General features: G+C 43.6%; 4 protein-coding genes across 4 annotated transcripts; 1 reads left to right on the top strand and 3 right to left on the bottom strand.

The window, feature by feature from the left end:
• Positions 1–21,307: 21,307 nt before the first annotated feature.
• Positions 21,308–22,121, bottom strand: LOC131281204 (DET1- and DDB1-associated protein 1). Its single transcript, XM_058310464.1, has 4 exons — positions 21,882–22,121; positions 21,616–21,754; positions 21,478–21,539; positions 21,308–21,400 (listed from the first exon to the last, which is right to left on the bottom strand). The coding sequence occupies exons 1-4, from the start codon at positions 21,882–21,884 to the stop codon at positions 21,308–21,310; spliced, it is 297 nt and encodes a 98-aa protein (XP_058166447.1). The 5' UTR covers positions 21,885–22,121.
• A 13,874-nt stretch (positions 22,122–35,995) lies between these two features.
• Positions 35,996–54,506, top strand: LOC131281201 (uncharacterized). Its single transcript, XM_058310460.1, has 4 exons — positions 35,996–36,029; positions 40,330–40,403; positions 50,196–50,722; positions 50,798–54,506. The coding sequence occupies exons 1-4, from the start codon at positions 35,996–35,998 to the stop codon at positions 54,504–54,506; spliced, it is 4,344 nt and encodes a 1,447-aa protein (XP_058166443.1).
• Positions 54,507–55,420: 914 nt separating this feature from the next.
• LOC131293590 (3'-5' RNA helicase YTHDC2-like) lies at positions 55,421–58,157 on the bottom strand. The gene is made up of 2 exons (XM_058321669.1): positions 57,464–58,157; positions 55,421–57,396 (listed from the first exon to the last, which is right to left on the bottom strand). Exons 1-2 carry the CDS (start codon positions 58,155–58,157, stop codon positions 55,421–55,423), a joined length of 2,670 nt encoding a protein of 889 aa, XP_058177652.1.
• A 4,730-nt stretch (positions 58,158–62,887) lies between these two features.
• LOC131293589 (neuroendocrine protein 7B2) lies at positions 62,888–63,987 on the bottom strand. Its single transcript, XM_058321668.1, has 3 exons — positions 63,913–63,987; positions 63,224–63,823; positions 62,888–62,959 (listed from the first exon to the last, which is right to left on the bottom strand). Exons 1-3 carry the CDS (start codon positions 63,985–63,987, stop codon positions 62,888–62,890), a joined length of 747 nt encoding a protein of 248 aa, XP_058177651.1.
• Positions 63,988–72,089: the final 8,102 nt, after the last annotated feature.

The raw sequence follows: 72,089 nt of genomic DNA, 5'->3' as shown, positions 1-72,089 counted from the left end.
CCGATGAACCGGAAGTGGTCCTCGGACGGATGAGCGGACATCGGAACCAGCGAAGCATCGATCGAACGGGAACGGCACACCAACTGTCGGTCTTTCGGCGCGGCCCGTCGGAGGGCAGGCCCCGTGGGTGAGGTTAAAGTGAAAGTTTAGCTCCGGTGAAGGGCTTCGAACGAAATCGATATCCGGTGGAGTGAAAATTTTGTGTTCCGCTCATCGCAGTCGGTTTCCCTCGGATCACAGTGCTTCGAGAGAAGCATAAAACGTCGAAGCTCTCTACTCTTTATACCGTCTCATCCGCCATTTACCCTTCCAAACGATCCACCAACCAACCGGCTGTCCTGTATTGGTTTTTCCGTTTGGTTTCTTTTTCCTTCTTCACGACCCACGAACCTGAATCCAGCCAAAGGTCCCGTAGCAACAGACCGAACCGTCAGCAACCTGATCAGCTTTCGCGTGGCCACGGAGCGGCAGGTCAGCAATTGATGCGGGGTTTGCCGGCCGAGATGAAATAAAAACCCATCCATCCGGCGACGCTGACCCTCGACGGTATGCTTCTGCTTCCCGGAAAGCAGAAACAAAAACTCGTCTAATGATGTTTCGTCGCGCAACCACGCGCCATCCCACCACCTTTATCCCACTCAATAACCGTTCGTTTAGTTTCTCGGGGTTTTAAAGGCGGAGGCCTAGAGGAAAATCGACTCAAACAAACCTTCTGTTCGTTTCGGGTTTCCTTTCTATCGTTTGTGCTTTAATGGGTGCATTGTGACATTGGTGGGAGGGAAAGAATTTCACCCCGTTTTAGAACCCGAGACGGGGTTATTTTCACTTTGATTTTACAGCATTAACTGCTTATCTGATCGTTTGTGGTTGTTAGATCAGAGCTGCGTCTATCGGCGAACTGGAAAATACTGAATTAACGTTTACCGTATAGCGAAATAATTGCCACTATTTGTGACGCGTGATGGTTTTCTTGAAAGGCCTTTAAATATTCTACAAATGTGATATAATATGCTTAAGTTGGGCATGCAACAGAAAATAAGAGAAAACCTGCAATCAATCAATCAAAATACAAAAAAAAAAACCGAAGCAAAAAACAGAAGAAGTCAAATAATGAAAAAACTCACCGCAAAAGATATGAAAATAAAACGTATAGTAAAATAAAAAAACTATAACAAGAACAATAAACAAAGACTGCCTCAAGGCATGGATGTGGACGAGACAGAAAGCGAAAGGAAAGAGCATCAACGAACGATATGGTGGAGAAGAAAATTGAATCATCTTTTACCTTGATCTTTGCCGTCGCTGCTGATTGGATGCCGTCGAGCGGGACATTTTCGAATCGTGAGAATGAAGGAGGGCGCAGTGAGTGCGTTTATGGGTGATGGTCACGGGTGAGTGTATATCTGTGAGCGTGATGTCCTCGATTATTGTTTTCTTATTTTTTTTTTTTGGCTGTTGGTTTTTTTCTATCTTTGCGGGTTAATTTCCCGTTTTGGTTGTCTTGATTTTGTTTCTCTCCGGTAAGAGTTTTCGCTCGCTTCTACACCCCTGCAGTGCGCGACTTCTGGCGCGGCAGCGGCAGATGGCCGATTGTTTTCTGGATAGTAGTAGATAGTGTTTCCTTTTCTTTTCCGTTCCGTTGAACGGGGTTTCCGCTTTTTCACGGGCTTGTTTTTCCTCCTGTGCCGGTGGTGTTTTCGGAGGATACGATTGTGTGTTTGCGTGCTGGTGCAAAATCGTGGTGTCGATGTGGCAACGGCTCAGGGGCGGACCGCAGCAATATGGGCCCCACCGCCGTGGGCCACACGAGACTCAACTACTCCTATATCGCTTAAACCTCGTCTCGATCGGCTTTCGCTCGCTAGGTAGGGGGAGGAGGAGGATGGGAAAGGTACAAAAAGGATGAGAAAAAAAGAACAGCGGGGAACAAACGGTTAATAACTATAGTTACTAACACTATTACGGTAGTTGTCTAGTCTGACTGTCTGCTTGGCAAGAGATTTTTTTTGTTCTAGCTATGCTTATCCATAGTTTTACGCTTCCTCTCTCATACCGCCTCTTGCTTTTTACTACTAATTGGTTGTTTGTGTTCGTTGCTAGGTCTGCACATTTAAATTTGATTAAAAATCTTCTAGTTCTAGTTCAATATAACTTGATAGTAATAATAACAAACAAATACACTTTACTAAACAAAAGCGCACCCGACGACTACGCCGAGCGTTCGGTACGTTACGCAAACAGGACATTCAAACCGACCGGATCGGGTCGACACTGAACATAATACAAACGTAGAGAGAAACGGTCAACGACACGAGAGATAACAAGAGACACACATGTACGGAAAAGAAAAACCTGAACACCGATAACGGTTTTCCGATATGGAAGAGAATTCGTTCGTTCGTTCGTTCGTTCGTTCGTTCGTTCGTGTTCGTTCATTCATTCTTATGCCAATAAATGTGCTTGCATGTGCGCTACTCCAGTCCGATCTGTGCCAAATGTGCTGTGCTGTGGGATTAGGCCATTACGCGATTACTCCAAGGATTCCTTTTTTCCTCGTGCCACTTTTCCGCATTCCTAGATAGTGCGCGAGCTATCTATTCAACCACAATCCCAACACCAAGGCCACACTACATTCGAATTACTTTACGAAGATGCTATCGCGTACACTGATTTACTGTTCATGTTTTATTCCACGTCTCATGCGTTCCCCTTTCCCCCCGCGAGAGCGCCGTAATGAATGATAAACAATCACTAGCACAACAATCAACCGCTGCTAAACACTAAGCGTCTGGCACGCGAAGTGAGTCTGCACTTCGAAGGCTGCAGTTGTGTTGGTGCCCGCTGCAATCTGCCCTCCATACCAGAGCGCCACACACAAAGCGCCATTAGTGGAGTATTACTTCAATGGATCGATCGTGCAATAGATGGGGATAAAGAGGGGTAAAACTGTATGGAAGGAGGAAATATAAATCCAATCCGAAACTCTTTCGTGCTAGAGCTTTTCTACCACTCAGTTTTTAACCCAATATGTTTCAACGACGATCGGAAGAGTTTTTTTTATAATTTTGCTATAAATGAATCACAATCTAAAACACATTATCTTCATAGAGCTTTTTATCGTTCCAGGAATCGATAAAACGATATAAAACTAGCATTTGAAAGTAGGGTGTAGCTATCTACTACCATTTTCAATTTTCGGTTTTATTTTTGTATCTGTATATTCACGCTAAATTGTATCTTTTTGTTTCATTTCACAGAAGCCATTTTTTCCAGTTTTTCATCAATTCACACATATTCTGAAGGTTATTGGAATTGATTGAAAACGTTACCTTTTAGTTGAAACGCCTCCCTGGTAATTTTACTTCTAGTCCCCCATCGGACTAACTTTCACGGTTTTGCTGCCTTCCAATTTTATCTTAAATCGTAACATAATCCCTTGTGCAGTAAAGTGCAGGTCGGTTGACGCATGTCCCGAATGTGGACCCGAAGTAATTCAGGAAACCGATGCACGATGGTAGTAATCGGATTATTGATAAATAAATAAACAGCCCAACGGGTGTGGGTGTGTGAGCGAGGGTTGGACTAAGCGAATTTCGATAGCGTTGGCTACACTCTAATTGTGTTCATCCAGTTGGATGACATTCAAAATTGTGTGCGTCAGCCGTTTGCTGTGAAGCCTCATCTCGTGGACGCGGATTGGAATGGTGGTTGTGTACGGAGTTAAGTGGAGACAATTATTTTCGCTCCGCATATTTCCTAGGATTATTTAATTTTAATATTAATACAACATTGAATATGTTAGCTCTCTCAAATATTGCCTCAGCATTTTTCCCATAAAAACCATAAAACATTAGTGAAAACACTTAAACTGTGTTGTCTAACGGAAAGCATCGCACACGCTTTTTGGTTAGCACGAAATAACCCGAAACTAATTTGTTTGCGTCGCCCCGTTCTTATACCCCAACTTGTGGCCCATAAATATAACTAACCTTCCAATCGTCCCCAGTCGTTTAAATGCCTTCTGATTTTCGACATAAACCTTCCGCAAGCTACGAAAGATTTTCTTTCGCACTCTCTTTCTCTCTTTCTCTTTGTAGGGTTTTTGTTTTTATTTTTTCTATTACAGCCACGAGAACAACTATGGGTGCAATTTATGGCCCGCGTTCATGTGTTGAACTATTATACTTCTGGCCCCAAACAGTCCCACGGGTGCTTTACTGGAATGTTATTTACGGTTCGGAGGAAAATTATCGCCATTGGCCGCATCGGTGGCCATATCATTTTGCGAGAGCAAATTACTTTGTTTGCGCAATTCAACCGCGCCCTTTGATTGAGGGCCAAACTTCAGATTTGTCTCCCGAATGCCGACGAGTTTTCCATCGGTCTGAGGCTGGCGGAATTGAAATCTATCCCATCCGAATCAAAGCGATGAATGTTAGGAAAGCAGTCAATCTAATAGATTTGCTTCCAGAAAACGATGTTGAGACACTTTCGAGAATTGTTCGCCTATTATATCTGCTCTGGCCAATAGCATCCCCTAACAATGGCCTGTTTCCTTTTAAGAGTTTCCAGGGCGTCCACCAACACTAAATCGCTCGTATTGGGGTCGATAATTTATCACTCGGGTAAGCAGCAGTTTATAGTAACAACATCGTGCCATCACAACAATCCCCCTTTTCCCGGCCCCGGCGTCGACCAACAAATCACCCACAAGTGAAGTGGCGCTTTCTAACCCCCTCTGCCCTCATCACCCCTCTCGAGTCATCCATTTTCCCGCGATGTACAGGATGAAGGTTCGGGAGGATAAAGATGATGTTGTACAGGAGAGTCCTTTTTCACACCCGCAACTACTGGTGGAACAAAGAACCACACTCGCGGGGCGACGCCTTGACCGGAAGGGGGAGATGGAGGGATTTATGTTCACAACATAGCGCGCCGTCGGATGCTACACTATTTGTGACAGTTCCATCCACCAGCACGGACATCCGTTGGATGGTGTGTGGCGAGAGGTGGTGGTAGGGTGGGATTTTAGAGGTGAGAAAACGTTCGACCCTTTCCAGCGCTTTGCTTCCAACCAACCCCGGGTTCAGGTGCGCTAGAGGAAGGAAGTTTTCCAGCCTTTTGTGGGCCCGGGGAGTGAGTGGGGGGAGGTTTGGCAGTAGTTTGGGATTTGTTATTTTGTTACACTCCGTCGCCATATACGTCGCATTTTCCACCAACTAACAAGCAACAACTGGGCCTTTATTTGTCCAACGACGTCAACAAAAGGTGTGTGTGTGTGTGCGTTTTGTGTTTGTGAGTATAAACAGGCGAACAAGCGGCCCCATTCCACTTTTTCACCTTCAATTCCCGGCACTCGCATACCGCAGGTCACGGTCGGAGATGGAAACGAGCGCAACGAGAAGGAAACGAGCGCCAGGAAAATGGAAGAACCGAGACCGGTTCCCGTGATTGTGATGAATGTACTGCACAAAGTCGTCGAGACGTGTTCGTGTGTTGCACAAGAAATTCGTCATCGCCGTCGCTGCATTCCTTCCGTGAAAAATGAAGAAAATCATCAAGACATGTCAAACAGCAACGCAACGCTGGCGAGCACCAGGTCTATGCAGTTTTGTTTGTTCGTATTTTTCGACGGTGTTTTCTTTCTCAGAAACCTTTTCCCAATGCCGAAAGCCGAAGGATAAGTGAAACAACTTGATTTTTTAGTAATAGAGAGTCCATGAATATATATATTTTTTTAAAGATTTAGTTTAGTTTACGCTGCCAAGAAAAAACATAATTTGTTGCATATGGTCACATGGACACATTTTATGTTTTAGCTATTCATAACCACTACAAAGGGAAACGGCAACGGGGGTGATGTTCTAGCGCTAATAAAATAATAAACAATGAAAATAACTCAAAGATTAAAAAGTGGAAAATATAAACAAATTTTAGAATAAAACTTTGGTTTGCAAACAATTTAGGATGGACTTCGAAAATTATTATTTTGTAAAAAGACATTGTCGAACTTTTACCCGCATTGAAAAATAGTTTTAAAGTCAAGGAAAGAAACGCACGGAAACAGTTTCCATATAAATGGACTGTAAGCGTGCATGAAGAGTTACATTTTGGAGATCTTTTAGATCATTTATTTTCTATAACTTCAAAGCGATGGTTTTACTTATATTGAGCATTTTTTGTTTTCAATCAATCTGAATTGCAATGTTTTCCTTTACCAAGGACACCGCTGCGTAAAACGCATTCGCAAAATAATAGGAATTCGGCAGCATGTGGGGTAAATGTGAAAAATTATTACTAAGCATGCCGCTGCAGGTGTTTCCTCTGGCTGAAGGTGGAAGGTGGAATAAGGAAGCGATGATGAGGTTTGACTATTATTAGAACACTCTTCACTAGTGTGGGACTATGTTTCCACATCAATCCGTCGACGGCAACGCAGACGACACGACTCAACAATCCATCCTTCAGCCATGCACACAAATGACTGATGATGCGAAATCAGTAGAACGGAGCTCGGAAAAAGCTGGTAGCTGGTCCGACGGGCGGGCCGGGGTGGCGTCCGGTGGAGTGAAAAAACATTGTTAAACTGGTACTTCTTGCCAACGTGCACACCCCGCCCGTTGCATTGACCTCGTCCCTTGGCTTAGTCAGCAGTCCATTCGTTTTTGTTTTTCTATGTGTTTGTTTTCTTTCACTCTTCTTCCTCGATGAGCGATCGCACCTTCTGAGCCAGCCGGCCCAACTGGGTGAATAATTCCGAGGATTAGGGGGAGTTTTAAAAATAGTGCGGTACAACCCGAAAACACACGTTCCCGGCGAAAAATGGCGACGAAGAAGGACAACAGTTGCCCTCTGGCGCGATGGGCTGGTAAGACGAAAGGGCAGATGCGGCAAACCGAATGCAATACACTTGCCCCCCGCTAGAGGAAAGGGCGGGAGACCTTTATGCCGTCTGCCATCGAACGAGTTCAACCAACCTTGATGGCCCTGGGTATGGCTGGGGGTGATCGCGCTTTGGCGAAGTGTTTTGTTTTACGATCGGTTTGATTCGCCTTCACCGTCGGTCTGAGAGTAACGATGTGACGCCTCTTCAGTTGTTCACCCAAACGGCGGTTTTAAACAATGGGAAAGGATTGAATTTCAAACATCAATCTCCCAGCGACGTTTGTTCTTGGTTAGCTGATATTTATGAAGATGCATGTACATTCTATTTATAAATGCTCAGTATTTACATAAATTTTTCATAGTCATATCTAAAAATAATGACAAAAATGGCGTGTCTTCAGCGTATTGAATCAAAAGATAAAATTACTCAAACACACACTGCTTTTAAACTATTTTCTGATATTTAAATAACACGATTAAGAACAATGCTGCATGGTTAAACAATTTTGATTTTCATTTTCATTAAAAAGATAAGCCATCTGATTAAATATAAACTATTTTAAAATTTTAAAAAGTTTTGTGTGTTATTTTTAAATGCGGATGATGGTGACAGTAGTTGCATTACTTGATGCAAAATTGTTTTCAACCATTCATCTGATTCGAATTAAATAACATGTAAATTTCATGTGATGCTGATTTTAAAGTGTTTATAAGTATAACAAGTTGTACTATATTTTTGTATGTTCATATTTATCATACCAAAAATACTAGGAAGGTAAAAGCAGAATCAGCCAATTACTCTGTTAGTTTAAAATGATGGGGGCGCCTAGTGCTTTATTCCACTTAGATTTTTATTGTAATCAAATAGATTGTCCCAATAAGACTAATGAACTAGTAATTTTTTTATTTGTGAGAAATGCGTATATTCATACAAAGTTGGTCCAAAGTCCTTCTTGTTCAAGTTGAAAGAATATATAAATAAGGAAAAATACGGATTCTGCTTAAGTAGGAGAGGTTTAAAATAGTAGTGCCCTCTTCAAACTTACAGACAAAACGCGATCCCCTTTTCTTCAATGCGCAATACTTTTTTTCAGCAAACAATAATGCCAGCAGCATGAATGAAGGTTGTCTCTTCACACTTTGCCAACGCCATAATGTATCCGCACACAAGCACAACACAACCACCTGTTGCACGGCGGCGACGGCACCGAACACACACACACACCGGCACAACCAGCCAAATGGGTGGTGGCAATTGTGGACCTGGTTCGGGCGGGGGTGAGTCGCGGGTAAATCCTTAATCCTTTCGTTACTGCTTACGCGTCTCCCCGGATCAGGCAAAGTTGTTGAAGTTTTGCCTACCCGACTTGCTTCGAGTCACCGAGCTTGGATATAATGATCGAAAGAGGATTACGCTGAAAGAAAGAGAAAAGGAGAAAAGATGGGGGGGGGCAGCTGGAGGGTATTTTTCACGCTTCGCAGTCATTATCGATCGATTAAGAAAAGTCCACTAATATGCTTAACGACTTAATGACGGTATCGGTGAACAGATATGGGGCAGAGCTGAAGGAGGTTCGGTTGGTTTGGCAGAGTGTTGCGCAAGAAGGAAAAAAGGGGTTAATGATATCTTCGCCTAAATGATGAAGCAAAGCAAAAGAAAACACAAATCTCACCATGTGGGATAGACCTAGCGATCCGACAGTGAGTGATGGTTAGAAAATATGGATGATGAGCATTTTTGAAATAAAAACAAAAAGAGGGAAAAACTGGTTAAAAATATCCCACCAGATAAATCTTCCGCAAAATGCTACTGCCGCGGAAGGAGCATTTATCGCGATTTTTAACGGTGTGTTGGTGTGCTTATAATGTCAGCAAACAACACAACAGAAAGCTACGTGAGGTAAAAAAAAACACAGGAAAAATAAAACAGACAGACATTTTGCGAAAAATGAAGAAAACCCACGCATCGTTCGTTGCAGACGATGATATTTGACGAAAATATCAACATCCAACTGGCTGGCGGGCTGGTTGGACTGCTTAATGTGCCTCAACAACAGAAATAAATAACAATGCCCAGCCTGGGTGACCAAGAAAAACCAAGAGGAAGAATATGATCGCGCACATACACACGAACAATGAACAATTAATGCAATATCGTAGTAAATGGGTAAACACAGGGGGTGTTTGGTAGCAATAACAATCCCATAAAAACCACCCTCGTCCGGCGTGATTGGGACATTATTTTCGTCTCAACCATTTTTTCCCCAATGTCTTTGTTGATATTTCGCCAAATGTGACATTTTTGTAACTCGCCCGCAAAGATCACTTTTCCCATTGTTGTCCACTCCAAATTACCCGCGCGTGTCACAACCGCTGCCCAAAAGTCGGAGCCAGAACCGAACCCGATAGGTAATTAAATATATTAGAGGAAAACATGCCAGCCACTACTGTGAGCTATTTTCTAAATCCTAACAGTCAACACATATTGGCCCACGTAAACGTTGTGCATGTCTGAATAAGCTAATCAGCTTCCGACATTGATCAAATTTGTCGCGTTAAGTTGGGTGCCACCTACATCGTCACCCACTTGGTGTAGCAATTGAAAATCGCATTCGCTCCAGCGCATGGGAGTTCCCTTCCATTCACGTGACGAATGGAAATGGCACACGTTCTAAAATATGCATACGCTTTTGCGTGTTAGGTCAGGGAACAAACGTGTGCAGGTCACGCAACCGTAGAGGGGGTTGGTTTTATTTTTGTTTGTTTTTATCCACGTTGAACTGCCATAAGGTTTTGATTTTATACGTTTGTTTGCAATAAAAAAGAAATCTCCAAACGCTGCACGACAACACGCCTGTTGTTGACGCAACAAGCGCTCAGGAAAGGAAGGTGAGAGCAGAAGGGAGAAGAGAAAGAGGGTTAGGGATGATAGGAAGGCCCAGGAAAAGGTAAATATAGCAGCAGAGAGAATGCGGAAAATCAGGGGAAAAGATTATGTGACAAGTGACAGCCATCAGCGAATCAGCACGATTTGATTAGCGCCCGTGTGTTGGTGAGTCGGTGATGTTGAGTGCGATGAAAATAGAACAATCGTATTACGTATTGCGTAGAGGAACTCCTCAGTTTTGCAACGAGTGATAGCAAACAGCTTGTACAAAGTGATAAAGTATAAGGGTCAGGTATTGATAAAAAAAATTGCATAAATAAGGATGATTTAAAACGATATACGAGAAAGAAATATTGTACTTCTTCATTCATAATGATACACAACTACAAAACTATTTCGAGGTTGAACAATTGTCAACCCATACGTTCATAATGGAGGCGCCCAGTCTTTCATGTCGATTCACTTTGAAGAAAAACACTAAATTGAAGATTTCAACCATTTTATAAACGAAACCATCTTCTATTTAAAGACTTTTGGTATTTTCATTAAAATAAACAATGCCTCAAGGTTCAAGATTGGAATGTTAGCTTGCACGGAGCAGCGAAATATGAACGACAAAATGCAAGTATCATAAAAATAAAAGCGAACAAAAAACGACACATCCACAAATCGCAAAAACGATCAACGAGCAGACGAACGATCTCCGTTCCGGTAACAAGCGTAGCGGAAAGCAAAAACAACGCTGAAGAAAAGTAAATAAAAAGGTTCCAAAAAAAACAAGCCAGCTGGTATGGGGGTGGGGTGAAATAAATTGAATTTTATGCTTATGTAAATATGTGAAATCGCCGGAATGATGGTCACAAACACCATCACACACGCAAAACATTTGCCGTTTTTCCAAAGGCAGGAGCGAAGCTCGTAAAGTTACTGCTATTGAGGCAAAGCGGATTGGGAAGGAAATATATGGTATCTAATGTTTTTCCAATTTAGAGTGGATGGCAAACAAAGTGTAAAAAGTTGGACCTACTTCTATCAGTGTTCAAAATAAATTTGAAAATAATGTGTAAAAACTTACCAATTATTTAAGATTTTTTGCAATGTGTTTTTAAATCAATACAATCCATTTATTTATATATTACGTTTGCTTTTGCTTAGGTTATATTGAAACTTAATCAAGAGTTTTCTCTTTTTAGTAAAAGATCTTTGAAGGATAAATATTCCAGTAAGTGAAAAAAATCTTCACTGTGGCAACTCAATATTCGTTGTAAGTTGTGGAAGCTGCTTAAAAGCAAAACAAAAAATCTGCACACAGTAGATTTACTTTGCATTTTCGTTTTTGCCTTCGATCCCACTCGCTTCCATCAAATAAAGCTAGCCTATTCCCGATAGCGAAGGTCCCAGCCGGAAGAGTTATGGTCCTACGCCGAAATTGAGCGATTCAAGATCTCGATCTTGGCTGAATGGGGTCCATCCTTAACGCGTTTTTTTTTTTTTGTGTGTATCGAAAGTGAACCAAACTAACCGGATCGTCCGCTTAACGTAGCCGCGCAACATCCTCGGCTTCCGGAAAGGATGTGATTTTTTCCAACCAGGGCCTCTTTTGTCACTGCTTCGAACCGAAGGAAAACGGTGAAAAACAACAAACAGAAAAACAACCACTTTACCGAACTTGGTTGTCCAAACAAAATGACTTGGAGTGGAAAATCGTCGACGTAGATACACGAACCCGAAGCCTGACGATGGGGCCACTCCGCCAGCGCCAGCTGGCACTGGCCGAGGAGGGAAAATAATGGACTTGTGAGACCCGGGATGGAAATTGATCGATTTCGTATTATCCTTTACGACACATGTAAACGGAAACATTTGCATGTGAATACCAAACATCAGCGCTCCATTCATACGGAGCGGAGCGGAAAGCGCCCGAATAGCCGAAGCTTCCTGTGTTGCCAATGCCGATGCTGATGAACGAACAAGATACACGCAGACTATCGACGGGTGGCGGATCAATCGATAGCATTTTACCATCGGGAAAGGAACAACATATTGTTTCGGAAAGGATTATGCCATCCTTTCCGGGGCCATCCTATCCCACGCCCTGGACGGACTTCGGGACCAGCACGCTGTGACGCAACCGAGGGGACTCGCGTCCATTCGAGTGATAAACTTTCCCGAGGAACGCTCGCCCGCGTGGAAAGGATCGCCCCGGATCGGGACCACATTATCATTCGATTAGCTGTCAGAACATTTGTCAGGATTTGGTCCGGCGTGATCGGATCGGAACTCGGATTGTGAGAGTGAGAGAGAGAGAAAAATCCCGCCTACCCACCGAAACGGATGTATGTAAATAGGGCACATCCTTTGCATGGCCCTTCTTCTTCTTCGACGTCCCAAATACTGCTTTCGCTTGGATGAATACGAATCGAAAGCCGCTGATAGTGCCTTCATGCCGTTGAAGGTTGGATCGGCGAGGTTCTGCAGGCCCAATCGGATCGGAGCTAAGATTAAGTTAGGAAGGGCCGAGTATGTTACAAGGTGGATCATTAAATATTCATCGATTGTGGCGGTTCAAACTTTTCCTTGCGGGTTTTGCAAAACCCCAACAGAAAACTGTCTTATTCGAAACGGAAACGGGAATATATCCTGCATTCCATTCCTTTTCCCTTTTCCACATGATTAGACATGAAAAGCGAAGAGTTATAAATTCTCCCACAGATTTAATGCTCTACTATTCTTTCATCTTTGTATTTGTGTTCGGAAAAGGAGGGTAGTTGGAGGATTACTTTTAAACAGCTAAAATTTTGTCGGAGAAAATGGACAACGAAATGGAACATGAAGAAGCTGGATCCGAGAAACTGGTTTGTTAAAAATGTAAAAATCGGAACAGCCACAGGTACAATAAGACATCAAGCAATAGAAACGGAACTGGGACAGCACAACACTGCATAGAGGAAAACGAACGAACGGGTAGTGTATCATGATTGGAAAAATGGCAAAAGTACTTAAAATGAAATGACTATTTTCTTTGATTCCTTACACATTTTGCAGTCCTGTATAATTTGCTAAGTTTATGATAAACAATGGAAAAAGAGCGAGTATAAATTGGATACTAGAAAAACGTACAACAGCAAAGAAACAATGGAAGCAGTACACAACAAAAATCAACATTTGCTTAACTCTAACACTTTTGCATACATTTTGATCGGTTGTTGATGTCGGGCTCGGTGATAAGGGTTGTCGCACTTGATGTGCTGCTGCTGCTGCTGCTGCTGATGCTGATGTTTGTCTGGTTGGTTGAATAAATGCGCGGTTTTCCAACACGGTTCACACTTGTTTTGTTTTTTTTTTTAATATTTTCTATTAACTACAATTTACAAGTTGCACAAATAATTCATTCGCAAACGCAGCAAACAAGACATTGACGATCCATCGATCTTACTAAGTGGGCTACCCCAAAAAAAGGGAGGCAAATTCGAGATGCTGTCACGCACCAAACACGAGCATAAACCAAACTTCCCAAAGACTGATAAACTATAAATTATAATTTTTTTAACACACACACACGCACACTTCACTCATCTATCGAACACACGAACAAACAGGAATAATATTTATCTTCCCAACCAAATTTGTTATTTCAACACGCGACGCGACGACGAGATGCTGCTGCTACTGGATGGGATTCCATCTAACACCTGTGACAATTGTGTCGACAAATCACCATCAATTTTCCGCCACTCTCCCCAACCTTCCTTTTTGCCATTCACCTACCGACACGTCCAAGCAACACTATTTTATATTGAAATAAACCCGGCCAACCACACTGCTATTCATCGAGTCGCACACGACTACACGTTACCAGATTTTCCGCTGAACTTTACACTGCAAGGAATGAACCGACGGGGTCGTTAAACGCCAACGAAAAATGCAAGAAGAAAAAAACAAGTTAACCTCCCTTTCCCAAAAAGCTCACACGGTCGGTTTGCGATCTGTGTTTCTCACGCACTTCGTGATCGTACTCACGGACGAGGTCGTTTCTCACCGAGGGATGCTGCCATCCACTACTCACATAGGAATTCACTTTCACTTCTCACCGACGCCGCCTGCTTTTCCGTTCATGTGTGGTTTCTTTTCGTGTGAAAAAATTGCGTTCCACCGAAAAACACTCGGTTCACAAAACGTGTATACAAAATAGAACCAACACGGCCCAAATTAATGTGTAAGGAACAGTAAAACAATGAACGCAATGTACCCACTTTAACAGTCCTACCAATCACGGCAATATCACCATTTTGCGTCGACTCTAATTGAGTGAGGCCCAGCGCGATGGTAGTAAAACTTTACCGTAACATGACCAATCCCCGATTTCGGTTCACGTTTCCCCGGTGTGATTACTTTCGAGACTAATAAACCGAACTGAGCGAGAACTGAAACCGAGAGGGAGCGCGTTAAAATTGTGAAAGGAAAACAAAAAGAAAAATCCGGTCTGAAAAACATACGGAACGAGCACGCGAAACGCGATGCGAACGAAACGTGTATACCCCTGAAACCCACCCCCGGATCGGATGAGTTAGATCGCGAAAATATTTTTTCCCGGGGATTTCCCACATCCGAAAAACAAAACAACACGACACCACGAGTCTGGTGGAAAGGTAACGACCGAGTGGAAAGATGGAGAGCTGGGAGGGAAAAACAAATATTTTCACTTTCGATTGCAATCGCCGTCGTTAACGTCGTCGTCGTCGTCGCTATTCGATCAAAGTTTGCACGAGAGGTAGAAAGAGGATCAAGCATGCAGAATTCCGGGGTTTAACAGGCCTCGAATATACTCGCTAGAAGTCGCACCGTTGGCAGCCGGTGGTTTGATAGTGTTAGGGTTTGCGTGTAGTAATTTATTTGTCGGTTTTCTCTCTTCTTCCTTGAACATCCCACATTGATCGTCAATTTTACTCAAATACTCCTTTCATCACATCATTGAATGAGTCAATAAATAAGATTATAAAACTTAAAGAATCCAGCATTCTGAAATGGAACCTTGTTTTCTCCACTCTTGCGTGTATCAAACAACCACACATGGTCGTTTACACAGCTATAAAACTACCAAGGCTCTTAGTTCCCCCAAAACTCTGATCCACCACAATTCTACTCGATGCTTCTTCATTAATTTAGTTACCGTGTACCAATTGTACCTCTGAATCGCAAACATGCAACTGAATGCCGAGAAATAAGGGGAAAACACTCAACACTAAAACAAGAAAAGAGCAGAAAAAAACAAATCAGAATGAAAATAAGTCCACCGGGATGTAAAACCGGGGCGGCAGCAGCGCCGGGTGGTTGGGTTTTTTAGCGCGTTGGGAAAGATCGGGACTGAGCAACCACGCCTGAAAGGCCGCCGAATTATATTTATAGAAACGCGTCTTCTATGTGGCCATTCTCATCTCATTCAGCGGCACAACTACACGCGAGTCGCACGGGCAAATAAGCACGCACACTTTTTTGTTTGTTGGGAAGCAGGCAGAAAACTTGGGAAATTGGCGGAAAAGCGGCGGACGGACGGAAAAATGTCACACTCGACGGTGATGTTTCAGCGACGGTTTTCCGCAGATCCTTAGTTTTGGTGAATGATCAATGTCGATGATGATAACACTTTTATCACTTCCCACGGATAAGTGGACGTACGATAGCAATTTGTAAAGTACAATTTACCCTGTCCAAAACCAAAAAAGACGCAAGGGTGGCATGTTTCTGTACACAAAAATATCACCATGTTCAGTAAAAGAAAGGATAAAACGTCACCAACGTCACAAGTTTTTGAATGAACTGATAAACGGAGACTCGCCGTAACCCGTTTTCCCAGTGCCCAGTTTGCCCGGAGTGTGAGTGTTTTCCCAAAACGTTACACATTACCGTCACCGAGGCCGAGGCCACCCTTTACTCGCACCGCACGGAGGATTGCATCTGTGCTGTTGCTCTGCTTCCCACATCGTCATCCGGCCACATGGTTTCCATGGTCGGTGCGGGCGTCTCCGACGAGGAAGGCGAAGGCGAACGTGGACGCATCGGAAGAAGAGGTGCCTGGCGTAAGACCCAATGCGAATTTTCCAATAATGAACCCGCGAACACGGCGTTCCAAGAAGCGACTCGATGGGATTCAACTCCCCGACAGCTATGCACACAGCATACTTTGATAAAACCCACAATGTAGCGGGTGTTCTAAACCAATCGTTCCGGGGGCGGTGGGGAAACATTCTCCCTCGTAAGGTATGCAGATTTATTCACCACAAGGATTCCGACTCACGATGGCTGTGAAACGGTGGGAGAATTTCATTTTCGGTGGAATAGTCCTTTGATCTTCGAATGGTACAAAGCTTGCGATTGGAGCACACTTTGCGCGGAACACAATCAGACACACCATCGGCTAAGAGTATTCGTCACCAGACCACTATCAAGGCTAATCAGTCCCACGCAGTACTAGATCACCCCTCCCCAAAACGTCCCCGAGGCACTTGTTGTTAACCAAAAACCCGTATCGACAGTGGACCGCGGAGTCGTCCGGGCTCCTAATAACTGACATACGAAAAACCACTCCAACACCAAACGGTGCAGTATTTACTTCAGCTGGCACCTTTCTTCCTTCCTTCCCGGTGCACTAGCACACCCACCAGCGCCGTAGTCAGCTGTGTGTCAGCAGTAACCGCTTGCGGGACTGACCAGCAGGGGGACGGGGCAGCAGACGAGAGCTCGACGCGCTTCGGAAGGGCGATTTAGTTTGGCGAAGCAAAGTTTGGCGAACACGCGACACGATTGGTTGCGACACACGAACGTCCGGCGCGTTTAAACACTCACGATCTACTGAACGCCTGCTGGCTGGCTGACTGGTTGGCTGGTTTGTCTGGCCAGTGTACATTCCTTGCCTATGCTGATCCGTCCGTGCGTCCGTCCGTGCACACTGCGATGCGTGCCCCAGAAGAAAACCCGAACCTCGAACGTATGGAGTTGTGCGAGCAGAAGCACGGCCAGAGCGTATACAGCCGGATGAGTAGGCCATGGATACCAAAACGGCGGGGTGGGGGGCTACTGAGTGTCTCCGGTGGTGAGCTGCCAGTGAGCTAGTAGTGAGATTGATACTCATCTCAAACACAAACGCAAATCCTTGCTCAAAAATCCTTCCACAGCATTTTCTCAAAACGAGAGCAAACCGTACCACACTCGCTCGGGAGTGTCTCTTCCTATCGTTTCGGACAAGGGAATCCTTTCCCGGTTTATGCTAGTACTGTTATTACTGCTATTCTTACTTTTGCCCACCATAAGATGTGATTACTCCCAAAGCGTAGATGACAAGGACAAGCGCGAATGGCGAATCCAGCGCGTGTAACATGTGTTGGTGGAATCCGCAGGCGACACGTGGACGCCAGTTGCGACACTGGGATCGGTTTGTCTAAAACACACATCCCTGTTCCTGTTGAACAAAAAACAATAAACAAATAAAGGGTTAAATGTAAAGAAATATAATCGGCAGCAAACGTCGAGATGTGAAGAAAACGATCAAGCTTGACACATAAATCCATTTTTCCTCCTAACATCCAGCAAAACCGCAGTGATAAAATACTATTAATTTATCAAGCACTTAAAACGGGCGTCTCGAATACATCGCACCCGCTTTTTTTCCTTTTGCCCGCAGTATGATACATTACAATCGTTTCCCCTTCACTTTGTTTCGGTAACGTAATTCAATTTCCGGCACTTTTGGCAATTCACGCACGTCTACGTTATCATTTCCACCTTGGCATGTGCACGAACGTGTGTAGAAAAAATCACATCCTGTACAATCCAATTTCGTCCTGCTCCAATGAGCATCGTTCCTGCCACCATGGTTCTTATCGCACTTGCCGAGGAAAAATCTCACGTGCGAATCACACACGGAAAAAATATGCTGCCTTTTGCTACGTCTTTCAGCTGTTTGTATGTTGCACTCGAATGTGCGTGGCAAATGGTGGATTTTACTACCACATTGAATGGCCCCGTTAAGTATCCTGGTGGGTGTCCCATTACACTACACTACCACACCGGCACACAACCGATGGCGGACATGGAAAACCACACGGCGGAAGTGCTTTTCCTTTCGTTACTTTGTTTTTGCATATCTCATGTTTTGCTGAGATAGGAAGTTCTCAAATAGACAACCATTATTGGTTGAATTGACATTAATTTCCGCATAGCTTCGTTCGTCAGGTTAAGAACTGTAGTGAGTAAGTAAGAAAGAAGTAAATTTTGAAAAGCATTACTCATTCCTCGGATACAACTATGTCCTTCGGTATGTTCCGCGAAATAAAACCCCACGCAGATTAATCATACGCTCCTTATAGGTTACACATTTTGGACAACGTTTGTCCCTAAACTCAGCGCCCTTCATCAATCGTATTGCGTCCTCGTCCGCCGTCCGCGCACGATGGTATTTATTATTAACCACCTGTTTGTCGCTCGTTAGAGGCCGTCGTCGTCTTCGTCGTCGTTCCGCAAACAAACACCACCAAAAACCCACCATGGAACGGATACATCAGGTGGAAAGGATGAACGGGGACGGCAGAGGGGGGATGAAATAAAATGCGTATCAAGGGACGTATTCGCTCACCGGCCACCGGTGGTTTATCGATGTGTGTACCAGCTGGCTCACTTCATAGATGTGACCCATCTATTCCCCGCAAATCTCACAACTGCTCGTTTCACTCGGCACTTTTCTCACCAACGCCAGCTGGTTGGTTGAGGAAAATGAGTTCCACCAGTTGGGAAACGGCGAGAGCAAACGAACGGCAAAAGAGCGTACGGGAGTGAACGTGACCGCCGGTCCACCGGTGGGCGAGATGCACGAGATGCTGAAATGAAAATCTCCAACCGGATGGAGCGCACAAACGTGAGCATATGTTTATCTTTCGTTACGTCGCCGAAAGCCGATCATGTTTTTCCTCTTTTTTTTTGTGCCTATCCCTTTCGTTGCTCATTGTGGAAGGTGTGGGCGTTGTTTTCTACCCCGCGAACACGGGAGTCCGTTAACCCCTGGGCTTGGGCCAGTACCATCGTGTGCTGTTCGATAATGTGCGTACGAAAGTTTTCCGAACACATCGAACGAAATGTTCATGATCCCGCGAAAAACACAAGTCGATCACCGACGAGAATGGGTCAACCAAAATGGGTCACAATGTCCCATATAATGAGCAATGTAGATTCAACACTGGAACAATACCGAACCAATGGATACTGAGGAACACTTTGCCAGCCTCTTCACTGCTGACTGCCAAGGGCATTATGTAAGCGTAGGGAAACTACTTACTTCCACCATGCATACACTCTCTTCCATCTTTGGCCCATCCATAGCCAACGTCCTCCCACACGCTGCAACTTTGACATTCGTTCATATTTCCCTATCAGCACGTTCCCATCGGCATCGGCGTGCACACACATATGGGCGCATGCATATGAACGGGGAAAACTTTATCCTCGACCACACCTCCCTGTCCCCACAAAGCTGCCACGAGCGTTACCGGCGTGCGCGGTGCAACTTTTGCAGTCGGTTGGTGAAGATTGTGTGCCACATTGCCGTTTGATGTGCCACGAGAAACCGATGCTCGGTTGTTCTGGTTTTCATTTGTCCGAACCATCGACGACCGACCGGAAATGAGCTACCCCCGGGGGGATGAAGTCTGTCTCCCCCATCTGTTGCCTGTGGGTCTTGCGGCGACTAGCTCTATGACATGTACTAAATAATATGCTTTGCTGGTGTTTGAAGAATTAAAAGGATAACTTTGTCGAATGCAGCGATACCGCACAAGTTTGTAATCATCGCAACTGGATAAAACTTTTCATAATGGGAAAGTATATGATCCTTTGGGACGGAATGCAGTATATCCGTCCAAAAACATGTTTGAACATGAATTGCAAAAGAAAATGATAAAAGCTTTACAACCCTCCGTGACACGCCTAAATTAACTAAATTGAGATAATCAAATTCTTTGAAATAAATTTTCCACTTGGTTACGTGTAATTGTGTACAAAACAACATTCAAAACGAACATTGATTGGTTTCCCGTAGAGCGTTATGTTTAGTGTATGTAGAGTGTGTAGTGTATGTAAGTGTAACAAAAGTAAAACAATCCTGTAGTTAAAGGAAATTTTTTTAGTCATTATTGTGGTTGCTATAAGGTTACTGATAATGTTTAATTATTGACTGACATGTTCTCCTCTTTAATATTAATAAAAATAATTTCTTTATGGCGTTTTAAAAAAGAATTGATAAAATTATTTATTGATGTAACTTGAAAACAAATTAAACTGATATATTGATCAATCGTAAGCACAATATTAATTTACGATCTACCGTTCAGAATACATATGAGCATTAGATTGCGTTGTTAATCAAGGGCTTTTTTCGTTCAGTGTTGAGAGGAATAAACAAGTACTATTAATTTATGATTGGTACTGACTTATTTCTTTTCGGCATTTGAAACTCTATTCCATAGTATTTTGTATTCTAATTTACAGAGCCACATCGAAGGGGTGTTTAAACGATTCCTATCCTCTCGCCACCCTTGTTCCGCCTATCCACGGCTCATTCTATTCTCAACCCTTATCGAAGTATTACGAGACTGGTGGGAAAACTCCTGAACTTTCCCTAGTGCAGCATTCAATGTGACCCCAAATTATTTTTCACTGTTCTATAACGACCGGAGAAGACGATTATTTCACCTGATCCTACTTCAAATCGTATTTTCGGGGATGTTTTTGATGAGAAAACAAGACCGGATTATGCGACACGAACAGTAGGAAAGTCCGACGTGGAGGTAATCTGTAAAAAGCCTAGCCCCGAAACTGCCCTATTATGGGCCATATTAAATATACTTTCCATTTCACTTAATTAAACGAAGAAACACATCACTACGAAACCAAAAATAAAAAATTGAGGCTTCAGAGAAATGCACTGGAAACTGAGCAGGAACAACTTTCTTTGGAAAACAATCAAAACATAGAATGTCAATTTAAAGAAAATACCCTTTAGAGACAACTAAAAAACAGAGGATGAATTGTTTTCATTTACGCTAGGCAAGCTTTTACAAAAGGATTTGGGGACTAGTTCATATGGAATCTGATAAATCATACGTTTGCTAGCTCCAACATGGTTGAGTTGAAAAAGTTTTCTATAGGATAGCCGTTGTGCTTGGTTTTTATGCTCTGATGCGAGACGAGCTACTCCTAGTGACTGAGATGTTGACTGTTTTAAATTTATACGTATTTGATGTAGGCAAAATATTTAAACGCACGATAATCTGATGTTATCCAGCTATCTTCTAGTTCAGACGCAGTCGCTGGAGGCTCCTGATAATCCATTTCGGACTTATACTCTTGAAATATTCCTGAATAGCGTCGGCAAGTTGTTCTGTTTGATTTATGAATCGCTATAGTTTCCGCGCATTTCCTACGAGCATGCAACTCGGCCCGTGGCTCCAAATTACATGCGATTCTTTCCGCAATTCATTCTTGCTATATCTACGTGTTGTTATTGTCGCGTGTGTCAAGGCGGGGTCGTTTGCGATGCAGGTCGTTGGTGGCGTTTTCAAGTTCTCGCTTTTTTGAAGGATTCTGCAGATAGAGAAACAGAAATCCCCTCGTCAGTAATCTGCTGATAATCGGGTCGAATAGAAAACAACTTTACTCACCTTTTTGTCCCACTGATGCTGTAGGTACCGCAGAAGAATATTTTTCTTCTCAGTGACTATCACTAGAACGAGAATGAAATGAGAAAAACCATGTGAAAACACGTACAAGGTTCAAGATCAACCAAAACAAAGCCATACCTTGCTCGGAAGGAATATCCAACGTCGGTATGTAGACCGAGGGTCTTTTCGAGGAGGTTTTCACGCCATTTTCGGTATTGAACAATGAGAAGTTTTCCTCGTTGTGGCAGGGTAGGTCTTTCAGAAACTCGCTTATCGACTGTGATGACAAAGCCGCGTGGGAATGAAAATAAAGAACACATTCAGGATGATGAGATAACATGCGTTTTTTTTTCCACAAACTTCAACTGCCGGAAGGGCGGAGATTTGTTGCAAATCCTCATTACCATGTTTTGATGCCGAGGCCGTGATGATGGAGCACGAGTTATTTCCTGTTCCTCGAACTTCGCAGTCGCCTGCTGCACTGATGCTACCGCCGTCGCCACTACGCTGCTGTATACTGACAGATCGAAGCTGCCAGTGCGCTGAGGTTGATGGCGTTTGATGCTACGCCGTTTCACGCAATCGATTCTTTCGCTAACAAACTTGTGCACCGCGGAAACTATCGGTAGATTAACCACTTAATAAATATTAACGCACACGGGCTGAAAGTGAAGGTTCCTTAGTTCAGAGAAGAACGAGGATTTAATGTTGTTGATGTGGTGAATGACCTGTGACAGCTTACCGTCCATGTGTCAAACCTCCTTGCCATAAAACTGTCAAACTTGGTCTTATTCACCAGATTTCAAAGCAGCCGTTTGAATGATTATTTTCTAAACATACAACTTACGCAGGGAATAGTAGGGTTATTTAATATTTATGTCATATTACAATGTTGTACGTAAATTGAGATTAAACAATTTGGAAAGTTTTTATCGCAATTAAAACTTTACTTTTGTTCCTGTGCAGTTCCGTTCGTGGAGACAGGGTTCAAGTTCCGAACCCACATACACATTTTGAACCTAGACATATCCTTACGCCCAGTTTACACGCAGTAATCAGAAATGTTTTTTCTTTCATTTTCTTTTTTTGCCCCTACTAAGCCGTAGGGGGATTTAAGTCAATCACCCATTGTGCATCAATAGTTCTAGTAATTATAACTCCCAAAACTTTACAATATAATGTTTTAGAAAAATATTTAAATTGATTTTTTTTTCAATTTCAATCATTTCTTCCTTTACGCCGAGCTAGCGGAGTGAATTTTTCGACCAGACAAACCTTAACAAAGAAATGGAGGATTTTGAAAACTATTCTTCAAATTGGTACATTAAAAAATTTTGTTTTGATAAAGTTTTGGATTCGTTGGAGAAAAAAATGATACAGTGGAACGCCGGTTATCCGGGGCATCATTGACCATGGGGCGGATTATCAGTGATCAGTGAACGGAGATTGCACAACCGTGTTGAATTTTGCAACGGATTTATTACCCACGCGGTAATTATTACAACAACATTAAATCCAAATAAGTTTGTTTGACAAATTCAAACATTTTAAACACATGTTTTTCAGTTATTTACTTATGTTGCTAATGTTGAATACTAGTGTTACTTTTTTGTTGTTGATATAACCGATAAACTTCTACACTATACATGTATATGTGACATATATTTGAATGAAGGCCCGATTATCAATGGAATTCGATTGTCTGGGGTCTAGCCGGTCCAGAACACCCCGGACGATCCATGTTCTACTGTACATGGAAATGTTTACAAATCTTGGATTCAAATGACAAAGAACTTGGATACACAATTGATAAAATTCCTTATTTATACAAAACTTTTACCAAAACTGAAGAATCCAAATATTATCATTAAAACCATCGATTAAAAATGTCTAACGGTAGGATTTTCATAGGTTAAACAGTATCCATAGGATTCGTCTGGAAGGCCGGCAAATTCCCTCGCCACCCCACCAACATATCGACGCACACCGTTACCGGTAAGGGATGAAGGCACGTGAACTAAATTTGAATACAATGAAACCGCAACCATTTCCGCAATGTTGGCGGCGGGACGACTCCCGAGTGGACGACGTTGCGCGAATAAACTCGTACGCAAATAGCAAGCCGAATGAAAGCGAAAGCATATATTTTGATGGTTGTGATGCTATTTTCGGTGCAACAACACCTTTTCCATTGGTTGGGTGGTCGGTCAGTCGAGCGGTTTATGTTTCGTTTGAATTGTTTTCCAGAAGCGGTGGACGGTACGGAGGCCGTTAATGACTGCAGAGAGGGTTAATAACCTAGTGTACTCTCCCCTCCCCTGCGGCTTATTTCTTGTGGTCTAACGGGGTGTGTAATTAATTTTTGGTAATGTGTCTCATAAGTGAACCCGGAACCAAACGATTACGAATGGAGGAAACATGTGAATCTTTGGAAAACAGTATGAACTGATACTTGGGGGGGTGTAATAGTAGTAAATTGTCGCAACAACTTGTTTCCCGAAACATTAGGTGAATTTTTGCTATTATATACATATAATCCATGTAGATCATGTTGCGTTACTATTATCTACGTACAATTATTAAATTTCTCTTCGATTTGATAGTTTATACGTACACTGAATACTTTTTTGAAACAAAATTAAAAACGTCGTTAATTAAAAGCAAAAGTTCAAATTGTTGGACGCATACCTGGTGAAATTATCGGTAGAAAATTGGAGCATAAAACATAAGAAACATAGGGATTCGTACACCGAAAACAACTCGTACCAATATGTGTGGTGGTTGAACGAATTTTCAATCGATGTTTCTGTTCAACCGCGGGCTCCCGTTGGCATCTGTCTTTGGTGCTCAACAAATACCGAAGTTGCCTCATAATTCAACACACCAAAACAGCTAGCACAACACCCAGGTAAACAGCACAGGGGTGAAAGAAAAAGTGTTGATGCACATTGAATTCCGATGAGGAGTAAACAATTTCATGCTTCATAAAATTGTCTCAGGTGCGCTTGCCGTTTGTTTCCACCAAAGTTGGAATTATAAAGGAGGAATGCAAACACCGATTTATGTTACTTTTTTTTTATTTTAAGCTATCGTTTTCGGGTGTTGAATGTAAAGTAGATCGGAGTGTCAAAATAAATTCAAATTTACTACACTCATAGACGGTGAAATTAAAAATAATCAATCATTTACATCGATCGAGATGAACACGTTTTAACAGAAAGAAAGATTTTCAACTTAGTGTTTAGGTGATGATTGATGTTGATTTTATTAGCTCCACTCTTGGCTACAAGTACCATACCCTGTTATCATTGCTACTCATCGTATTGCAAAGGGAAGGCAAAAAGAAAATGAACGTACCATACGGGATAGTATGTACGATCGTTTCTTTCTTTTAGCCCACTCATTGATCATTTATCTTCATTTACGCTACCGTTTGGCTGATTGTAATATGCAATTATCGAAAATAAAAATAGAAACATACACGAACATAACAAACCTAAGCTTCACAAGACATCCCTATCGCATCGAATCTATATCCCAAACTGGTATCTCGTTTCAAAGGGAAAATATCCTCGTTCGTTATATTTTTTTTTCAATTAAGTGAAATAATGTATTGAAGCTAACTTCAAACAAACATGTTTTTTTTTCTATTGGGGTATATTTCAACCGAATTTAAAATCAATTATCCACCATCCTCCACGGGTTGGATTGGCTAATGGTTTTAAAAGGCCATCCGCGCCATCGGCAGCGAACCAACCCTCCACCCGATAACGATGCCCGTCAAGCAGGTGGTGCTGGTGTTTTGGAACAACAAATTGGTTGCTTTCCATTTCATGCCCACACGAAGTGCACCAAACGAAGGACGGGAGAAGCAGCCTCTTGGGCTGAATAGTTTAGAAAACAAACATGCACCACGCCGCAAGAAGTGCCCGCTCTTTTTTAGCAACCGCTTTCCTTCCACCAACCGTCGATTGGGTGTTTAAATTTTTATAGAAAATATATCGCGCCAGTCCCTTCGCTCGATCGTTACGATACCATTTCTCAGTGTTTTTTGTTAGAAATTTAGAAAAGTTTTGCTTTCGAGAAGAAGCATCTTCCCCCCGCCTCCCCCACTCCCAGTAGCCAATGTGCATCGGTTGAAAGGTATAGAAATTGTGTGGAGAGGGACGCAAATGAGATACGAAAGTGGTCCACGATGCTCCTACGACACGGTGGTGGACGGAACGCGCGGACCGGTGAAAGAAAAACGGTGCACCATAGCACCGGGCTCGTGGCCAGGGTGGTGCTGAGATGCTGGTCAACATTTTCGATTTTCACACAAAGAAAATCCGTCCAGCTCGTGTACCGAGGTGTGCTCTTTAATTAGCTTACATATCTCCAGCCAGCACACCCGCTCGATCACCACGTCTCGTTTGCAAGTACGCCAGATCGGAGATCCGCCCTGGCGATGGATCAGCCCGCCGGACACGCTCGACGGTGCGCACACTTTTCTTCACGCTGCACGCAACATTTCCGCCCGTGGCTCACCACGGTTTGAATTTCCCCACCATTCTTTGGCGATTGAAGAATTTCGTCTCCGTTTGGGTCTCCGGTTAATTTCACTCAAGCATTGCTCACGTACGGATGCGGTGTGCGTATGACGAATGTGCTGAAGGACAGCGGCCTATGGATGCTGGTGCGATTTTTCCGACTGGAACGGTAATCGTCGGAAAATCGTCTAAATCATCGCAGCTTGCGTGAGGCCCTGATTGGGCTGGCGATCGAGAAAAGATATCCGACGAGTGGTCAGTTCTCGATGGAGGTTTGTTGTTATGTGTGCCTTACTCTTTTTACGAATTCAGTGAAAGTTTTTGCATACACATGATTCGTTGAGATGCCGCTAACATTCTGCACGGAATGAAGATTTTGAAAATAAACATGCTGCTAGCAAACGAATTTTTGATCAGCACTGTTTTTTACAACAAACTTAATTCGAGAAAAAGGCGCAAAAAATCGTCGTACTGTTTCTTTTGTATTGCTTTTGATCTAAAACCAAAGAAAACATGGTATTTCCTTAAAAGATTTAGGATTTTATTGATTAAATAATGGTCAGTTTGCAGTTTGAACTGTGCAAGTAGTTTGTTCTACCATATTTATTATTTGTGATTGTGATCAGCAAATGATTTGGCAATAATTAGCAAAAAATTGGTTCAATTGTATCGATAAGTGTCAAATATAGGAATAAAAATTTATTAACACGTAAGAACGTGTTTTCGAACTAAATGGAATCGAAATAAATGCCGCGCGACGAAAGTAGAAACAAAACGTGCGGCAAAAAAACTGGCCAATGTGGGCGAAACTGTGTAGGGGTTAAATTTGATTTTGGAACTTTTCTTCCTTGTCGAATATCATTTTTTTTAATTTAATTTTCTACAACAATATTCTTAACACTTTTCAGAATTTTTCAATGCCTAATCAACTTTAATGGAGAAAACATTCTTAAATAAAAATATAATTAACAATAACTTTAATGAAAACAAAATAATTCATTGAAAGCATGTTAATACATGGTTTGGAAATAATATTATTCTAAAAAATACTTAAGTTTGGGAAAAAATTTTTAATGATTTTTTTTTTCATTTGGCATGATTTGAATTTTTCCATATCACTTTTTCTCCATGACATGAATTTACAACCTTTAAAAAGTCCAATTAATTATGAGTTTCTACAAAAGGTGATATTGATTATTTTAAAAACACATTCACGCAGAAAATGCCTCAATTAGTGGCGCCCTCTACTAATGCCCTTTCTAATCAAGATGGCCAGCGAACTGTGCGACCAATCATTGCTACCCACCGGCGGTTTGTATTCCAATCGTGCGATATATGGTCCACCATAAATCCCGACGAAACCGGTTGGGAAGGGAAGTTAAACAAAAAAAAAACAAACCCAAGCCAAAGGGTCTACGGACCCGCCGATAACGCCGGAATCGATAGAGACCGTGGCTACCGTGTGCACGTTCCAAACCAATAAAGACGCGATTGTTCACCACCGCTGGGTCGTCGTTGTCGTCAATTTGTCGCTAGAAATGTCGAATGAAATCGACAGCGATTTTCTCCTCCCGGGGAGCGTTTGGCGCCGGGAATGTTTGTTGTGTTTTTTTTTGTTTTCTGGTTCCGGTGCGATGGGTTCCAAGTTTTCCCTTTTCACGCGATTGCAACACACCGAACCGGGGGGGGATGCCGGAACAACACCGCAATCGCACGACTCGGGGATGCAGGGCAGGGGAGGGAACGAAAATGTCGCTCACTTTGGCCATGGCCGTCAAGGCTCGTTGCGCACGTTGTCGCGTAACGCAAATCGAGCACGTGAGCGTTACGCGCCATGCGTACGCAAATGAAAGTGAAACGAGGGGAGGCTAACAAAAATTATGGTGACACTACGCCGCCCGCTAGATGGACCGACCGATAGTGGCCCGGGCGAGAAGGAGTCAATCGACAGGGCAATTGTTTTGTCGTACTAGCTCTGATTGCGTTCCCAGCACGTTGTCGGATGAGTAACGCCGCGGACCGGATTTAAACCATCTGCTAAATGTGTGTAACTCGCACCCGTACAGGTTCAATTTCGTCATAAACTTCCCTTTTTCTTCTTCCTCGCACAACACCGCCCAAAGGGACACAGCTAGAAGAAAGTGAATCTTCGCGCCGGCGGTTTTTAGGAGGAGCAACTTTGCATTCCGATGAGCAAGCGTACGGTTTGATTTATTCGTTCCCAACCCCCCTTCTCCGGGGTGTGTCTGCTTTTCGTAAGCCCCCAAAACCGGCAATGTCCACGACAGTGGTCGCCGCCGCGCCGAAACAGACAACCATTCAGTTACGTTGATATACGCCGGGATGTGCACCTGCCTGTATTTGCACCACCGATCACGCATGTCTAACGCACACCGAACGCCATCACGCACATGCCGGTCCCGTCGGTGTTTCCCTTTTTCTGTAGGCAGGACTTTCGATTGGACTGGAAAATCGGTGGCTTTCACCTGGAGGAAAAAAGACAATGTAGTGGATGCGATCACACTTACTTAACGGAAGGGAGCACATTTACTGCCTTGAGTCAGCTGCGAAGTGTTTCAGGTAGGAATTACAGAATAGAAAACGCTTGTTACGTGACGACCAAACAAATTTCTAACACAACCAAAATTACAACAAAACAAATAATTCGGTGCAGTACTAACCAATCGGTTCAATAAAACAATATTCAACATTTTGAACCTCCTTGGCAACGGTATTAAAGCCACTAGAATAATTATAATCTTTTGTAAAACATGCATTTACAATTCGTTGCACACACATTTTAACGGCAAAATAATATGAATAACACTGTGTGTACGATATCCCATTTCATCAACCGATAAGCTTTATGCAACAAACGGACGGTAGCCGTTTCGATCGTAAAAAAGTACAAACTGCACATGAAAACGTATTAAAAACCAGTCGAATAACAATATGGAAATCTGAAGCACGGAAAAAACGGTTGTTCGACTAGTAAGAAGCGAACGATCACGAAGAAGGAAATAAACGGCAAATTATCACTGTCGTTGCATCAACGAAGTGCTCAAGCCGCATGTAGCTTGCGGCACAAGAGAAATCCGCAAAAAATGTACAACTTTCGGTACTCGAGATCGATCATGGGCCAAAATAAATGTACAATCCCAAAGGAACACGGACCACCGGAAAAGAGATGCTTAGGTCGTGTGTGGAACGATAGCGTTACACGCATGATGCAAGAAAGATAAGACGAACATTGAGTAGCCACGATTCAACATGTGGATTCTACGGATAACATACGGATTCTGGAGCGGGATCTTTTGTCTTGGACACGTTCATTAGTAAATAGTACCAATACTAGTATAAAAGGCGAAAACAATAAACCTACTACAGTCGACTCTCGATAATTCGAAGTTGGAGGGACCCAGAAAAAAGTTCGATTTATCGAGAGTTCGAATTATCAAGAGTGGTAGGAAATAAGCAGCTACGGTTGCTGAGTTATGAACTAGAAATAAGTATGCGTGTATTGATTTACGTTGTGCCTTTACCCACCGTTTTCGCTAACTGTTTTTTCTTCACTTTTCCTTGTGAACCTTCCTACAAAGCATGTGTGCCCCAAATATGTCCGTCTGCCCGTCTACACCATGTAGTCTAATTCGAACGAAAATCTTCGTCCCTGTTCAACAGAGTGTTATAGGGCACCCGCAATGTGACGCGTTCTATTACGTTTCAACTTGTTCAGAACTTGTTGCGAGTTGAGCTTTGCTTTGAATTTTACTTCGAATTGCTAGCTTTGAATTTTTCTTCGAATTATCGAGTGTACCAAATCGTATTGTTTTTATTCGAAATAGTGAGAGTTTTCCAAGGGACTACTGATATTCTTCGAATTATCGAGAGTTTCGAATTATCGAACGTTTGAATTATCGAGAGCCGACTGTATTTCCATCCCGACACTTCATTACACTAGTACGTTCCCACAAAAAACATGTTATTTTCAAATAATGAAAAAACTTTACAACTGATCTCGAACTGAACTCATTGCATGATTTCCTTAGAAAGCTTATGATATAAATTGATTTTCCTTCAAAGTCGATCAGCTCGGTTCGAACTTGAACTCTTTATGAAACTTCCTCAAAGCCTAGAATCATAGTTTAAGGACGTTTCCTTCGGGCAATCGGGCAACCCACCGCGAAACTGAATTCACTGAACAATAAGCCGCGAGGAAATTTTAGGACGAGTCGAGAGCAGTGCTCGCGTTTGCGCGATAACGCTGAGACTGACTAGCACCCCAGAACTTTACAGTTTATCTTATTTTAGGAAATGATTGGTCTAAATAAAATCAAACTTATTTCATGAAAATTTTTGTAATACGTAAAAGTTCGCGCACATAATAGTAAGAAAAATGGGAAAACTACCATTCATAAACAATAAAAGAACTACATCAAGTAGTTGATTTCTCTTGTGAGCCCTAAGTGGCGAACAACAGCTTTCCAGTGTATGAATAAATAAATGATTACGCAGATAAATAAATGTTGTTCAATTATCATCAAAAACTTGCATAACAAGTTTGTTTTTTTTTTTTGAGCTTCATAGAAACGGGATCAAAAATGAAACCAGGACGAAAACCGCAATCGGCAGCTTGTTTCTGCAAAATCAACTCACTGCACCACATGTTGCAAAGGTTTGGCGGTGAGTGCACCCACCCTACAGCTATTTCGTAACCTTCGAAAACCGAGACGAATTTGCATCGGTAAAATTATCTTCAATCGGCTGCAATTTGGTCGAATGCACTCCCAAGCTCGCAAATACTATTTTCTTGCTTCTTTTTGTTTTTGGTCCACTGATAACCAAAGCAAAACAAACCGAAAAACGCGCCCCCAAAATCAACCCGATGGAGCAAGGAAACCAAGTAAAAAAACAGATGGCAAGCAATGCCAATCGAAACCCGATTGAAGAAATGCAACTTATGTATCGCAATGCATCGCCAGTGATGTGCGTTACATAAAATCACCTTTGGAACATCGAACAAAGCACCACAATAATCACCTGTGTGGAGATGCTATAACCAATCGATCCCACGTCGTCTCGCACAGTGATCCATTTCGGGTCCCCCCCAACTGGTGGATTTTTCCACAACACTTCAGTTGCATCGCACGGCGTCATTGGGTCAATCGAACGCGGTGGCAAGTGATTTGAGTATCTCGCAAGAGGATCTCCGTCCCGGCGAAACGAAAGGAGCTGTTGTTGCAAACCCCCTTTATGCTATTTTTGCTTCCAATACGTTTTCCGATCACACCGCCGTGAGCGAGATCGAAACGAGATCGTCACTGGCGCAATGGCGGCGTGGATCGAAAAACGGAATCGAAAAAGGATGATGCTGTCGAGGGGTCCGCACGTACGTATAATGATGATCACTTTCTTCGCGCACGCCACAAACACAACCGATCGCCAGTGGCATTTCTCGGTGCGATTTCTTCCGCGCAATGAATTCGTCGACATGCAAACGCGAATCGGCGATCGGGGCGATCCCCACTTCGTTCGGCAACTTGGTCTCCCGAGCGTCCACCCGCGTCCGTAAGCGCGAACTATGTGGCGTAAACTTTCGCGCCATTCGCACCATCCTCTTCACGCTGAGAGCGAGATGTGTTTCGTGCAAAATCTGGTTTTTATCAGTTGGTGGAGTGGTGGAGAAAGCATAATTTCTACACCCGATAGCTGGGGCAATGTATATGTGGTTAGGTGCGGAGTAGTATCATCAATTGCGCTGAAGTACAGCGAGCTATCGATCACGAGAAGACCAGGTGTATCCAACGGCTGTAGTTTCCCCAGTAGAATACAGTTCCGCTCTGGGCGATGGTGTCCCAAAAGAGGGGTTTTACTTTAACTAAAAAAAAAAAAATAAATCAAAAATATTGGAAGATTCATAATGCAAATAAAATAAATATAAGCAGCAGCAATTTTTTAAATAGAAAAAAAGTTGAGAACCCTCAAATCGATGGAATCGTATAGGGGCAAACTTAATGATGCCTACGTCAATCCGTATCAGAAGGCGCCAGAGCAAGCAAGTAACGGCCTTCATCTTCGTCTCCGCCCATGCCGCCCATCCCCACGATGGGCATAATTTTGGGTGAAATGATCGATCGGAGTGGAGGTTAAGAAGAACACCACGAAAATCACCCTCAGCTCTAGCGCGCAACTTCAGGGCAGGGTAATTTCTTCACTTTCACTCCCTTTCGGGCTTCACTAACATTGTACGCGATTAAAACCGTGCCGTCCATTTGCCGGCCTAATGGTGCAGAGGCTGAGGCAAAAAGAAGAATCAAACGCACGGAAGGCACGCGAACCTAACGATCGATAAATATTTGAACGGACGCTAAGGAAAATAGGCGCACCACCACAAGGTAAAATACCTACGAAAAAATTATCGCTTAGCAGAATATCATTATCAGATAAATTGGTAGTAGGCTATGTGGCTTCTATAAAATATTAGCAAAGGAGAAGGCAACTGTATTGAACAATAAATAAAGCTAGAGATAATCTGGAAAAAAAAACTATATTATTCATTTTAAGGGACGCACGTTCGTTTGTTTAATAGAAGTCTCTCTCCTGAGCTTTGTTACATCACAAGCCCCTAAGAAATGGATCATTAACCCAACGGTCTGACACTTTCCAACGGTTTCCCGGTTCGTATCTCCAAGCTAAACACTCTTCTAGTCTCTCTCACTCCCCCTTCCTGGCACAGATAGTCGCACTCGATGCGTGTCAATAAAAAGTAAAAGTTTACTATCAACCCGATTGAAAGAACTTTCCACTGCTGGCTGTCCTAATCGATCGCCGTGAATGGGAAACCAGCGAGACTGCGAGTACGATTTGTAACCATCCTGGCCCTGTTCGAGGCAGGAAATTGTGATAATAAAATCCGCGCACCCAATGGTTCCGGGCCGCGATTTTCCCACCGGCGGGCATTAAGTGGGCAATTTTAGGATATCGATATATGCTAGCCTATCTCGTTTTATTGGTTGGGTCCACATGAAAGGAAATTTAAGAATAAGATGGAAAAAATATAAACATCAAAATATCTCAACTCAGTACGATCTTCGAAAATCGACGTGCGGAAAGTATAAAGCGTAAATAAAATTTAACAAGAGTACAAGTGAAAATAAAATAATAAAAGAAAATTTGAAACGCGAAAGAAAATCCCGAACACGAATGGTCGAAAAACAAATCGAACCCGAGGGCATCGATCGGCATCGAGGAGAAGCAAAACAAAAAAAAACGTATACAAACGAACCAGTTAAACTTGAACTTCCCAAAGCGGTGGGACATACGATAAGGTAACGGGGTGGCCCGGTGGCCAAGCAAGTGCAGCATTCCCAAGATCCAACCGGCAAAGGGGACACCGAGTCGGCCGCCACCCGTCGGCCGTCGGTAGAGAGAGAGAAAGAGAAACCTGTCGTCAAGTAGCGTCAAGTTCAAAAAACCGGGCAGTCGTTCGTTCGACCGGCCAACCCGATCCAAGACGCGTGCCCAACTGGGAGGCAGCAGCACGCCCGTCCGGCAACCCGCTGACTTTGCCAGCCTCCGATATCGGGGCGCAGCACTGGCGGTGAAAATAAGCCAATGGGCCATAAAACCACTTCGGGTGCCTTCCTCACTCGTCGGCAGCTTCTCTATCGTTGCGTTCTTCACGTGGATAACGTTCACCGTATCCTGCAATGGTCGGGCGAATGGAGCAAAAAGGGAATAAAGAAGTAATAGAGATATTTTCACAACAAACCACCAATGATCTGCATTCGCTTACAACTCACTTTTGCTGGGCGATTTTTTCCCCGTGTCTGAATATTATAGAAGATAGTTTAATGGTATAAAACATGATTTACAAAAATTTGTTCTAGTTTTTAGATATTAGCTGTGTATTTCTTATTTTGAGTGTAATGATTATCTCGGGAAGTGATTTTATATAAAAGTCTCACTCTTATTACCATCTTCACTGTTTAAATACTTTAAGAATCTTTGGTGATAGCGTGTAACTTGATAACTCAGTGTCTAATGCCTGTTTAGTTTATTGTTTTATCAAAAGGGTATCAAAAGAGGTGTTCTATCAAAAGGGTGTTATTATTAAGTTGAAGAAAATAAATATCATATAGATCACTTATAGGTTATAACTTTGACTAAATTTTTCGCTCTGTTCAATGACAAAATGAGCAAGGATGACAAATTCTATTAATGTTCCTGTGGTTCCATAAATTCGATATGTTGTTTTGCCTGACCGCAACTGCAGGTTAAGCAGTATTTCTCTGCTTCAAGAGCGATTATTTATAACTGTCCCCGGTCATGACCACGGGATCCATTTCGAATGAAAACGAAAACACCAGCCGTAAAACACGTACTAGAGATCAATTATAACCCAGGCAGCAAGTGCATACGATCTTCGTGCACCCCCAGGCCACCAAACAAGACGCAAACTTTTTGGCGGGTACTTCGTAAAGAAAGACGTATGCTGAGAAGAAAGCAAAATGAGGAAGAAAATAAAAACCACCCAACAGTTGGAGAGGTGTTGAGGAAAGGAAAAAAAAAATAGGAGAGACAAGAAAAGAAATGTTTATCGGAACGAAGCAAAGCAAAAACGCGCGCGTAGAAAGAGAGCAAAACACAGACTGGAAAGTAAACCTCCATCGCGAACGGCGGAGAAATGGAAAGAAAGCACCGCGATGCGTGCGTCTTTAAGACGAGCTGAAAGAGAGAAGAGAGCCCGCGTAGGCCGTAGGGAAAGATTGTGTGCAACAGCAAAGGGCAGCAAGCGGCCGAATGGAGGAGGCAAACGGGTGCGGAAAGCTCGCGATGCTCGCGCAGAAAGAGCCACAAGCCGTGTGCGCCGCTGCGGCGGTAGTGGAACAAAATGGTTTAACATAGTTTTACGGCTGGCCAGACCATCATACGCCAGTAAGCCGTCCCGCCGTCGACAGCACCGGAGAGTAGCAGCAGCAGCAGCATTGGCGTTGGAAAAGTGCGCCTTTTGGAGGAACAACCCCAGCATCTACTCGTCGTTGAAAACGTAACGAACACCATCTCCCTAACGGACCCGATTTTTCCGCCCCATAAAGACGTGTGTGCGCGGGTGCATTTGCGCCACAAGATTTCGTGTGAAGTGTGTCGGGTGGAAAAAGCTTGTGTTAAGGGTTTGTGGGACTCGGCCCGTTCCCGTCCTGCTCCCGAAAGTGCTCTTCCCCCGCCGAACGGAGATAACGGAAAGGATTTATGGAAAACAAACAACCAGTGAAGTTTAGGAGGTCGTGAAATTGATAAGAATCACCTCGGAATCGATCAGTCGTGATCGATGCGTGATCCCGTCCGATCGATTACGGGTGATTATTTTTCAATTTCGTCCAGCCGCAGCAACGATGAGCGATGGTTTTCTGACGTGATTTTCTTGTTTCCCCCCCCCCATTCCTAGTTTGACCAAACGAGTGTGATTTCGATAAGTGCAGTGAAATTGGGAGGTGATCTATTTTGTAGTTTGGTTGGTAAATGTGTGTCTACCAGACCTGAGCGGCGTACTGCTTCTGTCCACATGAGTCCATAACCGCAATCAAGTGCCGTACTACAGCATTATAGCAATTAGTTCCGTGACGTTTCCGAGCGGCGCCGAGCGCGCTCGAAGGTCGATCAATCGCTGCCGTTTTCTGTTGATCGCAAAAGTGCACGGGGAAAGCGCAGTCTATCCCCGCGGAAAGGGCAGTTACGGGTTGAAATAACTTTAGTTGATGGTTGTTGTCTTTTTTTTTTTCACCAAGAGAAAGTCCTGTAACGAAGAGAAACGTTTAGTAACGGCAGAGAAAAAATATATTACAAGTATCAACGACACTAGATAAGTGAAGTGTTTGAATCATACCGCAGCAAGGCACCTCCGACATCGGGATCGACAAAACAAACATCGATCGGTACGCAAACAGTGAACATCTGCGCCTCGACACGTCAATGAGTACGGTTGAAAAATGGGGCTCGGAAGCAACGTCAATTTAATCATCCGTAAGTATCACCTGCACGAAGTCCCTTCTTGTTTAATAGATTATCATATGGGGAGGGAGGGAAAAGTCAACAGTCAAGTCTGATCTTCAATGCACCCGCCGTTGCAACGCATTCCCCCGTTGGGCCTAGTTTGGCCAACCTGTTTCCCAGTTTTTACCCACTTCCTACCAGAAGTGCCAGGCCACATATCAGAACCGATGGGATCGGGACCCTGGTCTAACAAGTTTTTCACAAGCGAGCTGGGTATACGATGCTCGATGTTTGTTTGAAACGCAATTTTTCTATCGGCATCAGCGGTTGGATGTTGCTAACTTTTTTTTTGTGTTAGTTTGAGAACACCTCCATTTCCCCATACCAGGGAACCAAGACAGGGAACTACTCCATTCTCCGACTCCAACCTTAGAGGAGAAGGTGCAAAGTGGCCTATTAATATTCTTGCACCGCACTGGCTCTTACGTATTTTCCGTTATAACGTTTGTGTATGTTCGGCTTCCCCGGGGTTGGAGATTGCGAGCGCATGGTCCGGGACGCCCTGAGCCGGCAAGCGCTGCTCCAGCAAACAATTAAGAACGACTGTTTTAACGCTAATTTATTGGATTCCCCCTTCCGGATATACCGTTCGAAGGAAGGTACCGCGCGGCACGCAACAAGCTCGTAAAGATTCACACGAGGCCTGCAGCCGATGCTCTACATTTTATTCTGCGCAACCTGCGCACGGAACAAGCTTCCGTCGTGGAGGCACTGCCGCTCCAGACGCTCCAGAGACTGGCCACTGATTAGTTTCCGTTACTCGATTTGTAGGACAAATCAAATCATATATTCCATTCCAAGCATTGGCCCACCGGAAGCTGTTTATTGTGGTGGTGATTTATTGGAAATCCCTCTATGGAATAAACATATTGATCTTGGACGAAGCGAATGAGAAAATCATTGCCTATCCATCCATCAAACTGCCCAAGGTAGCTTTGGGTAGGTCCGTTTAGGTCGCCAGCGTAAAGATCATCTAGTCCATCCGGATGATTGTTTGTGGGTACAACCATTTAGTCGGCCCTTAAGTCACTCGACTCAGTAATTGGATCTAGAAGTGCCTCCCCAGGTAAACTAACTACGAACTGCTCCACTTCGTTCCATGCCGTAACCAATCATCATCCAAGTTCTTTGGAAAAGGTTACCCTCAAGGAATGTACATCAAACGCTGGGAACTATAACAATGTCGAGACGATAGGGATCTGGTAATGTGTTTAAAGGCATCGGCTTGCGATAAGTCCACCAGTCCCGCGTTTCCCGTTAGGCATCGTCACGAAGTTAATTGCCTGTTAGTGGTAGTGGAGGGACGATGGGAGGCTAGCACATGCCTTTCCTATCGCAGTAACTGTATTTTAAGTCTCTTTATCATTTAATTGAAGCCAGCATACCAAGACCAGAGCGGCCCGACAAGTAACACTGGCCTTGACCAAGTGACTCGGCACATTCTGGTCTTCTCCCTGGATCCGTCACACTACTGACCCAATGTGGTTCGGCTTGTTAGAACTAGACCGGGTGGATGCTGAAGGCCCGGGAAGTGGTACGATTGTGGCTCTATTTACCGTAGACAATCTCTTGGCAGTCTTTTTTAGTCGTGCACTACGTCCAGAAGCCCCAGTATCAATCTCCAAAGTTTAGACTATGTTTTGGCATCGTCGGAACCGATCCCACCGAATGTACCGTTTTCTTCCTAGGCGGTTTTCCCCTGAAATCAGAGAGGAATGGAGTCATTAGTTTAGGCTAAAATTTTATTCCTTTCGTTAAGATTCCTCGCTCACCATTTTGGCACCGGCCGAGGTCGGGGAGCAAGAACAAACCAGCAATATTTATAGCATCCGGTTGGCCATCGACCAGCGGTTGTATCGCCGGTCGGCCGGGGAGCGACTCCCCAATGGTTCCTACCCGAAAAAGACCGAGACCCGGCGCCCAATCAGTGTTGGATATCGTCAGTTCCATAACTCATGCTTTCACCGGCACACACAAGAAAAAAACCCGGACCCCCCCGTGAAGTTGTTTCTCGCTCTGCCAAACACTCTTTCTTTCCCCACACATCAAGTTGGTGTGGCTGTGTTTGGGGGCATCCATTAATGACTTAATCGGCCGACCCGTTCTCGTCCCGCGCACCGTTGCTGTAAAGCGTTCTTAATTGGCCATTCTGCGTCTGGTCGCCTGATTCTTCCCCGCACCCGACGCTTCGAACCGATGACACGCCAAGGCTTCCATGATGTTGAAGATGGGGCTTGGTGGAGAGCCCATGACGATATTATTTCTCATCCAAATTATGTTCTCAACAAATTCTGAACGACGAGTTCCATGGCTGCGTGCTCACCACCGGTCGGCGCCGATAATGCGCCACGAGTAGCACCCCAGCCCGCCCCAGGGGGGAAGGAGAGATGGTGGCGATTTTTGGAAATTATTATTCGGTGCGGATTTTACGATCATCTCTCGCTTCTCCAGTGTGGAGTCCTGACCGTTTTAGGGTTACAAAATGGACACGTTTATTTGCTAATTTATTACACTACCGAATACTCCTAGCGTTCCTTCGGACGGGTTTCTTGGTACGGTGGAATGCATTTCTTTTTTTGTTTTCCAGCTGGATTATAACGAGGAAACGACAGAATAACAGTGTTCCGCTATTTTACAAAGTGTTTTGGAAAACATATTAGCTGGATGAATAATGCTAATATGGTAATGTGTGCGGTATGTTGGGGATAATTTTCACAAATTCTTCGACCTAACCATCACGGAGCCGAAGAATGGTGATCCACTTAGAACGGTGTTTTATTTAAGCACAAACCATGAACCCCCACCATTGGCTCCCACGGACCGTTTTCGCCTTATCGTTTCTGTCGATCGAAGGCTGTAAAAATTTGCAAATATGTTAAACTACTACTTTAAGTTATGCATACCGAAGCTAATGCGAGCGTCACGAGTTAATGGAGTTTATTGCGTCACCGCTGGGAGATGGACTATTTTTATCTTACCAGAGTGTCCGCGGTTATTCAATCAAAGTCAAGATTACAATAACTGCATTTGATCAGTCCGATATTTAATTAACTCGTGTGCTAACTGTTCCATTATCAACCTTGCTTCCACAAGCTCCGCACAGCTCAAACTCAATATTAAACGCTAATCAATTTCTGCTTCATCGGTTCGGTCCAGTCTTGTGCTAAATGGATCGAATCAAACATTCAATCCACAGTTGATTGACGAACAAGAAACGTCGGCTAGCCGGAGAGCCGGAACCGTTTATCGCGTGGCCACACGTCGATAGCTCATTAACCGACTGACTGACTAACCGATTGCCTCCGCGAACTGACAGCCCGCATGTGACGCAGGTTCGTCGCTTACCGCTCGAGTCTTTTGAGATCTTTTCGATTTCTTTTTTTGTTTTGTGGTGTGAATTTGATCGGACAGAGATGGTGCGCACGACCCATGCAACCTTTTCTCCAATTTCGTGCCGGGAAATGGGAGAATTAAAAGCATCGACTCATCATCAACGTCTTTGGCGTCGTCGTCGTCGCTGGATCGATTCGTGGACCGCAAACCCTTCACCTAATTTGCCATCAATTTGACACCGATCTCGGGTGCAGCCGTGTGTGCGCGTGGCACCGGGAACCGATCCGGGTGCCGATACCCGCTGCGATTAATGTGATTATGATCCGGCATTCCATGCAGTCATCTGCTAAACTGGGGAGGAGAAAATGTATGCACTGTGCCCCTTTCATATTCTGGGCGAGTTTCCGCCTGTCACCACTCCCGTGTGCTATAGTGCTTGGGGAGGGGACAAAATCTTTCCCGAAGACCCACCTTCAACGGTTTACCCTCAGGGCTTATCACCGGGAGGGTGTGACTTACATTCGTTTTTACTTACCGGCACGTCCCGGAACGGAAGGGAGCTTTTCCTGTATCGCGGCGCCAAAATAAAAACAAAACAGAAAGCTTCTCTGCTTGGGATATGCGCCAAATCCAATCAACACGAACACGGGAAGAGGGTGGCCCTACATTGACGCTTATCGACAGTTCTCACGCCCTCGATCCGGCTCTAAACTCACGAGCAGATGATTGGGAAGGAGGCCATTGAAAATTGCTTCCAAGCACTCACACCAGTTTCCCTGGGGAAGCTTAGAGATACAGTGTGGTTTCAAAACTTTTCTGCTAAAAAATACTTTTCTCCCGCCAGGGTAATCTTCTTCCTGCCCTAATGTGACAGCCCCATAAGTGCATTTAACCCGATTTGATTATTTTCTAATCATCTTTTCACTCCCGTTCACAGGAATATGGCTGGCTGTAATTACCTTCCAGCACGGTCACAGCGAGAATGTTGAGCCGAGGGCACTAGAATTATCAGTAAGTATCGTAGAACCCAACAGCAGCAACGTACAGAACCGGTAACGGGACGCATCACTGTAAATGATGGGAATCGTGGCGGCAGTGGTGAAATATTTGCTTCGAAGCTAATTAGATTGCAATAAACCCACATTAAAACTCGTTCGAGAAGATAAAGAATGCAGCATATTGCATGTTAAGCTTAATTGAATCCCAACATCTCATTACTCGCCACGAGAGATAATGAATTATTTTTCCTTCGTCAAGAATTTAATGTTCAATCAGTTTAGATTAAAGTCATTCTGCCGGCTTTGATGATCGCTTCTGTACTTTAGTAGCATTTCTACATTTGCTAACTACTGTACCATTAAACTTTAGAGAAAGAACTAATTTTCTTAGGCAAGTTTTATATTATTTTTTATTTATTTCTTAATGAGTAAAGTTTAAGATCATTTAAAAAATTAGGTCCTACACGTGAGTATTTTTTTTTGAGACGGTTGCAAATCTTTATGCTTAAATATTTTTGTAAAAAATTGCAGTTTTTTGCTATATATTTTTATTAGTTTTGCTCTAATATGTGTGTACTTATTTCAGTGTTTTACAAGTTGTTGCAAATTACATAATCAAGTATTTAAACATCAATTTTTACAGTTTGAAAGCAGAAGCAAAGTTACAAGACATAAACCACTAAAACAAAAAAAAATGTTTTGAAACTCGAAATAAGGGTTAAACCATTTCTTATAAATCTGTGAGAAGCCTTTTTTAATGCATGAAGGTAACACGAAACACTTCCTCGAAATTAATTGGTAAAATTAAAGGCTTTTAGAGCAGGAAAAACATGATTTTTTAGCTATTACAAGATGCCAAAAACTACGAGTTATGTATCATAAACTATTCCTTCTCTAAACAATATGCTCACTGGTACTATGTATGTCTTAGATCAACATCACAAGTATTTTAGGTGATCCTCGGATAAACAACTACTGGAAGTTGTATTCGAGTAAGCAATGAAATACGGCATCAATTTATACATGTTATGACAATATTTATCTACATTTTTTTAATTATCCATAATCATCACAAAATAAACCCTGTTGAGTATCAAGTTCATTCAGCGGAACCTATAATAGCCGACGGATACGACGTTACCGATGCATCGCATAACTTTCCTTATCGGTAATTTAATTTTCACATCTGTGCATCGAAAACCAAAACTCCCAAACTACCCGCCTTTTACCGGCCGCAACACCAAATGGCATCAAAGCACGCCATCTCACGATCCGGACCGGGGAAGCCATAATCCGTCGCCGGTTCCGTTCCGACGAACGTTGCAATCTTTCCGTGTCATCTTGCCATTTGCATGCTCGCATTGCCGGTGATTCAATTCCTGCTGGTTCGGTTGGGAAGAAAACGATCATGCTTCCAACTTCCATAATAGTCGCCATAGTCGTCAAATCACAAATATCGTCCATGGATGGCGGACTAATCCATTTCCCGCCAAGTGCCCGCCCGTGTGTTTATCAGTTACGCTTTCGGCACGATCCACGGGTGAACGGATTTTTCCCCGGAAATAGCTTTATTGACAGCACAACGGGGAAGTCACCGAAACCGTTTCCTGGAACCGTTTGCTCATTGATCAGCGTTCAAGACCGTCATTTTCTGCCCATAGAACTGGCCGCTGGGCACGCACGTTGACCCACATTTGAATATGCGCATTTTGGGCGTGATCGCACCACCTTTTTAAGTCACATATTTTTCTGGTTTCCCTCTGAGCGATTTGCTGCTCCTTAACTAACCTGAATTGGAACGTGGATGACAGTTGGGAAATATCCAACTCGATCCACCTGCCCGTTCGTTCGCCATCCCTGGGGTCATAAATTCATTAAAAACAGACATGACAAATTACCGATACCGTGTGATGCCATTGGGTGCGCGGAAATCTACGAAACCAGGTCAGCCCTTGCTGCTTCGGCCGCCACCGAATCGCAACAATCTCACGTGGAAAGGAGCGGACCCATTCTCGCCCGAAAGTGACCCGGAAAGCTGCCAAAATGGGTGTACAAGATTGATCTAATTTTCCAGCAAAATCACGCACACACACATTCACAAGCTGTGGGCCACTGAGGAGATTGTTCTTCCGTACGGCGGCACAGTGCGGCAACCTCCCGGTGCGTTATACCCACCCGGGAAGAAGGGCACAAGTCCCATAAACCCATTTGTTTCATTTTGTTTACAGGTCGGTTAGAAAAGTTTACCACAAGGGTGTCATAAAACCACATGTAGCCATGGTGCACCTGTACATTGAAGAGGAAAGGTGAATAATTCATCGAATTTAATTAATTTTCTAGAGAGAGAGAGAGAGTTCCCACTGCTTCTCGCTGACATCGGGAGGTTAAACTTTTACATTCGCCCACCGGAGTTGGCACTAGATAGGATCTCTCAAAGCTATCCCCCGGGATTGAAGTTGAGCATTCGTTTAATGTTCGGCAGAAGTGAAGATGATTAATAGTGGAACTATTCTTTTGGAACAATTTGATGGAAAGTCGTTCAGTGAATGATCGAAGGGGGAAAAAATGAGCAGCTTGCAGCTGGTGCTTTTCAATGATATGCAATATTTCAATCTCTACCGTCACTACTATCAGTGATATAATAAAAAGATGAACGCGTTTCCTGTACAACTAAAATATGTACATTTCCGCCATCTTACGCAAAAACCCTCTGCATGAGCATAGGACGTATGCTGGCCACCTCTTGCAAATGATAATGTTTTGGTTTTACTTTCATGCTAGGCAAAACAACAAAACACACCACAGAAACACGCACAAACTTTCTTTTGACCCTTACCGCGCGCAAGAAACAATGTGAAACCGAAACTCCGGTCGAAAGAAGCACATGCCAATGCAAAAGATCTGCTGCCCAGCACCGCGGTACAGAAATGCTTATGCAAAGAACCACTCATTATCATAAATGGCGAGCGTGTGCCACGCCGTGTGCGGCTTCTTGTTACGAACCAGCGAATGAAGTCCGAGAGCGTGATGCACTCGAGAGGAAGTAATTTAGCATAATAACAGCCCTGCGCGTAATTTGGGTACTTTCGGGCAGATTATGTTACTCCCATATTTATTTACACGTACGTATCGTAACCGTAACATGTACGATAATGGGTTGTAGAAATTAGTGCAAGTTGTTAAAAAGTGCTTGATAGAGTGAGGATTATGTTTCGACCAACTTTTTTACATATAAACACACGAATTTTTAAGAAGCAATGTTACCATCAACTTAAGGTTTATTATGTGACTACACTCAATGTTTCGTTGTTAGATGTTGTGCATAATTTAACCATCAATTTTGTTTGTGTAATATAATGGTTTGTTCTACACTTAATCGCGTTTACCAAGGTCCACTAAAGACGCTCCATAAACAAATGAACATTTCGTCATCGAGGGGCGCTAAAGTACGGGTTCGATACTTAAAAACCACCGATCGGCACTTAAGAAACGTTCAATTTGCATCAAGTACTCACGCGATCGTGAAGGTAATGAGTTTACACCTTTTCGCTATGCATTGCGCGAAAAGAAATCGCACTAAACGCGAAAACAATACTTTCTACCCTACGCAAACATCGCGACCGACCGGTGGAAAGTGGAAACACATCGGGGTAGAATGGTTGTGCAAAAATAATACAATTCGCCTCCACGATCCTAGTTGGAGCATTAAGCGGACCGATCGTGCGAGAAAGAAACATAATGGGCGGAGATTTTCCCTTGTAGTGCACTTTTACATGATGTTGACTGTGCGTTCGTACTCTGGCTTGCCTTTGTTAATCGCTGGATTAACCTCAGGCCAGTTTATGAATGGGTATAAAAGTGCAGACAAGTGCGGCATTATGATGCCAATAAAACTAATGAGCTGACGATGAGGGTAGCTTTGCATTGACCCAATGGGATAAAGTAGCAGACAAATCCCACGCACAATTCAGATAGTGACAATTTTTTTTCGCTGCTCAGCAACACCGGCCATTGGTGGTTTTCGTTGCCGATACTACTTTTACTGTCGCTTCTGGACAAGTCGTGTTTGTCAACATCTTCAACTTAAAAAAATGGAACTGTTAACCACAAAGAGGTCGTAAGTGAACGGCTCTGCCAGGGGTTCTAAACTCCCACCCCATTCGTGGCCGAACGATCCGAGATTGCACGCGGTTTTGCTTTCACGCGTGTCCACAACGGGTCCGATTCGTGGCGGGAGTGGTTGGGAAAAAGCGGGGAATAGTTTCCCATGGGCCAGGGGACAAAGTATGCCAGCCATAGCAAAGAAAGGCGAGTGGTGGCAAAAATAAAACGAGGTTGCATAAATATGTTATTAACATACTGACATTGTCCGCCTTGTTGGAATCCCTGCGAAACGGAGGGTTTTCCTGGTGAACCGTTTCTCATTTACGATCGCTTCCCGGCAATTGTCATCCGGCGGCGCCTTAGCGATAGCAGGGGAACTGTCTGTTTGATTTGTACTGTTTCATATGTGATGAGAAACGGATTGTACATTCCTTTGTGGGGATTCGAACTGGTCCGTAGCTAAACGCACGTTGCGGAAAACAAATGAAACCATGCACAAGCGAAGAAACACGATACCTAAAACTGATGTTTTACAGTTAAGTAACACGCATTATAAACAGAGGGAATTAAGGATTTTTTAAATTAATCTGTAGGAATCAAGATTGAAAAACAACTTGCGGGAAAGGAAATCAACACGCACTAAGGAGAAAGACGTACCTACAACTGTTGTTTTACGGTTAAATAACATTTATAATGTATAAAAGAACAGGAATCGATCATAAACTAAAATAGTTTACATAATGTACCGTATTTTTATAAATTCCAAATTCTACCCACAAAGTGATCAGTTTCCATAAGAATAATTATAACAGAATATTCATGACCCAAATCACAAAAGCGCACAAAATCTCCGATAACGATCAATCAATCCATCACGAACTGTTAGATCCGTTTAGAACCTTACAAGCGACAAACTCTGATTGCAAGCTCAAGTTAGCCATCAAGCACAGTTCACGGTCAATAAATCCTTCAGTCGTCAGCCGTCTAGTCAAACACACGACTCTTTTGTGCAAGCCGAACGATAACGATCGCTGGTAATCGACACGCGCTCTCCTTCCCTGGGCAATGCTCGACCGGAATCATCCGGTATCCACATTCTTCAGTAACTGATTCTCGTTCGCATTCCTTACCCGACCGTTGCTGCTTTGCTGCCATTCAAACGCCCGAAATCACGATAACACGGCTCGGAGTGTCTTGGAATAGATTCGAACCGAACGCTATCTGATTTGCCACGCTTCTTCCCACGCGGCGTAAGGCGCTCACTGTCTAGGCGAAAATACCGTCCCCGAATTGCTAAAACTGTTCGGTTTCAAACTCCACCACCGCAGGAGGAACCGAAAGGGGGCGTCGCTTGGGGAAGAACGGGGCAGCAAACCTGTCATTTTGCGGACTCGATATCATGGTAGCGCAAATCTGCAATTCGATGCCGACCGTTCGGACTTGGATCTGGATAAAAAAGAACTTGCTCCACATTTTACGCCCGGATTATTCTGGTGTAATTTGTGAATCCCGAATTCAAGCTTTCGGGCGTGTTCGACGATGAACTTGAACGCGAACAGCCACTCGAGGCCGTTTGCCTGTAGGCCTTCGCCTTCGGGCCGAGGCCAGGTGATGACAGATGATTGATGTTTGCGTTGAAACGGCCGGGCGTCACGGATTCCCTAATGATAACCTTTCAAATGTCCGCGGAAGCTACTCGGCCAGAGGCAGATCAAAAAATGCCCGAAAGGGATGGAAATTCATTCAAAACCGGCGAGCCCACCGCGGTAGCCACCTATGTTTATCATTATCGAATTTCTATCCAACGTTTATCATTATGGTAGAGAGCGAGAATCAAACTCGACGGGGCACGCGGCAGGCCGCCGCAAGCCGCGTACGAATTGAAACTATTCCATGCTCGTTTTATAATTAAATTTAATTCCTATGATGAAGTGGGTCACTGGCCATTTTGCAACCTACCTTACATTCAAATGGTCGAAAGAGTTGCGGATTTTTTTTCACAAAATCAAATGCGCTCCACTTCTAGTGATGACATCTTCATTTGCCGGCTGGTGAAATGTTTTCGTTCAGCAAAAAAATTAAACTGAGATGATAATTTTCGTCACGAAACCCTTGTTGAGAGCTAAAAAGAAAGAGAGCGAGAAAAACCCGTGTATAAAGCTAATTGAAATAGTTCCCTATCTTACCCATCTATTATTCATCACGATTACTTAAAGTTCCGCAGTTCAAATATCTCAACTCTTTTTTTTTTTTTTTGTTGTTTCACCATCATGTGACCCACACGAACCCGGGAACGAACAAAATGGAAAATGGTGCATTTCTGGGTTTTTTTTTCTTTGGTTGTTGTTATGGTCTAATGCCGGTTGATTACAGACCGGCGATATCCGACCACTTCACTATTAAATTATTCCGCCCAATTTCAGATCTTATCGTGCTCATCTGTACCCAGTCATTCTAATGTTGTTTGATTAGCGGGAAAGGAAACGGGCTAGCCCGAGAACTTAACTAGCTCAAATGCTTTCCAACCCCAGTGTGGGAAATTGTGTTCACATTGTTGTTACGAAAAAACAGTTGCCGACTGCAAAAGCCGAGCGTCGCGTGTATTTATTTTTCTCGTTTCTCTTTTAAAACTACGTCCAAGAATAAACTTGTCCCGAGCTTTAGCTACCCCAAAACAGCTAACTATTCATTGGGGTTGGTTCTTGGAGGATCGTATTAGTATGTTTAACAAATGTAATTGTTCTATTGACATACTTTAGTACGCCTAAAGACGATTTTGAAGATGAGATGTCTGTTGGGAATTGCCACAAGTCTTCTGTTGCCGAACGATCCGCAGATCTTTGGACAACTTTTTCGACTATTTATTTGATTGGCAGTATTCTAAAGAATTATACACTCTTTATAAGCAGCGTTTAAAATAATAATTGCCGTATTTAAAATTAAAAATTTCTAATTAACTCTATTTTTGCGTCTACTGTTCACAATTAATACTTTTGCTTCACAGTCCACAACTATTTGTTTGAAATTAGAAGGTGTGTTACACGCGAGAACTACTTTTTTCTACTGTTGTTTTTAATTGATTTCAGAATTTCCCGAAGTTGAAATCTATTTTTTTGTGAGCGAGCTTCATTTCGTGAATATATTTAGTCGATTTTTTTAAGAATTAAATTTTGTTCACCACTAACGAGGCATAAACGGATAGCGAATAATTTAGCCAAACTGACAAACAAAAACAATAACATGAAAAAGTGAATTCAAAGAATAAAATAAATAGATAAGAATGTAAATCCAGGTAAAATCGGGAAAAAATCTGGATCGGTGCAATATAAAGGCTTCCCTAACTTGCGAGAATTTGCATGATTATTCGAAAACGCAATCAGCTTACTACCAAAGATTAAGTGAAATTAGAGGCATGATCTGCATTGCATTAAAACACGTTAGAAAATGGAATGGTGGAAACGGTGAAACCGAAGGGTAATCGTCGGGAAAAGGCAGTCGCAAAGCTAAAGCGTGATTCAATTACACAGTCTGATTACCACGAGAAGCTAACAGCTAGTCGCAAATCGATCGCCGATGGAAAGAGAAATACATGCCTCAGTATAATTTCACCGAACGCGTCAAGGCATCGAGTAAAAATGGAAAATCATTGGAAACAAGTGCAGCGCAGCATCTCACAATAACAAAATAACAATTTAGCTTTCTTCCCAAACGATGGCTTAAAACCGATGTTGGTTGACATGAGAGTGCAAACAGTTTGATCCGGTGGAAACATAGCTGCTAGGTGTACTTCTTCTAATAGCATATACATATTTACAGGGCGGGACAGAAGTGTTTCATGCGTGAAAACGCAACACATGAATATGAATATCATCCGCATTGCGTGCAGACGTGTCGGATTATGTTAACGATTTCATTTCGTACCAACCTGAATGGCGATAGCGTATCGCGATCCGTTTGATCATGACCATCAATTGCTTTATAATAACCTAAAAGCGGCTGGTTTCTTTGGTCGCGTGCACAACATTCCTAATTGCTTAGCACGAACACTTGTTTTCTGCAGGCGAGCTATCCAATACACATTTTTATTTTCCAATAAAATTTTCAGGAGCATCTTGGCCGAAGATCCAGCTAAAACTAAAATAAAATGATAAAAGAAAACATATAAAACAATTGTATTGAATTTTCTACGATCAAATAAATTCTTCACCCAACACCTTCAATCTACTGCCTACTGACCGGAAAAAAATAGCACCTAGTGTTACGGGTCAAATGCACGCACATTGTCCACCAGGCAATGGTTTCACGGTTCGTTTCATCCATAATCGTTTCAGTTTTTTTTGTGTATAATTAAAATTAACACAGCATTATCTTCTCCCTTGAGGTGAACCATTTACACCCCAAACCTTTCAACCTCATAGGCTTGTGCTTTACATCTACTCCACCGCTCCAAACGGATCTTCCGTATCGAAAGCGATCATTATCAATTTGTTGTACGGTAATTTGTGGAAGATTGTTTTACTTTTACCAGTTTTTTTTTTCCTGTCCAACGATTTCCAACGGTACGTACACAATATCACGTGCGTCTTGGCACGTCGTTGGCGATGCGCATCGAATTTCGTTCCATGGTACGTGCGGGCACAGAGACTTCCGGGTCGAGTTCTGTTGTAGGGGAACAGTTTTCCTTGGCACTTTGCTGACCACCTACGTGATTGAAGGCCCTAGCGGATCGAAACCGTTTCACTTTCTTTTTCACTTTCGTTTGGCGAAACATTTGGAGCTTTTATGTATGCCGTCTAAATAACACCATAATTAGTGCTGATTTGAAACTTCCTAACATTGGGAGCTTTGTCATCGATAAACAGTTGAATCCGGGTAATATTCAATAACAGCGCTAAATGGTTTACTTGAGCTTTTAAAAGTGTTTTGCTTATTTTCGATTACGCTTATCCCGCATATGAATATGCATAATCATGTTTCTGTACTTAAAACATTGTCAGAGTGTTACAAAAATTGTTTTATGTTATCCGCATTATCCAAGTACAGTAATCTAGCGATTATCACAATGTTAGATGATATGGTAACTAAAAACTGCAAATTTTGTGGACAATAAAATAATATATTTAAAAAGCATACGGGCTTAGAGGAATGTAGTTCCAATAGTTATTACCCACACAATCATTATAAGGAATTTTCGTCCGTTGTCTTCTGCGAAGACAAAATTCCGTACATCATATAAGCACTAATCTTCCGCGCAACAGTAAAAAAGCGGGCCACCCGCATAGTATAGGAATAGTGTAACCCTGGATAATCGGGAGTCTACTGTATTTTTTCAGACTTGATCAAAATTAATAAAAAATAAATTTGTGTAAATTTAAAAAAAACCATGTTTACATCGTGCATTGGACCTTGATACTCTAGTAGACTAGTCTAGTAGAATGAAAAACAGCAAACCGCGTGTTTACGATTGCAATAAGAGTAACATACCCTTGTTGCGTAGCTCGTTTCCTATTCGATGATTTCTCTTTTAATTTCGTAATCGGGAATTGAAATTATTAAATTAAACTGAATGTCAAAGGCTATATTATGTTCTCCATATGAAACGAAAATGAAAAAAATATTTAAGTAATCGATGTGACCATCGATCTTCAAATGAAACTGATCTTTCTGTATATTAATTCTCCATGCAAACGTTTTTCTGCAGGTACCATGGCGACCGATACCGTACCATGTGCCCCAGCAGCAGCTGCAGCAACCGCAGCAACAGCTGATCAGCGTAGCCAGCTTCGATACGACGAGCAAGGACGAACTGGTTCACATCGCACAGCACAATGCGCAGATCCTGAAGCAGTTCAACCAACCGATCACCCAGTACAACCAGCATCCACCGAACGGCATGAAGGTGCAGATCACGACGCACCAGCAGGCACCGGGCCCGGGGCCAGTGGTTCACCAGCACAGCAGTAACGTGGTGCACAGCCAGGGACCGTCCTACGGGCACACGCCCGCCGTACCGAAGTACATGACGACGTCACTTTTGCACCAGACGATGTACCCTCAGGGTCCACCACACAAACAACAGCAACCGCTGCCGCCCTCGAAACCGTTCGTCAAGTCTGATCAAATTACGACCCTCAACATGGTGCATAGCTCGACGCCCAAGATAACTGCCTCCATTTCATCCCACGGTGCGGTCGGTGTAAAGTCCGCCAAGTTCAACGGACAATTTAGGTACGACTCTAGAACAAAAATTAAATTAGGAAAATTATTAAATCTAGCGAAACTTTTTGTGTATTCTTTTTCCAGGGACAGTGTACCAGCGATCGTTCAAAAGTCGACGCTCAAACCACATCCGGTCATGAACAAGCTGCAGTCGCACATGGCCATCACCGGGTTCCGGCAGAAACAACCAGTCGCCACCAGCTCGAACCGGCTGGAGCATTTCATTAACCCGAACCACCTGTACGGAACTTACATCCAGTTTGGCCAATCACCCGCTGCTTTGCAGCCCTCCAAGACGAAGTTTCTCACCCAGCTGGGCTCCTCCGGTGTGCCGACCTTCGACTCGCAAACCCTGAAGAGCTTCTTCAACGGCCCAGGATACACTCCGAGTGTTACGCAGTTCAAAAAGCTTAACTACATCCAACAGCAGCAGCAGCAGCAGCAGCAATTGCCGCAATCAAACGGCGGTGGTAAATTCCCATTCCCGCACTTCAACCAAATCCCGGGCGATTTGCCCGATTTCCCGAAAAAGTACGTCACACCGTCGTCGGCAGAAAAGGAGCTGACGAAGGGTGCCGCTGGAATCGACTCGACGCCACTGTTCCCGCACCTTCCACCGAGTGTGCTGACACCCTTTTTCCAGCAGGTCCAACAGCAGCAGCAAAGTACGTCCTACATCGCTGGCAATAAGTATAACAACTTCAATCTCAAGACGCAACACCCGGCACCGCCACTGTCTTCGCAAGGTTCGTCAGGAGCGCCATCTTCTTCATCGTCCTCTTCCTCGTCGTCGTCATCGTCGAAGCATTCTTTCTCGCCGGCCCAATTCCAGCAGTCCCATCAGTCCGACCGTGAATCGTTGAGCAATGCATTTGGCGGCCAGATCTTCAGTGGTGGTTCGTTCAATACCTACAGTACCCAGCAACCGCTTCCGATCGAGCATAAACCGTACGAAATCGTCAAGTTCAAGGAAGCACCAGGCAAGCAGCTGTCCGCCCAGTTCAACGAAATTCACGACGAGTACAGCAAAAACCTCGTTCCACCGCCTCCGAGCACCCAGCAAGCATTCCTTCCGACGGTTTTGAACCATCTCGCCGAGAGTTCGCCGAGTAAGGATCCAATTGAGATCCTCAACAAGTACAACATCAATCCGCACTCACCACTGCAGGATGCGAATCGCTTTAGCTACGAGTTCCCTCGTCCAACGCCGATTTCGCTATCGGTATCCACCACCAGTGCCGGTGGTTCCGTCTCGACGACGGCCAGCACGACCACCACAACGACACAGTTTCCCACCGCCACGACTCTTCCAAGGCAACAGTACTACAGCCAGCATCACTACAACCAGCAGCAGCAGCAGCACAGGCAACAGCAGCCGTTCCTAGGCGAGCACCAGTCGTTCCCAAACCATCACCAACAGTCGCCACCGATACTGGTCACCCCCCTGAACGAGCTAGGAGATGGTGGGTGGATTACGCGAGAGAAGTATCTCACCACGGAGAAGCCGAACGTCTTTAAGAATCTCTTCCGACCGGCCGAAAGTGAATACAAAAAGCACAAGCTGATGCACCCGGCGTACACTGGATTGCCACCGAACCGCCGGCCCTCGGCTACGGCCACCACAACCCCAACGACAAACACCGCCGTCGGCTCGGGCTCCTTCTCCGTCTCGACCAACTCACCCTGGGACCAATCCACGGAGGAACCGATCGTTACGCACAGCTTCTTCACGATCGAAGACGCGATCGCCGATCCAACGTTGATTCCTCCGAAGTCGAAAAACAAGTACAAGTACACGACCGACGCGGAGGAGGAGAACCGCCAGGACGATCTGCAGCTGGAGATCGTCACGATTGGGCCGTTCTTTGGCTCGGAAGAGTCACCAATTCAGCCAGTGGTTACGACGATCGCACCAACCCGGGGAAGTGGATCGAAAAATGGCGCTGGCCAGCAGAGGAGACGACGTCCGAAACCTCCGCAGAGTAGCACAACGACGGAGTATACGACGGTGGTCGAGCAGGAGTCCACCGAATCCACCACCAACACGATCGACAATCGTAATCGCAACCGTATCCGATTCCGCCCGAAACCGATCACCACCGTTCCACCGCCGGTCGAAACGGAACCGGCAGCTTCCGTCACTACATTGCTACCGACCCCACCTCCATTGCCATCGTTCGTTTCGAGTGAGGAGTTGGATGGGCCGGTGAAAAAGTTCCGCAAAAAGCCACACTTTACCCGGAACCGATTTAACGTGCTTAGCCAGCGGGAAGAGGATAGGCTCGCTCAGCCGGAACAGACGGAACCATCGCTTTCCACACCGGCTGTAACGACAACGTCGACGACCACCACAACCACCTCGACGTCGTCCACGGTGGGTGCACTTGGTGAACAGCTAGCTTCGTCCGCTCCGGCCATTGGTGGAGGTTTCCGTTCACGATACCGACCAGCACCACAGCCGAAGCAACCGAAAGACTCCCAGGAAGACACTGCCGATCCGGCACCGGCGGTGAAGGTAAACTCGCGCCTTCAGAACCGCCCGCCAACGATTGCATCCACGGTCACAACATCAACCGATGCTGCGGCCGTCTTCAATTCCGACGAATCGGGCGCAAACTTCTCCGATGGACAGCAGCAACAGCAACAACCGCAGCAAAATCGAACCCGTGGAGATCGACCACGGTTCAGCATCAAGGAGTACCGGAACAAGCTGAACCGTACGGTGGCCAGCACGGCCACTCCCATCAGCACAGTGGGCTCGCCGGCTGGTGGTGATCTCCTGGAGACGACCACGGCACCAAAGCTACGATTCCCAACGAGAAATCGCTTCCTGCTCAACGCACGCCTCAATAAGACGAACGTGGAAGCGAATGAAATCGTTCCCACCGGTACCGGCGGAGCGACGACAGAAAAGTCCACTAACGAAACGACCACGCGAAGCTCCTTCCGGCCACATGGCACGCGTACGTACAACAGGTTTACGGTGAAGAAACCATCCACCGAAGTACCCTCAGTGACATCGTCGGCGACCAACACACGCGGCGGGCAAACGTCGGGAGCAGCGGCAAACCGTGGCCGCACCAAAACGGCCTACGATCAGGCGGTCGCCGCGAACCGCACGCTTGCCGGATCGGCGTTCAACACGACCGCATCGTTAATCAACCGACGTCCGCCAAAGATCACCCTAAGGCAACGCATCCAGAACTACAATCGAAAGAAAGAGATGGAACAATCGGTTTCAGCGACGGGTGCAGCGGCCACGTCCGAGGATGCCGGAGGAGTGCTGAAGATGGATGATGTGGCCGATCCATCGGTGGATCAAAACAGCGTCCTATCGTCGATTTCCTCCTCCGCCGAGCAGAGCCGACCGATTGATGATTTGGGAACGATTGGTGATGCGAGTGTCGGTGGCTTCGAGACTGGCTCAAACCGGTACGGTGGAGCAGTCGCGGAAGAGTCACCGGTGCGTGCTAGCACGACCGAAGGTTACCGGCACCACGAGACTGCTATCATGAAAATATCACCAAAGGACACTACGTCCGCCTCCTCTTCCGCTTCGTCCAACAATGCCGATTACGATCTGAACAGTGCGTCATCGGATTACTCGAAGCGGGTGGTCGAGCTGACGCTGTCCGGCACAGGTAGCAAGGATCGGGGTAGCTTCAAGTCCGTCAACAAAGGGCTCCTGTCGAGGAAGGTGCCGGGCTACTTTACACTCGCCACTGAAGATCCCATCCTGCCAATCGAAGCGTTCTTCCCGCAGGTCAAGAAACCAAGCGGAGGATTCGCGTAGGAAATAACTAGCGCACGGTGGGTGGATCCTGGATCCTGGAAGTCCAAGCTAATGTTCGACGATCACTTGCATGAACATCATAGGCGCGATCGATAGCCGGTCGCCATTTAGGTATGGTTGAGTGATTGGTTCCACTACGACTGTCCGTAACAATGGAACCTTTAGAGGGACACCATAGTATTTTTAGCAGCAAGTATTTAATATGTTTTTACAAAGCAACCACTAACCGCACACTGTCCATCGGCAGATGTCGTTCAAGAACGAATCATACACAGGATTCTGCTTCATCTAACCATTCTTTTCGTTAATACCCTTCTGGCAATAACCGTTTAACGAACAAATCAAGATCAAGAGGAAGCATGTGTGCGAGTGTGCAGTGAAACTGTAAATGATTCAAACTCATACTTTTAAGCTCAACGACCATTTAGGAATGTAGGTAACGAACTCGACGACTTCCTCTTTTCACGCAAAAAGAAGTTTTTATTTATTGTGCGCACGGCTTTATTGTGTTTTATCCAGCTCCCATTTTCCGGAAAAGTATTTTACAAATTTATTTTAACTGACAAAAGATTCAACTAGTTCGCTTTCATATGGTCAGAAACGTTGAGGAACCTATAGATACAATCTAGACGCAGTTCTCCTTTCGCTACCCCTAATGGTGACCGCGGGAAAAAAACTGCTGCACGGGTTAAATTCAGAATACCTAACTGCTAAACGACTTAATTTTTTTAAGACAAAACTGTACTATATAATTATTTTAAGTATTCTTATACTCGCGAAATTACAACCGTAGCGAGAAAAAAAGAGGGAAACCCTGGAGAGGGAGAGCGAAAACTCTCCAGAACGAAATAAAATGATAATAAAGATCTGTAAATTATGGATGACCTACCTAGAGTGCCGAGGATCCTGATTCTTCAATGGTGTCGTGGAGAGGCGGTCCGATTGAACCGCTGGTTCCAGAACTCGCCCATCGGGCAACGGGATCTAATCTTCGGTTTTATTCCAATGCCACCCGGCTGCGTAAAGCATAGGCATTTTTCCTCCTCCTTTAGAATGTTTACCACGTGTTCAAGGACTCGCTTAACGTCCGAGTGCTCAAGTGTGCCCACCGGGTTTAGCACGAAGTCGCGAAACAAACGAGCGATCTGGCACCGTAACCACACGATCGCATGGTAGCATTCGTTTGTCAGCTGGAATATGTATTTTCTACCGATTAGCAGTTCTCGAAAACCGTCGCCCTGCATTGAACCGTCCGTCGGCGACTGAACATATTCGGCCAGAGCTTCCGAACCGTCACCCGCCGTTCGGTGTTCATCGATGTCGCACAGCAGCATAACCATCAAGTCGGTGATGGCGGTGTTTCCGACAGTGTACATCGCCGAATCATAGTTAGTACTACGATATTGATCTTGTATGGCCAGCATGAAGTCTTCCTTGTGATCGTAGATGATCCACTTCGTAGGTAGATCATCCAAGCTGACCACCGACGAGGGATGAGGTCGTAGCGGTACACCGGCCGCTTCACAATGATCCCGAAGCGATCGCTTGCCGAAATCGACCATGGCCAATTTCGGATAGAACGCGGCCGTTAGGCAAGCCTTTACCCGGACCCAGCAGTCAGCGTGTGCGCTCAGTGCGTCGGTGTTGTGCATTCGGCCACACTTCACAAGTTCCAGTGAGCGCAGGACAGCCATCAGCTCGACGCGTAAGTTCACGATGGCATCCATCGCACCCGTCTTCAGTCGGTACTTGGTCACCATCTCCTGATCCTGTTGCTTCATCTTAACGATGCTCCACTGTTGGTACAGCCGCAGCAGTACCAAACAGTCGCTCAATGATCGTTGGCTGAGAGATTGCTTCTTTTTGACCATGTCCACCATGCATTCTTCGTCCGTCGGGTCGAGATACGGTTCACCAACACGCAAGGCGGCCACGATCGTCACCATGGGATCGAGACATTTAAACAACATCGAGTAGAGCAGAGCTTTGCCGAGATGTGGCTCGATTTGGAGCTGAGTCAACAGTGTCCCCAGATTGGTCGGCTGCCGGAGGGGACGTTCGATGGCTCCGATCGTCACCAATAGCTCGACCGATCGGTTCACGTTCGTACACGGTGGAGATGTAAGGGCAGAATCGAAAAATGTCTCGATCGGAGTACCCGACGCTTGGCGAGCGATTAAAACTTGGAGTATCTGCAACGGTTGACCCGCACCGTTGCGGTTGGGCATATCGTTCGCTGGCATAGCGTCGAACTGAGCGCGTGTGTACAGAAAGAAACAACCATTCTTTGCTAGAGACCCCAGAAAGCTAGCCGTGCGTTGGTTGTTGTAGCACGTTCTGTCCAGGTACGCCTCTTTGGTCGTGTACACCCTTTCCGACCGCAGGCCCGTATCAATTACGTAATCAATGTTGTCAAAAGCTGGTAACATCTCGATTAATGGTACTTCCAGCAGGATGACAACGAAACGGGTGGAGGAAGAATGTTGGTGCGTGAAATTAACCTCTTCTTCAGTGAGGAATCGGTGGTACACCATAAAGTCCATCCGTTTTGCCTTAGCGCTGGCACTCTCCCGAAGCAGTTCATAGCACATCAGGACATCGGTGTAATTCGGCAGCGTAACGAGGATTCTGCCAGTCTCTCGCTGGGTCGTGATGTACAACACTATTTCCAGCACAAGCATGTGATCTACTGCGTACGGATCGTGGATTCGGTGATACAGCTGGCAAATTGAGATCCAAGGACTTCGCATGATGCTATCCGAGTATTCAAGCATGAGCTGAGAGCTCTGATCCGTCTTTTTGCACCAATCCAATGCCGTTATGCCCAATTTACCCGTTAGGAAAGGATTGGCACCATACTTAAGCAACGTTTGAACTACGCCGGTAAATCCTGTAAAAAGACCGCAACGTTTGACAATAACGGACTACGTAACAGTTTCTTAGACGAGAACACTTACCTTTAGCAACTGCGATCATGAGTGCCGTCAGTTTGATCTCGCTATGTTGATAGTCCACCAGGTGTTTATGATCCTCAAAAATCTCCAGAACCGCACTGAATTTCTGTGGACTTACCGCATAAAAGCAATCTTCCAGCAACGCATTCAAAGGACCGGTCAGATAGTAACTTCGGTTGCTCTGTCCATGTTGCTTCTGCAGATCTGCGGTCACAATCAACGGATGTTCGGAAAGCATCCTACGTTTCATTTCCAAAATCTCGGCGCGCGTAGAGATATTGATAAGAATTTGATCGAGAAAAACATGTACCACGATGCTCGGCTCTCCATTGGATGGTATCACTTTTGGAACGACGATCTGATCGGAAAGGTTGAAAAACCCCTCCACATCGTCCTTGTTCTCGGCGAGTAGGATCAGCTTCAGTGTCGGATGGAAGCGTTGTTTTTCCTTGAGCAACGAGAGTAGCAAATCAGTTGTTACCGTGCGCCGGTGTACGTTGCCGATAATCAGGTGAGTTAGCTCCGCGAACGACTGAGTATTCGTGTTGGACAAAAACGAGAGCAGCATCGCTTCTACGGTACAGAACACGACGTTTGTGCAATCGCTCATACGGGAATTGGTGCCCAGCTTGTACCCGACGGTATTACCAATCATTTCCTCCCGTTCGGCGGAGACATGCCGTGCCGTTGCAAGCATCTGCACTTCTTCTTGGAAGACGCATATCGCACGACAGTTCTGTGCACGTGTGCTACAATGTTCTAGAATGTACTGCACAAGTTGGCCGCTCTTGCCACATCCCGGCTCTCCGTACACGATGACAAGCTGCGAATCATTTTGCAGCCACCGCTCGAAATCGTGGCGACACTGAGCTACCGGGAGCGACGCGCTTCGATCGCTTCTATCCCGCACAAGCGGTAAAGGAATGTACGCTTGATTTGTCGCGAATCGCACTTTCTGCAATATTTCCAGAATGCCACTATCGAAAGTGTGTTTCTTTATCGACGTTCTTGCTGCAGGAAGAATCTGCTCAGCGATTTTGCGTGTCAATCGAAGGAACTGTTCCGTTCGGATCATGAATGTAGGTCTTCCAACATTATCAATCCGAATGATGTACACATGATCTGCAAGACGTATGTTGAGACATTTCAGTTAGAAACTAAACTGATCCCATGCTGGTGAATATTTACCATCGTCATCGTTGGATATCACACGAAAGCTGGAAAACTTCGGTTCGGACGTAAGCAAACCGCGCAACGCGAAAATCGTTAACTGATCGCTTTTCTTCGGAATCTTACACACCAAAACATACTCAAGCTCACATAGCGATGCCAAGATGTGCCTGAACACTTTAATGTGGGTTGAATTCATAATTATCACTTTGGAAAAAACAGAACTACTTCAGGACGCTAACCCAAGCTAAAAGAACGTTAGGTTCGGTATCGCGGGAAATGTGTTTCCATCTCTAGAAAGGGTGGGGGCAATTAACGTTTACAACAGATAGTCGGGCTAATAAGTGTATCGTTAACCACCCACCACATGCTACCGTTGCGTGGGAAAAGAGGCAGGTCAGTATTCAACCTAATAGTGTATACACAGACTGAGTAACCTGCGTAACGCTATGCAATCGAATTGGCCGTTGCTTTCTTGGACAATCTTAAACCTAGTAATTATTTATTAATCATATTGAAAGATAATAATATTGTATGTGAAATCTAATTATATTGAAACAGAATAGAAGAAAAACACTATTATTGAACTATTCTAAAGAAGAAACATGTGCTGTAATGATGCATAAATACGACACTGAAGGTTTACGATATATTTCTATTTAGATTTTTTTTGTGTTTTAGTTATTTTTTATATTTTGTGTTGCTCTTCAACAAACTTCTTTTCACGTTATCTTTTTCTGCTCCTTCCCACAATTGTAGTACTGGTTGTCGGTCAGTTTGAATTTGCTGCTCTAAATGAGTAAGTTTTTTACTATGTATTGCAGTAAATAGCTGTAGAGGCTGTCTTTTGTCTGCCATCCATGAAGTTTTGGCTATTGCTGTGGTATGAAATGTTTGTTCTTACGTTTGGAATTGGTTTAGTTTAGTAATATAAACACATGTTTTACTAGCTGTGAGCAGTTGTCACTGTTACTTGCGATAAAAAAAACATAAAGAAACTAACTGTTCCACCAGTGAAAGACGGTCAAGTTATAAAATGGGGTTTAGGGTTAGCTGCCATTGTACTTTGTTTTATAAACGACCATATCTTAAGTAGAAGCATTTTTCTTGAACTGGCATTCCGTTGAAAAGAAAAAATAAGTTACTTCCCCATCCAGCATCGTATGCATGTTTTGTCCTAAAAGTGTAGTGCAGAGGTTTAGTGTCACTACCAGCCGACCGATTAATATTGTTTGTAAAAAAGAAATACAGAAACTTTGTAAAAAAGAAATAATCTTATTTTGAGAAAATGTTTTAGTGTGCCTTTTCCATTCGGCTTGCTGTTGTAAGAAGATTTAGCGCTGTTATGTACGTCCGTTAGTATATAAGCTTCCATTTCCTAACAGAAGTGCGGAATTTACCATGAATATTATTGTGAAATGTTAGTTTGTTAAACTATTTGTCCGTATTTCTTTTAATCATTTAAAGATATTGTCATATTTATTAAAATAATCGAAGTACTTAAGAAATGTTGTTTTTCGATTTTTTTTGATCTCGTTACACGTTCCATTACTTTTGCCTTTTTACTATGTATACATATATTGTGAAGTGTGTGTGTGTGTGTGTGTATATAGATATATTTTTAATTCATAGATATATAAATATAAAAGTAGATAATGTATTTGTATATATATTTATACTATTCTCTCTATTCCTTTGCTGCTGTTCAACAAATGATTCGGATAGCATAAAGCTAATATACGCCATTGTTTGCAAAGTTTTCCTACTGTCCGCCTATATATTTGCATTTCGTATCACTTAAAAATAGTTGCTGGTGTGTTTGGGAATTGTTGTGTTGCTTTCAGCTTATTATTTGAGTTTAATCTCCATTCCTTTGCCTTAACATTAATTTTTGCATTGTTTTTCTTATGACAAGATTTTGTTATTTTTGTGTGTGTGTCTTGTGTATTTCTCTCTTGTGTAGACTGTGCTTGTGTCATGTGCCATTTTAGCTTGGTGATTGATCATGTGTGCATTAGCATTACTTTGCATGGTTGACTGTGGTGTTCATTTTGTAGAACTTTTCCGAAGATACCCGAAATAGTCAGGAAAAATGTTCCCGGAGAAATTACAATGCGTATTTTGATGGATTCTAGCGTGATTGCAATTTTACCAATGGAGCACATTTCGACTTGATCGATGTTGAGATCGATTCGAAAGCGTCTTGAAAGCGTCCGGTTTTGATGGTCAAACCAACGAAATGCATACAACAGTCAACCTAGCGATGATGATATTTGCAATGCATTATGCTTGATCGGTAATAATTCAACATCCATCACTGCGATGCTCTTGGCTAGCAAACACAGTTGAAGGCATTGCTGTTAGGGTGCCTGTTGCATGGTTGTTACTTGCTGTATGTTGATTCGAAGAAGTTATAGTCAAATTTCTAGTCGATATTTGTGAACTTTAGTGTTCACATACTATCTTTGTTATTTTTTTATTTCGCACAAGTTGCCTCATCGAAGGACTTGTGGTGTAATTTTCTCGTTCCTTGACCGTAGAATGGTGTTCAACAGAATAAGATCTCAAGTGTCTGTTCTATGGTGTAAGTATATCAAAGCTGCCCATATTACGTGCTTTCCATCTTCATGTGCTGTTATTGTGATTTTTTTCACACAAACGGTTCCCTACTGCTGTCCAAATAGTCCAGCAGGTAAAGATAGAAGAGATTGTGTTTGATTCTACTTCTAAAACATAATACTGATCTTTTGATTCCGATGAAAAATCTGTTCTGTACTGAACTCGTTCAATTACTTTTACTTTTGTTAGACAGATTCTATAATGAAAATTTAAACGTGCAATGTTTATAAGCTACTAGTTTTCCGATTGCAAAAGAATGTTCGCATTTGTTGATAGTTTTATTTCTGTTTGCACGGGATCTCACAAAGGTACATCTCAAAGATGGTGTCTCTCCGAGCCTCGCGGCCACACGGTAGCCAATGATGTTGCTTTGGCATCACGCCCACGGGAGGAACGTAACCGAACCCGGGTCTTAGTGGGTAGTCAGATGTTATTCGTAGCCAAACTATAAAGGCTTGGAAAACATCGTTCTTTGAGAAGATTACCCGCATGAATTTGATTTCCCGTCTAGAACAACGAAGAGGGTAATGTAGTGATTTGAAATATTTTTAAATTATAAGAGTATTTCACACACTTGGCGTGTATGATTTTTGCAGTGCAAGCTACCGATCAGCAAAAACGTTTGTATGATCCGAATGGCTTCAAATGATTTACCATGTAGTTCAACGAAAAATTGGTGTCAAATGAAAGTTAGCTTTCGCAGGTCACGCAGGTTAAAAGGTTGACTGTTAAAATTGACGCTGCTTGTACAATAGACATAACGCTTTTTTAATTTCAAAAAGGGTGAAGCGATTTCAACCATCCTTTTAGCTCATTCGTTATAATGCTATATTTCTCTAACGATAAGGAAAGAGGGTCAATATTTCAACTTTGAAAAATAAGACTTGGTAGCTGGGTTCTGATATTCTATTAGTAAGCAATATGATAACGGTTATGCTTGGTTTAAAGGTATACATCTTGATGTGGCCCTGGTGGGGTTCACCTGTTAATCACACCGTTTATAGTGGCAATATGGAACTGTCGTCTCCATTAAACTCCATGTTACTTGCATCTGCTGTTAAACATTCCATCGCGAAACATTTGAGAAAATAATAAAAGAATTATACCATATTACTGATATCGTACCGTTGGGGTAAGCTGACTTCAGAGAGTGTGGATCACACCGACAAAACATTTACATTTTTAACCTTACGGTTTATCAAAGGGTTGGTTTACATACATTTTTAAGCGGTAACATTTATCCTTCCTCTGGCTTTGGTTTGTGCAACTTGTGATCGCCCGCTGCTGCCGTGACGGAACACTTGAGTACTGATTGCGTTTGTTGCGATTTTGCCGTGTTTCTAGGTGCTTCTTAATGTAACATAAAACATTTGAAATTTCGACCGCGGTTGCCGGTGGTGGCTTTTTTTCCGCAGATACCTTATTGGCTAAAAGGGGGAGGTGAAAGGATGATTAGAAGTTTTCCATTGCCGTCGTCCATTGGTTATTGGTTAGTTATAATTCTGTTTCTGCATAAGCATCGAAGTAATTGGTGCGAGAGTGGCATGTTTTAGATGTTGGCTTTCTGGGTTAGCTTCCTTAGCGTTCGGTCGGTCATCGTGATATGGTTTTTCCTGCCATGCCAGTATCCTTAGGCGCTTAGGCATTTACGTTGAAGCCCTTTTTGGCGGCGACGGGCAATTTTTCACCTTGCAAGAATGGGTTGTAGCTCTGCAATGGAATGAGAAACGTTTAGATTCTTGCCAAATATGTCATGATAACTGATTTTATCTATCGCACAAAAAAATAGTGTTTTTGCTTAAATGAGTGTAGGAATGTTCTCAAATTAAACGAATGAAATGATCTTAGTGTTTAGAACTATCCTGCAAAAGGTTCAAAGAAATTGGAACACAAGGAGATAATTCAGTTATGCTTGAAAGCTCAAACGAGTTGCGAAAACCTAAGACGTTTCGTTGTAAGACTGTTTAAGTTTACCTTCTTAACGTGGAACTTTTTGGCAACCAGATTTTTGTGTTCCTGGGTGTGGAACTGGCGCGCGATGAAGCTCTCCAGTTCCGAGTCCATCTGCGGGTTGCCCTCGTTCGGCGAAGCCACCGGGCAGTTGAACATATGCTCCGCGTCGCACATACAGTCCTGGGCCGCCTGGTACTCGCGGCTGAATGCGGCCGTATTCTCAAAGTCCATCGTGCAGCCCTGATCCTCGGTGTACCCGACCGGGCACGGATTGGGTGGATTGCAGTACGCCGGCAGGCTGGCATCGGTCTTCACCTGTGGCTTCGGCCGGTTCGGACCCTCGCCTGCCCCACCTGACACATACTGGTGTCCCCAGAGCGTGCTATGCTGCAGGTACTCCTGGTCGCGCGGCGATGGATTCGGGTTCGAGCCCTCCAGCAGCGAGTCGTAGTCGAGCGGCTCGGCCTCCAGGTCCTTGGTGACGCGGGCCATCAGTGCCAGGCGGCTGGCGGGCAGCTCATCCATCGAAGCCGGATCGATGTAGGAGTCGGCCGCCTCCGCCAAGTCTTTGCCCATCCGATCGACCAGCTCGCGCAGCAACATGTCCGACAGAAACTGGTCCTGGAAAGAGGTAAGTAGACATGAGTATTAGACCACCAGGAAATAAAAACACTCCAGGACCTAACTCAAACCACCCTGCATGTCCTTACCTTCATGCCCGCCGATAGGTACGCTAACGCCGGGTTAGCCACCATCAGCGAGGCCAAAACGAAAAAGAAGTACATGCCGTGTGCGTGCTCCGTTGCAAGCACGTAGAAAAGTTCCTGCAAAAAGGCGCCAGCAACGAGGACCGAAAAAGAAAAGGGAAAAAATGTCAAATCAATTCGGGTAAACTGGGATTTTCCAACGGTTCACACGCCGGTACGACACGAAAAAGCTTTTGCGTCTGATTGTCCCTCCTGCAGCGTTATCCAGTACCGCTTGAAGCCTGTGTGTGCCCTTGCCCGGGCCCCATTATTCATCGCTGTCGGCGTAGGCTGAATCGGGTGATTTATCACCGGGTGCCCAATTAGGCGACACCTAAAGCGTCGTCAGATTTTAGGGAACCACACGTCGTTACATTCGTACCATAAAGTGTTTTCATAACCGCGAGGGCTGACACGAGAAGTAGGTTATCTATTCAACATAGGAAAACACCCGGGCGACACCAATTCCACTAGTGACACTTGACATTTGCCATGTAGCCACCTACGTCATGTGGGAGGAGCAGCACCAATGGAAGACCGACTGGCGACATGATGCTTTGCGTGAGAGTGGTTGGCTTTTCTTGTGTAGTGCTTCCCAATAGAAGTCTCCGCAAGTTCTATTACCTTTATTGTGTTTTCTTGAGGGATGTTGTGTTTCGGAGCGGTTACATGCGCAGTTTGCGACACGTTTGACCTAATAAAAATATCCTTAGTTGATACCTCCTGGCATTCAACTTATTTGGAGATTTTTGTAGAACAAGAATTCTGGCTTCAAGGGGTCGATTTCTTGACCACTTGTTGCGAGACGATGAAGCCAATTTCTGGAAACGGAACAGCTGATTTCTTCCGAATTTACGTGATTATTTCTTCTCCCATGCAGGAGGTGCACTCAGTGCAACCGGAAACACATGCGAGTGAAGGAATGCGTCATCGATCCGAACATCCAGTGCCGAGATACACGATGACGTCAACAGCTGGTTGCTCTTTGTAACGCGAAGAGATGAATTTTTCCTAGTAGGTTGTCACCCAAGGAGGAGCACCACGACAATCATCAAAATATTAAGCTATTTATGTATACTTGCTTGCTTAGTTGGCCAACTCTCCACACACATCACATACGTAAAACATTTTTCCAGCAGCATTATTTCTCATTTTTGTTAATTGAGAAAGTTGTTTACAAAATGATGCTTTTTGTAATCATTATTCGCTAGACCTCTTCCTTGGTGCTTCCAAACCAGATCAACAAATCGATAGATAAAAGCACAAACACAAGTTTAACCAGGTCGACAAGCAGCCTTCAAAAGCAGCAATTAATTAATTATTGTTGTTCCTTATTTCTTATCTTACTTGTGGGGCGCAGTTGAGAATACTTTTTCATAAAAATGAAAACCCAACCAACTTTACCGTATCCAGTCGTACACAAGTGCTACGTGTTTAACTGTTTATTGTTTTAAAAAACTGAATTGTATTCGTTGAATGAAAATTCTCGCGCCAGGTGATATCGAATTGTTAAAAATAGGAAAAATGGCGCGACAGCAGCAATACGATGTCGGTGTTTGTTGCTTAAAAACAAAAAATACTTAAATATTTCACACCTACACCTCAACAGTTTTCCGAAAACACACCACCACCACTACGTACGCGATTGTCAAAGAAATATAGACAGTGACGAATGACGATGTCGACATTTTCCTTTTTCTATTTTTTGTTAGCACACACAAACTGCCACCACAAGGTCTGCCTGCGAGAGCAAACCTTTAAAGCAAGCTGGGAAAAACCCACCTACCAACCTTTCACAGCTCGGCTACACTATTTTGATGTTGCGTTTTTCACTCGACGACGGATTGGAGAAAACTGATTCGACCGATTCGCGAACCGTTCGGGACAGGCGAAAAAGCTTTCCACCACACGCTACGGAAAAGCTGCCACAGGTTTCCACCGTCTCCATTGGTTTGCCCTCAATCGGGACGAGGGACATATGAAACCTTCTCTTTTTCTCTAGTTAATTTTAAGGCAAGTTACCATTTATTAAACGTACCGCTAGCAGAGTATGCCTTCTCTTCCTTGCACATCGGCGTCCCTTTCAGGCTCACCAACACTTGCACAGGTAATTGACTGCGCAGGCGCTTCCATAGATCGAACTGCTGCGGGAAATTGCTACCAACATCACCGATGCAAGGGCACGGTGGCTAGACGGAACGGGAAATGGATACATTTACCAGCTGGAGCAGTTGATCACGGTGTTTTCCCCACTGTTGACATTATTGTTAGCATTGTTCATTCCGGCCACAACATGTGCCACTCGAAGCTCGTTGTGTTCTATACTGTTTAATTTAGTTTCCTGCTGAAGATTCCAAGAAAATTACATAGAAATGTGTATGTAATGTTATAGATTTACAAGTGAATCCCTTATTCCTGCCAAGAGCCTCCAAATTAAATATGTTTCAATACTAATATTAGTAACCCATTATATGATCAATTTATATTTATTTTACCTAAATTAGTTCGATTTTTACTCAATCATAGTTTTAAAAAGGTTTATATTTTCAATTACAAACCGTTACAACTGCTTATAGATGGAATTAAAATTCACAAGTTCATTAAGAAGATAGGTGAAACACTGAAAAATTTATAATACTATTTTCATTCTCATCATTTTGACTGAAACATCACCCTTTTGTAACCTGATGCTCCACTAGGAAATACACCATATGGTTTGCCCATCCGCAACCGTATTTTTACTCTTCGGGCGATATGAATAATGCTGCAAATTGAAGCATATCTCCCTCGGTAGCCAGCATATGCCGGTGCTATCATGCGAAGCAAATTGAAATGAATTTTCATAAAGTGGTTTTCAATCACCGTATCCATCTTAACTATTTTTGTACCAAAAACAGGATTGTGTTTACATCCTTCAACGAAATTATCTCCATTTTCAACTGGGTGCGATCCGGTTGAGGGTGGAAAACTATTCCATCCGCACACCAACAACTCCAACACCAAGTGCACTGCGGCGATAAAAAAAGCGATTCGTGCCGTTTGGCTTATCCAAACAGAGAGCAATGGAATTTATTATTTCCGCAACGCTGGCATGCACACATGGTACAGTTGCACATGACGGAGAAAACTTTTGATTGCATTTTCCCGTGGAGCTTTTGCTTTTGTTTGAAAAAGATTTTATAACATGAAGTATGTGAACAGTTTTGAAGTAAAATGGATATTGGTTCTGTATTAACATTTTTTGTTCTTTGAGGAAATACAAAAATGTAAAGCTGTTTTAGGGATAGGAAACAACGATGAAAATAGCGCAGCATTAAAAATAAAACTTACAAATAGCAGACAGGCTCGCTTTCACGCAAACCTTCCTTGCTTGAGGTTATAAATCCTTGACACTTTGCCTAAACCACAAGACGCCACAGGCAACCGACAGGGCGGAGGTAGTTTTACGCAGGAAATTAAATACTGGTTGAATATGAACCTCGTTTCCAACAACTTCATCACAGGAAAATTCGAATGAACTCCCCTCTTCCCTCACCCTACCGTTCAATCCCATTCCCATCTTCCGTCTTATAATGGATTGATTTTCATCCTTCTTCAACGCATCGGGAAAAGTTTTATCTTCAAACTAGCCTCGATAAGCCTTGCTTCGTGAATTCGGCTCGACTAGGACGTCTTTTCCACGACATTGGCGAGAAAATAGATCACCGTGCTCGTTCATACCCCAGCGGTCGTAAACTGCGCCAACCCTTGGCGATGTCTGAGAAAAATGGGCAGCTGTGACCGACACCCTCTGGACACCTCCCTCAAGTCCTTCACTAAGACGGCGCTTGGGTTGACATTTCGGCGAAATCCGAATTCATTGATAACTTCAGCGAACGTCGGTGCGGTCCCCTTGGTTTTCCAGCATTCACTGAGATGGAAAATCCTTTCGGTAAACGTTACTACGATGGCCGGAGGCTGCCATCGACTTTTTCCAAGAACTATGTGCTGCTCAATCGTGGTAGTCAATGTCGTAGCCATTTGCCATCGAATGGAACAAGCAAAGGAAGACGAACAGCGGGAGAGGGAGAAGGAGGGTAAGCTGGAAGAAGGGCACAAAACTAAATTATCGAACTTTCCGATAACATGATTTTTTTCTTCCTTTTTTTCTACTCGTTGAATAACACGTCGCCAAAAGTGTTTTTTCGCGTGGAAGGAAGCATGTAAAAAGCATCTAATGTGAGGAGGGTTTGCTTTCTGCTTCAAGAAACAACCAAGCTGTCGTTTCACATTGACTTCGATGCCTACACCCACACTTAGGGATGAGTATCGCGAATCACTTTCATTCATCTTTTTACCCGACGCCACAACTCCACAGCCTAAGTACCGATAGACAAGGTGGTTTCACCTGTTACCAGTGGCTCGAATTTCCTTGGCTTGCTTCTGGTTTTTATCTAATCACACGATGATACAAGAGTACGTCATTTAGTGATATGGCAAAGTATTGCGGAATAAACAAGTAGCATCAGCACCAACAATACAAAATAGCAACAGCTTGATTGTGGCATCTGGAAAGTCAGCTGAAATGTTGTGTCGTGTCAGGTATGTTCCCAGGATTGTTTCTCCTTTTTTCCGGACTCTGGACATGAGATAGTACTTTTCCATTGATGGAATGATTTAGCAGGAAAACGCAGCTCTCAGGGATAAGCTCCCGATGCGTGGGAGTAAAGCACATGCAAACCCATGGTAGTAATGAAATGAAAAATAGCTCTCCTTTGTAACATCGCCAAAGAGCGCAACAACCATCGAGACCCAAGTCGCTCCTGCTACGATTCCTAACGCGTTAAAAATAAACCCGAAAACGTGGCGCAACGTGCGAGAGATAGAGGCCGGAAAAGTTCCCGATGTAACACGCTGTCAAAGAAAGAGTAATTTCGTCGGGCGCCGGTGATATAAGAAAATTTATGGTGACTGTAATTTACGACCACTGTCAGGGGTTTCCGTGAAATAACTGATGAAAGAAAAACGGAAGTTAATGACAGGGCACCGGTGGGCGGCGCCGGGGGAACGGAAGGTCAGAATTGGCCATCGTTATAGCCACTGGAAGCCACCGGTGCAGCGTTCACTCATCCCCCCTTTGTACAGATACTGGATGTTTCAAAATGGCTGAATTATTTAGCCAAAAATTAGTTTTACGATGAACGAAAAAGTGTACAGCATAGAAACATGTCTTGCTTACAAGGACTTCAAGTCACGATTTCACGAGTCATCAGTTTTGGTTGCCTTTCATCAGCATCCAGTAGGCACATACATTAAACCACACATACACAATCACTTTTGCACTGTTTGCATATGTGCGGTGGAAAGACGTGTGGTGCTTGTGTGTGCATAGCGGACGATTGTGTTGAATGATTGAAAAAGCTAGCGCAAATTTTATGAATGAAAAGCTTCGCATCGCCAATCGGGACAGGCGCAGTAACGCTTTTTTCCCGAAAAATATTGTCCAGAGACATCGATCGGAAACGAATGAAACTACTAGAGCTTTTCAGGGTTTTTCGTTTGATTTTACCCAGGCAACTAAAAGGGCCCCGATTAGCTTACGACTGATTGCGTTTTAGTTCAGTCCAGTAGTAGTAAACCCATAAACTATTGTTGATTTTTTTTTATCACAGTTTCGAACAATTTTCAGATCAAATTTTCATAAACAAAGTTTTGCTTTGCAATTCTAAAACGTATTATGAGTTTTAGATAAATTCAAACAATTACTTTTACTCAAACAACAACTTCGGTCTTGACAATGAACAGCAAATTCACATACATTAAAGCTTTTGTTTGGCTTTTCACTTTTAAATTGTTCTATTATTGTAGTCATAGTTTGATATGTATTTCAGGTCCTAAACGCTCTCGAGTGACCTATAAACAATATTTAAAGACGTTCTACTACTTTCATACATTTACTTTCTAATTAGAAATTAAATTAATTGTGGTGTTTTGTTCTTTTGTCCATTTTATTAATTTTATAGAATTAGGCCAAAACGGACTAGTTTTGCTTGTATATATGGCCACTCAAAATAGTTCTTTGGAATGGGATCTGGTGAACTGGAAGATTAGTCTTTGTGGATAAAAAAGTTAGTTTAATTAGCCCGTTATCAGTTATAGAAATTAGCTGTTTTAAAATGAAAAACCTTATCAGCTTTTTCCTTTATTTATTATATGTTTGTCTTTACAACATGCTTCAAAAATACTCATTCTATAATGTAGAGCGATGACCCTGCCGAGTCTGAATAGAAACAAGTATATTATTTTTCAATATGCCCTATTAACCATGGCTGGGTTTTGGAACTATGGTATCTTTCAATTGATATCCTTAATATCTCTGAACCTAGAAGACCACAATATAATTTCAATAGCATGGATTTTCAAGTATTATATCTACAATGTTCTCTCTCTCTGTAAAAATCTCCAGTTTCCCCACACATAGCTACACATGTTCACACTCTTCGACTAGACTTTAAAAAAGGCTAACTCCCCACGATCAAAGAAAATTCTTGAGAGCACTGACCCAGAGGCGGATTAAGCGTTCTAGGGGCCCCATGAAACTATAAGTTGAATGCTTCAAAAACATGCTTTACATTCACCATTCAATTTTGAATTTCAAGATTTATAATATTTCAAATTAGATTAAACCACACATTTTGTAATAATGATCGAGTTTATAATCATATATAATTACCTCAATATTAGTTAATTGAAAAGTTTTCCTTGCCAATACCTGATATGCAAAGCCCTATTTCATGGGAAACTATCGAAAAATTTCCAAGATAATTATTTTCTACGAACCAAACTGACAAGTAGGGTAAGTGCTCCTATAGTGGTGCTAGTACCAATAGTGGTTGTAGTGGAACAAAATTCCAGCTCTACGACGAAATAAATATAATGGAGATATTTGTTCTTCTATGAAATGTTCTTTGATCTTCTGCGAAGTGTTTAAACGATAAACCTTACCATTCCGTAATAAATTAAGGCACCAAAATTAATATTTTCCAAACAGGTTGTTAAGAGTTTATCAGGTATGCCATGATTTCTTTAAGACTTTAAACCGCTGGATTTCTTAAGAGTTTATCAGGTATGCCATGATTTCTTTAAGACTTTAAATCGCTGCAAAATGTATTGGTTTATTATTCCCAAGTACTACCACCACTATAGGAATACGATACCACAACTATGGGAACCATACCACCATTATAGGAGCAACCAACTCGGAATAAATATACGCCTTTTTTCGTCCATTTTTATTGTTTTACGGTGAAAATAGATGGTTTCCAGAAGAAAAGTCGTGTTTCGATCATAATTGGTACAAATATGTAAAATATTGTGTTCTTAACACTTATAAATTATATCATATTGTTAGTTACATTTTTTTATATCAATTTTATTTTTAACTTTTTTGCGACTTAAATATATTAACTGATATGACTAATATTATTACGAACTGTGCAGGACATTACTTTTGCTAATCTATGTAGATTGTCCTTAAACTATTCTGAGAAAGTTACACTTCTTTAATCAAATTTTTCACTGATCTCTTTTAATTACGTTAGTGCAATAATCTCATTTTGTTTTTGTGGGCCAAAACGACGGGGCCCTCCAAAGCTCGGGGCCTCAAGCAGCTATTTAGTTTGCTGACGCTATGATCCGTCTCTGCACTGACCGGACCATAAATGATTCAGAACTTGATGTAAAATGGGCTAAACAAATTCAATAACACATTGATGAGTCACCTGTGGCCCTCAAGATAGGCGATATCAATAGGCGCCATTATGAGCCACTATGTCAAATTCTGGAATCATGTAATCTTTTCGTCGATCGTTTAAGTTTTAGTTCCAGCTGATGTAGTCAAGTTGGCTCCAGCCAATATAAATGTGTTATTTAGGCCAGGCCTGGCTTACCATCAACGATACTGAAAAACCTCAGCGACTCTTTTGCACTTCTACTGTGCAAGATAATTTCAATGGCGCTTAAACAAAGCACGTTTTCTTTTCCCTATTCACAAGAAAGGTCACAAAAAGCAAGCTGGTAATTCTGCAGGTATAACTTCCCTGTGCGTCTGTTCAAGTGTTCGAGGTTATTGTTCCTAAGAGCTCTTTGATTGCTGCCGGGAT

Source organism: Anopheles ziemanni, chromosome 2 (assembly GCF_943734765.1).
Source record: "Anopheles ziemanni chromosome 2, idAnoZiCoDA_A2_x.2, whole genome shotgun sequence".
Lineage (NCBI taxonomy): Eukaryota > Metazoa > Arthropoda > Insecta > Diptera > Culicidae > Anopheles > Anopheles ziemanni.
Note: the sequence above shows the minus strand (reverse complement) of the source record. Positions and strands in the feature narration are given on the sequence as shown.

What these genes read in the sequence shown, in the direction of transcription:
- LOC131293590 (XM_058321669.1), bottom strand. Translation starts at nt 58,157, where the DNA reads ATGCTTGCAACGGCACGGCATGTCTCCGCCGAACGGGAGGAAATGATT. An exon ending in CATGATCGCAGTTGCTAAAG is followed by an intron (nt 57,397 to 57,463) that starts GTAAGTGTTCTC and finishes GTCTTTTTACAG; the next exon opens with GATTTACCGGCGTAGTTCAA.
- LOC131293589 (XM_058321668.1), bottom strand. Translation starts at nt 63,987, where the DNA reads ATGTACTTCTTTTTCGTTTTGGCCTCGCTGATGGTGGCTAACCCGGCG. An exon ending in ACCTATCGGCGGGCATGAAG is followed by an intron (nt 63,824 to 63,912) that starts GTAAGGACATGC and finishes ACCTCTTTCCAG; the next exon opens with GACCAGTTTCTGTCGGACAT. An exon ending in AAAAGTTCCACGTTAAGAAG is followed by an intron (nt 62,960 to 63,223) that starts GTAAACTTAAAC and finishes ATTCCATTGCAG; the next exon opens with AGCTACAACCCATTCTTGCA.
- LOC131281201 (XM_058310460.1), top strand. Translation starts at nt 35,996, where the DNA reads ATGGGGCTCGGAAGCAACGTCAATTTAATCATCC. An exon ending in CAACGTCAATTTAATCATCC is followed by an intron (nt 36,030 to 40,329) that starts GTAAGTATCACC and finishes TCCCGTTCACAG; the next exon opens with GAATATGGCTGGCTGTAATT. An exon ending in CGAGGGCACTAGAATTATCA is followed by an intron (nt 40,404 to 50,195) that starts GTAAGTATCGTA and finishes GTTTTTCTGCAG; the next exon opens with GTACCATGGCGACCGATACC.
- LOC131281204 (XM_058310464.1), bottom strand. An exon ending in GGATATTCCTTCCGAGCAAG is followed by an intron (nt 21,540 to 21,615) that starts GTATGGCTTTGT and finishes TTCTCGTTCTAG; the next exon opens with TGATAGTCACTGAGAAGAAA. An exon ending in AGCATCAGTGGGACAAAAAG is followed by an intron (nt 21,401 to 21,477) that starts GTGAGTAAAGTT and finishes CTCTATCTGCAG; the next exon opens with AATCCTTCAAAAAAGCGAGA.